Raw genomic sequence first — 70,522 nt, forward strand, 5'->3', positions numbered from 1 at the left:
CTGCTCCGTTCTTATTATTCTCTCTGCTAACATGTCTTATTGTCTCTGAAGTCACACAGAGAGAAGAGAGGAGCAGCCATGAGTCTAACTGCAGCAGTGAGTGGGTTCATCGTCCTGCTCCTCTCTGTGTCAGGTACTTCATATCTACAGTCACATTCATTTCATCAAAAGAGAGATGTAGCATTAGACATCCTTGCAGCAGTCTTGCGTGGTTACAGTCATCAGAGATGGCAAGCTATCACTAGCTTATTTAGTTATGCAAGAAAAACAGCACACCTGCTTCTTTGGTCGGAGCTCTAGACGGAGACCAGTTTTATTGTCACGCATGCGCACAGACTGCAAAACAAATTCAGTGACATCACAGCATGTATATGTAAATGAACGTGGCTTTGCATCTCATTTCAGATATGCTTAACAAGAGAAATGTGATGACTGATTCATGCAGACTGAAGGTCACCTGTGTGAAAAGTGGATCACAGTTCATGAAGACATGAATTAGAGTTCTGTGGTACAAACTCTTTGACAAGCTTCTCATAGCTTTCATGTGACGCCACACGCTTATGGATCCGCCCATCTGGCTGGTGAGAAAGGCTCTGTAGCTGTACGCTTCTGTGAAGTTATCGGTCTCAGAGCTTGTTGTTCTACAGAATGTATTGTTTGAAATAAAACCCAGAGATGCTGTTTGACGCTCAGCTGAAACATGCAGCAGGTTCCTTCTTTTACATCACTGTAGTCACAGTTCAGTATGGAGGCCGAACGTTTCAGTAGTCTGAACCCTCGTGGTCATTCAGTGGTCAGTTTTTGGGTCCGCCTCTGTAGACTGAACATTTCAGGATGGGTGCGAACTTCCTGGTTTTCTGCAGTTTGGTTTGGATGCATCCTTTTTGGAAATGAGTTGTACTTTAACTCCCATGATGCTTTGCATGATCACCTCACATGTGTCTCCAAATCATAAACAAAGGAGGATGGATGCGTCTGGTTCGGGTAACGCACCATTCAAATGTAACATTGTTTATATGTTTTGTAATCTTTACTCAGCCTTCGTGCTCATCGCGCTCGTGGATGATGATTTTATTTCAGATACTTTGATCAGGTTTACTGTAAGCTGACTACATGTTTCATGAATTATTTAACTTTATTCAAGTTGGACAAAATCAAAACTTGTTTCCTGACATTTATTTTATTTTGAAATATGTTGAGGCTGTTTTGTTGTCTGAGTTGAAGTTATGATGTTGATGGTTGTTCCTGATCTGCTTTATGTTACAGTGATTCAGGGTCAGAATGGCTGGGCAGTGACTTACACATCTACTAAAGTTTGTGCCAAAAGAGGATCAACAGTCACACTGAGGTGCACCTACATATATCCATCCACAACATATGCTACAGTCCAGAAGTCCTTCTGGTTTACTAAAGTGCGGTATGAAGAACCTGTAGATCTGCAAACAGACTCCCAGTACACAGGTCGTGTGACGTACAACTGTCAATCTAAGGACTGCACTCTGAACATCACCAATGTGAGACATAGTGACTCAGCTGTTTACAAGTTCAGGTTCACAACAAAACGGCATGATGGAAAGTATATAGGTGAACCTGGAGTCACTTTGTCTGTCACAGGTAATTTGTTGATGATTTTAATGACAATAAAAAAAAACCCAAAACAATTCTTTAGTATGTGTGAATGTAGACAGTGATGACTGAAATCTCCTCCCTGTTCTCTCTACACAGAAGATCCAGAAGATCCAGGTCTTCTTGTGCAGGTGGTCAAATATACATGGTCTTCTTCTTCTCGGACAGATCTGACGTGTGTCAGCAGTTGTCCTCTCCCTCCTCACTCCTCCTACATTTGGTTCAAGAATGGAGAGAAAATTCCAGCACAAACATCCTCGACTTACTCAGATTACTTTGGTTTTGCAGAAAGCTACTCCTGTGCTTTACAGGAACACCAGGACTTCCCCTCTGCTCCAGTCTGTGAGTTTACTTCACAATCTGACTCAAACAAAACAACATCTGGTGGAGGAGACCAGTAACTACTTCTGTTTCCTCCTGTGAATACTCACCTACTGAGATTTAAATCTATGAATCTAAATATTTGTTTTATTTTCCAGGTGTTCATGGAACGTCCTGTTACAGAGTGACGTACGATGTCAGATCCACCTGTGCACCCAAAGGCTCATCAGTCGACATTTATTGTTCTTACAACAGTTACAGGGGTCATTATTCGGTCTCTTCAAAGCTCTGGTTCAGGTCTGAACGTAGTCTCTCTGGGGGTTATTCTACACAACATGAAGACCTCAGTAGAGACTCCCGGTATACAAATCGTGTTCAGGTCTTTAATACAAAAAGTGGACGCTCCCACCTGAGACTCTCTGACCTGAGAGAGAGCGATTCAGCCCAGTATCGTTTCAAATTTACAACAACAAGCAGCTTTGAATGGAGGAGCAGTTTACCTGGAACAAGTCTGACTGTCACAGGTACTCATCAACACAAAGTGATGGAGACACACAAACACAGAACATGAACTGATCACTCTCAGTTTGTACTCACTGTCTCATATGTGCAAACAGGTCGAGCTTGTGTGTTAATAACAGAGAACCACTCAGCCTCTTTGACTTTAGAGCTGTGGTTCTCAACTGGGGGGTCTTGACCACAAAGTGGGTCTCAGAAAAGAGTTTAAAAAGTCTCTGAGAGCTTCTAACATGTTTTATACCATCTGAGGTCCAAACTGAACAACATGTCAATGAAACTGATTGGTTGATAGATATCAGATATTCTGGTTCTCAGTTCCTCTTTAAGGAGTTGGTGGTCGGTCCTGAGCAGAGACCAGTTAAGAACCACTGATTCAGAGCTCTCCAACTTTTAGAAGCTTCTCTGAGTCTTTTCAGTTTCAGGTCTTTGAACTCTTCAGGTAGAAACTTTTGACCTTTTGGTTTCTTTCTTTGGAAACCAATCAATCAATCAATTAATTGACCAATCTTTCTTTAAAATTCTAAACAAATTCATCCTAAGACAAAGTTAAAAATGAAAAGCTTGACTCGGTTTTACACCAAGCTGTAAAGTATGTCAGATAGAAATGATCATAATAGAAAAGACACCTAGTTAGTGTGCACTGACTGAGTCCAACAAAAAAAGACTTTTCAGTCCAAGTTCTCTGTTGGAGCTTTTCTGTCAGAATCAAAGGCTGTGTGGTCACATGATCGTAGTGTTCCTGATTTCACTTCTAGACATTAAAGAAGTTGAAATAATCTGTCTCTGTTTAGAACAATGATAATAGACTTCTTTCTCCGTATTCAGCTTTACAGGTGCAGGTTAAAAGGATACAAGTCAGTCAGAATCTCACAGAGGCAGAGCTGACGTGTCACAGCAGCTGCAGTGGAGCAGCTCGTCTCTCATACGTCTGGTTCAGGAACACACAGATAATAACCACAGCTGTGACGTCTACCTATAAAAGCTGGTTTTCTCTTGGGGATGAAATCTCCTGTGCCTTTAAGGGACATGATGGATTCCCCTCTCCTTCAGTGTGTGAGTAAACTCGACTAAATCAGGAAACACATTTACAGACTGACACCACAGCACACTGCTCTAATCTTTGAGTCATGTGACCTGATGTCTTCCTCAGATGCTCCAAAGCTTCCCTCTGTGTCAGTGAGTCCCTCTGCTGAGATAGTGGAGGGCAGGTCAGTGACTCTGACCTGTAGCTCTGATTATGCAGCTAATTACACCTGGTACAAGAAGAACAGGAACCAAGACTTTAAACCTCTCAGTGAAGGACCAGAGCTCGTCTTCAGCTCCGTCCAGTCGTCTGACTCCGGGGTGTTTTACTGTGCAGCTGAGAACGAGCTGGGGACGAGGACATCTGAACTCTTCAACGTTGATGTGAAATGTGAGTGAAACATTACAAGCAGCTTTTATCTCTTCCATCTCTGTGGGAGAAGGTTGTGCTCAGCTTTCATGTTTGAATGTCATTCACACTAAGCTCCAATCCACTGAGCTAAGGCCCCGTTCACACAGAGACGCTGTGACAGTAAGACGAAACAGTTGAGTAACGGATTGTCCTGTCGTTCACATGGCAACGGCGTTTCACGGGCGTGAATACGCAAGCTTTTGAATTCGACCTCCAGGGTGGAGCGATACTGATTCGGGGGGCGTATCGCAGCCATGTGAATAAAACAGAGCGAACTCTCTGGCTGCGATGACCTCACCACACCTCCCCCCATACATTTTGATTTGCGCAGTTGCCGAGAACAAACATAAACAACAATGGTGGCGTATCCACTTGTGGTATGTGTGCTTCAGCAGCTATTCGCGTTGTATAGTCTCTTAAAACAGAACCTTGATATGATACATTGTGTATGTCACCGCCGAAAGAGAATCGAATACTTACGGCAAATATTCCAACCTTTACCCAAGCGCAGGGCGACCATACGCAGTCTTTGGGTAAGACCTAGGATAACTAGCATCCTAGGAGGATGTTGTGGAGGAAGTGGTTATACTGTTAAGTGTTGCGCGCATAGATATATGGTCGTGCGTGTCGCGTGTTAAAGTTCCACTGCCCACTACTGGCCGGGCGTGAGAACTACATCGTTTTCACTCAGGCAAGACCTGCAGTGTGGACGATCTGTACTTCGAATCCGGAGTGGGGTCGTTTTGCTGCATTTCTGTCACAGCGTCTCCATGTAAACGGGGCCTATAACTGGGGAGTTTTGTCACATGGTCACTTCAGACCAAAAACAGCCAAAATGTTGCTACACAAAGTTATTCACGGTTTATGATTCAACTACTCTGTGCTGTGGTGCTAGCATACCTCAACATAGAATAATCACTGCTGACACATCTTCTCCAGATGCTCCAAAGCTTCCCTCTGTGTCAGTGAGTCCCTCTGCTGAGATAGTGGAGGGCAGGTCAGTGACTCTGACCTGTAGCTCTGATGCTAACCCAGCAGCTAATTACACCTGGTACAAGGAGGATCAACACTCAGCAACAGCTTCAGGACAGAATTTTACCATCAACGACACAAGACTTCAACACAGTGGGAATTATGTTTGTCTCGCTGAGAACACAAGAGGACGTCATAACTCCACCGTACATCTGACTGTTGTGGCAGGTAAGTTTTACCCACACTGCTTCATAGGTCATGACACATCTACTGGGTCTGATAAAACAGTTCTTGTGAGACTCTGATGTTTGTTAAGTTGACGGTTTACTCAGTTGGTTAAAGAGAAGGCCCAGAGTTGTCTCAGAACAAGACTTAAGATTCATTATTGCATGTCTTCATCTTCCATCTTCTTATCATAAACTACAGTTTAAGTTACAGCAAGTTCTTTTCATGGTAAAAATAAATGCATTGTTTGAGGTATTTTTCTTTAATCTAAATTGACCTAAAAGCACTTCCATCAATCTCTAAAGTTTAGAGCCCAACTCTAACCCTCTGATGATTCGGAGATTGTGATACATGAACTAATCATGTCTCGACTCGACAACTTTAATTCTTTGAATGTGTGGTTGAACCGGTCGGCCACAACATGAATCTCAAAATACTTGGTCTTTTTCAATTCTCCCAATTGTTTTAAAATTGCTGGTACAAAATGCAGCTGTTGGCTCCTGGCAGGCGAGAGGAAGAGAGAAATCATAACCCTTGAGTTGCTGACCTTTCACTGGCTTCATGTCTACAACAGGATCAATTTGATGTAGTTATTTATCATTTCAATGATAAATAACTACTTCAATGAATTAGCTAATTAAATAAAGATGATCATTCATTTTAATTTGATAACCAAACTTTACTATGCAAAAACCCAACATTATGGTGCCCCGTGTGAGGCCCTTGATAAAGCAGCAGTGAACTGCTCCGTGTTCATATTACAGCTAGAGCACTTGGATGAACTAACCAGCTGCTCATGGATAAACCACCTGAAGCCACCTCTCTGTCAGTGCTCTGACGGTTGGCACAGGGAGAAAGGCTCTGATTGAACGGGGGACTTTAACGCCCACTGGAGCAGTTATTGACACCCTGGAAAAGGGATGATTGATGTAACGATTTGTCTTATCTGAACCCAAGTGGTTCTTTGTTATCGGACTTCTGTGCTAGTCTTGGATTGGCCATAACAAACACCATGTTCGGGCATAGGAATGTGTACCTGGTATCAGAACACCCTAGGTCCTAAATCAATAAGCAGCTGTATGTCTCACCCACGCCTGGTCCCTTGACACTGAGGAACTTTTTGACGTCTATGGCATCCTCTGCTAAGAGATTCTTTCTTTTCCTGAGCCCTCTTACGGTTTGTCAGAACTTCCCTGCAGCCACACAAAAGTCCTTTTCCATAGCCTGCCTGAAGTCCACCAACATCTAGGTTTTTGCCTTCTCAACTACTGCGTTATTCCACCAAGCCCTCCAGTGGCTTTCAGCTGCTTCCAAAGAGCGCTTGGTTATCCAAGTGCCAAAGGTGTCCTTCTTAGACCAGATGGCTTTCTTCACAGATAGTGTCTCAACGGGGGTTCTTAGGAAGACGCCAAGACTTGCACCAAGGGTCTTCTCCGATCAGACACTTCCACAATGGAGGCTTTGACCAAGGACAACTCAGAATCAATGTCCCCAACCTCCGCAGGCATGCAAGAGACAGTGTTTGGAAGAGGAGACCTAACCAACCACCTCTTCAACCAGACATTCCCAGTTCACCCACACTGCACATTTAGGTTCACCTGGTCTGAGCTGCAGGCTTTCTTGCCATCTGATCCAATTCACCATCAGGTGGAGATCAGTTATAAGTCTGCCTTTCATTCACCCATGTGTAAAAGACATATCACAACAGATATGATGAGAAGACTGAAAACCAAAGATCCATGTACCATAGACACAAGTTGTCAGAATGTGTTCATGACATGTTTTTACTTGAAAGGTTGACTTCCTGTCACACCATTATCATTACAGCTCCTGCAGAAGGATGGAAACTGGCGACTGCTGTGACAGTTTCTGCTATTTTCCTCATTATCATACTCATCTTCATCATATGGATCATGTGAGCAGTTCTGTTTCAGCACATCTTTGTTTAACTTCATGACTGATTCATTGAATCCTTAAGAGCAACAATATGTTTTACTTGTCCATTTAAATACACCTCACTAGAAAGAAGAGGGCCAGCAAGCAACCGTCTGAGCTCGGAGAGAGACCACACAACAGTGAACAGGTGAGGAAGTCTCTGGATTTACAAATCAGTGATTGTTGCACACATTGTGTTTGTTTGCCTACAGCAATGTTTGTTTCCTGTTAGTGCTTAAGCTTTTGCTCTGATGAAACCACCCAAGGTTCATAGATATTCAACAAGGCTCTCAGTGAAACACCAATAACAGGATCTGTTTCTCATTCAAGTCTTCATTGTGCTTTGAGTTAAATGAAAATGTCTGTCTCTGTGAGTAACACAAGCTTTCAAAATGTCTGCCTGTAAATATTTAAACACTCTTGGTTGTCCGGTCTTTACAGATACAACCAGCAGAGGAGCAGAGTGAACTTCAATATGCCACCGTCAACTTTTCCAGGAACCAGGCTGATCCTCTCTACTCCAACATCCAACCAGTTAAACCCCAGAGACTCAAGAAAAAGAAGAAGGAAGAAGAAGGAGGAGGAGAACAAGAGGAGATGGTTGAGTACTCTGCGGTTCACTTTAACAGTCGCAGCACAGCCCAGAGGTAAAACTACCCATCAAATAACACTATCTTTAATCACAAGAGATCTACAACTATTGTTTGAATCATTCTGTTTTGAAATTGACTGTGATCATATTATCTCATTTCTTTCTTCTTCTCAGCACCAGTGGTCAGGAGGCTGCAGATCCAACTGCATTGTACAGTACAGTCAACAAACCCAACCAAAAACATGGACGAAGAAACCTCTAGTTTAGTCTCGTCCAATGAAATCCTTACAGGAAACTACTTTCAAAATGAATCCTCTGGACAGACTCCTTCAAGAACGCAGCTCGACCGGCATTTAATAAATCATTAAAACAGATAATTAATGTCAGTATTAAGCTAGCCTTTAGCTTAGCCGTGCTATCTTACTCGCTCGCCTTGGTTAATTGAGTCCTGTAAAATGTATTAGCCTATGTAGAATTTCTTGCCAGCTTATTTGACATGCACACTTTTTTTGTATTAAAGACTTATAGTTTGCACTATGTGATTTATGTGTATTTGTTTTGGAAGCTAAGGCTCTGTGGCATGGCAGGAAACACTTCCTCACTCCTGCGTCTCTGCGGGAGGCGTTGCTAACAACTGTATCCCTGATGTAGGCCTTGCCCTCTCTTTCTCCCTGTCAGTGGCCTGGCCTATAGCTGCCCATGTTTTTACGTTGATGGCAAGGCAGACATCTCTGAGCCGCCTTTCCAAGTGGCTCTCACCATTTGGTCGATCTCCTGTCCAGCCTCCTGAACTGTTCAAGCTCATCCCATACCGGTTCCTGTTCTCCTTCTGCTCTGCCACATGGCCGCCAACCTGACCTCTCCTGCTCCCTGAACTGTAGCCCTCGGTTCATCTCAGCTGCATAGCATTTAGCATAGCATCCAGGCTCAGGGCCTTGTTGAACTGTACAGGACCATGCAAAGAGAAGTGAGACTGAAAACATTTCAATAATAAAGAAAATAATAAAGAAAACTTCAGCATTTGTCGTTTTTGATCTCATTTTTTAAAAGCTTCTTGAAGTTTTCTTAACACATTAAGTACTTTTGTTTTGTTTTAACTTTCAATTGTAATAAATACTTATATCTAATTCATGTTAGTTGTGCTTAGGACATTAATGCACACTGTCCTACTTACAATAAAATAACATGTACAGCATCTAAACATTGCTAATTCATCTTTTTACACTGAGTGCAAATGGTAAGTACTTGAAATTTTGACTTAACATCCATCACCTTTCTCTGTCAGTAAAGAGTTAAATATTTATGTTTCCATTATCTTCTCTTATAAAGTAGACATAACTGGTAAAATTAGACACGGTATAACTAATGAATATTTATTTGTGTGTGTTTGAGCAGGCTGCTTCAGACAGGGCACGGGTCGGGCCACCCAGTCCAAAAAAGTCCAGACACGCCCCTGCAGCCAAGGGTCTCACATTTTGATGATTTATTTATTTTTTATATTCTTTATTGATCCCTGAGGAGGAAAATGTGGTTCACACTCTCTAGAGACATGCTTCTCATACACACAGGCCTCAATCACATGCATGCACAAGCCGGACCTGAGGACATGCATCAGATGGACGGGTCAGATTGCGGCGGCTCCCACTGGGGGCGCCCCCTGAACTGGTGGGGGTTCGGTGCCTTGCCCAAGGGCACTTTGGCATTGCTCGAGAAGTGGTCTGAAATCTCTCCAGCAGTCTTTGTGGTGTGAGTTCTTCCTGTTTGAACTCATCATGTTTGTAAATCATCTAAAGAGGAAGGAAATGTAGTTGTTAAAAACACCCTGATATCCGTCTTCTGCTCAGTGAGTGCAGAGTCTTCTTTCAGACGTCGTCCTTCTTCACTGTAAGTAAAATAATTTATCAACATGTCTGATACAGTTTGAGTCCTGCTCCGTTCTTATTATTCTCTCTGCTAACATGTCTTATTGTCCCTGAAGTCACACAGAGAGAAGAGAGGAGCAGCCATGAGTCTAACTGCAGCAGTGAGTGGGTTCATCGTCCTGCTCCTCTCTGTGTCAGGTACTTCATATCTACAGTCACATTCATTTCATCTAAAGAGAGAAATGTGAGGAGACGTGGGACTGATTCATGCAGACTGAAGGTCACCTGTGTGAAAAGTGGATCACAGTTTATGAAGACATGAATTAGAGTTCAGTCAGTTTATTTGATGTCTGTTTTAATGTCTAACAGGAAGATCTTTAGTGGATCTCCTCTTTTTCTTAACATTTACCAAAAATCTTCTCCTCACTCTGACATACTGTTAGTTAAATAGTTTTTTTTAATCCATGCATGTTCCCAAACTACGTCCCTGCAGGATTTGTTGTTTGAAGAATCTCTTTTATACAGTTTCTATCTACATATATTTTTAACCTCTTTTTAATTGTTTTTTGGATGGAAACTTGTCCCCCTGTTAGTTCCTTTTTTAAGTGAGATGTTTATATAATGTGCTGATATCTTTTAAGATCGTCTCTTTAAGTATTTGTGTGTGCTCTGTTTCTCACACCTCATAGTTCTGCATCAAACGATTTTCACACTTAGATCAACAACAAACTGACCACAGAGTGAAAAAACTCTTTGACAAGCTTTTCATAGCTTTCATGTGACGCTAATGGATCCGCCCACCTGGCGGGGGAGAAAGGCTCTGTAGCTGTACGCTTCTGAGAAGTTGTCGGTCTAAGTTGACACTTACGTGTCTTCATCAGTTTCAGTTGTTGTTGAATGTGATGCACGAACCAACAAGCTTGATGTTCTACAGAATGTAATGTTTGAAATAAAACCCAGAGATGCTGTTTGACGCTCTGCTGAAACATGCAGCAGGTTCCTTCTTTTACATCACTGTAGTCACAGTTCAGTATGGAGGCCGAACGTTTCAGTAGTCTGAACCCTCGTGGTCATTCAGTGACTGAACATTTCAGGATGGGTGCGAACTTCCTGGTTTTCTGCAGTTTGGTTTGGATGCATCCTTTTAGGAAATGAGTTGTACTTCAACTCCCATGATGCTTTGCATGATCACCTCACATCACCACCAAATCATAAACAAAGGAGGACGGATGCGTCTGGTTTGGGTAACGCACCATTCAAATGTAACATTGTTAATATGTTTTGTAATCTTTACTCAGCCTTCGTGCTCATCGCGCTCGTGGATGATGATTTTATTTCAGATACTTTGATCAGGTTTACTGTAAGCTGACTACATGTTTCATGAATTATTTAACTTTATTCAAGTTGGACAAAATCAAAACTTGTTTCCTGACATTTATTTTATTTTGAAATATGTTGAGGCTGTTTTGTTGTCTCAGTTGAAGTTATGATGTTGATGGTTGTTCCTGATCTGCTTTATGTTACAGTGATTCAGGGTCAGAATGGCTGGGCAGTGACTTACACACCTACTAAAGTCTGTGCCTTAAGAGGATCAACAGTCACACTGAGGTGCAACTACACATACCCATCCACAATAAATGATCTGTCTACTACAGTTCAGAAGTCCTTCTGGTTTACTAAAGTGCAGGATAGAGAACCTGTAGATCTGCAAACAGACTCCCAGTACACAGGTCGTGTGACATACAGCTCTAAATCTAAGGACTGCACTCTGACCATCACAAATGTGAGACATAGTGACTCAGCTGTTTACAAGTTCAGGTTCAGAACAAACCAGCCTGGTGGAATTTATACAGGTGGTCCTGGAGTCACTTTGTCTGTCACAGGTAATTTGTTGATTATTTTAATGACAATAAAAAAAAGAAAATCAGTTCTTTAGTATGTGTGAATGTAGACAGTGATGACTGAAATCTCCTCCCTGTTCTCTCTACACAGAAGATCCAGAAGATCCAGATCTTCATGTGCAGGTGGTCAAATATACATGGTCTTCTTCTTCTCGGGCAGATCTGACGTGTCTCAGCAGTTGTCCTCTCCCTCCTGACTCCTCCTACATTTGGTTCAAGAATGGAGAGAAAATTCCAGTACAAACATCCTCGACTTACTCAGATTACTTTGGTTTTGCAGAAAGCTACTCCTGTGCTTTACAGAAACACCAGGACTTCCCCTCTGCTCCAGTCTGTGAGTTTACTTCACAATCTGACTCAAACAAAACAACATCTGGTGGAGGAGACCAGTAACTACTTCTGTTTCCTCCTGTGAATACTCACCTACTGAGATTTAAATCTATGAAACTAAATATTTGTTTTATTTTCCAGGTGTTCATGGAACGTCCTGTTACAGAGTGACGTACGATGTCAGATCCACCTGTGCACCCAAAGGCTCATCAGTCGACATTTATTGTTCTTATAATGGTTTTTATTGGGTCTCTTCAAAGCTCTGGTTCAGGTCTGAGCGTACTCTCTCTGGGGGTTATGATACACAACATGAAGACCTCAGTAGAGACTCCCGGTATACAAATCGTGTTCAGGTCTTTAATAGAGAAAGTGGACGCTCCCACCTGAGACTCTCTGACCTGAGAGAGAGCGATTCAGCCCAGTATCGTTTCAAATTTACAACAACAAGCAGCTTTGAATGGAGGAGCAGTTTACCTGGAACAAGTCTGACTGTCACAGGTACTCATCAACACAAAGTGATGGAGACACACAAACACAGAACCTGAACTGATCACTCTCAGTTTGTACTCACTGTCTCATATGTGCAAACAGGTCGAGCTTGTGTGTTAATAACAGAGAACCACTCAGCCTCTTTGACTTTAGAGCAGTGGTTCTCAACTGGGGGGTCGGGACCACAAAGTGGGTCTCAGAAAAGAGTTTAAAAAGTCTCTGAGAGCTTCTAACATGTTTTATACCATCTGAGGTCCAAACTGAACAACATGTCAATAAATCTGATTGGTTGATAGATATCAGATATTCTGGCTCTCAGTTCCTCTTTAAGGAGTTGGTGGTCGGTCCTGAGCAGAGACCAGTTAAGAACCACTGATTCAGAGTCCTCCAACTTTTAGAAGCTTCTCTGAGTCTTTTCAGTTTCAGGTCTTTGAACTCTTCAGGTAGAAATTTTTGACCTTTTGGTTTCTTTCTTTGGAAATCAATCAATCAATTAATTGACCAATCTTTCTTTAAAATTCTAAACAAATTCTTCCTAAGACAAAGTTAAAAATGAAAAGCTTGACTCGGTTTTACACCAAGCTGTAAAGTATGTCAGATAGAAATGATCATAATAGAAAAGACACCTAGTTAGTGTGCACTGACTGAGTCCAACAAAAAAAGACTTTTCAGTCCAAGTTCTCTGTCGGAGCTTTTCTGTCAGAATCAAAGGCTGTGTGGTCACAGGATCGTAGTGTTCCTGATTTCACTTCTAGATATTAAAGAAGTTGAAATAATCTGTCTCTGTTTAGAACAATGATAATAGACTTCTTTCTCCGTATTCAGCTTTACAGGTGCAGGTTAAAAGGATACGAGTCAGTCAGAATCTCACTGAGGCAGAGCTGACGTGTCACAGCAGCTGCAGTGGAGCAGCTCGTCTCTCATACGTCTGGTTTAAGAACAGACAGATAATAACCACAGCTGTGACGTCTACCTTTAAAAGCTGGTTTTGTCTTGGGGATGAAATCTCCTGTGCCTTAAAGGGACATGATGGATTCCCCTCTCCTTCAGTGTGTGAGTAAACTCGACTAAATCAGGAAACACATTTACAGACTGACACCACAGCACACTGCTCTAATCTTTGAGTCATGTCACCTGATGTCTTCCTCAGATGCTCCAAAGCTTCCCTCTGTGTCAGTGAGTCCCTCTGCTGAGATAGTGGAGGGCAGGTCAGTGACTCTGACCTGTAGCTCTGATGCTAACCCAGCAGCTAATTACACCTGGTACAAGAAGAATAGGAACCAAGACTTTAAACCTCTCAGTGAAGGACCAGAGCTCGTCTTCAGCTCCGTCCAGTTGTCTGACTCCGGGGTGTTTTACTGTGCAGCTGAGAACGAGCTGGGGACGAGGACATCTGAACTCTTCAACGTTGATGTGAAATGTGAGTGAAACATGACAAACTGTTTTTATCTCTTCCATCTCTGTGGGAGAAGATTGTGCTCAGCTTTCATGTTGCTACAAAAAGTTATTCACGGTTTATGATTGAACTACTCTGTGCTGTGGTGCTAGCATACCTCAACATAGAATAACCACTGCTGACACATCTCCTCCAGATGGCCCAAGGCTTCCCTCTGTGTCAGTGAGTCCCTCTGCTGAGATAGTGGAGGGCAGTTCAGTGACTCTGACCTGTAGCTCTGATGCTAACCCAGCAGCTAATTACACCTGGTTCAAGGAGGATGAACACTCACCAACAGCTTTGGGACAGATCTTCACCATCTCTAACTTCAGTGTTGATCACAGTGGGAATTATTACTGTGAAGCCGAGAACACAAGAGGACGTCATAACTCCACCGTACATCTGACTGTTCTGGCAGGTGAGTTATTTACATTCACCTGCACACACACACACACACACACACACACACACACACAATCTCCATCCTGTCAGAATCTGACAGGATGATGAACAGAGTTTATCACAAAGTAGAAATGACATTTTTCAATCTAATCGTTCAGTAAAGACTCTCACATATCTCTCTTTAATTCTCAGGGAACTCAACACTCATAATGAATATCACCAGGGGGACTCTGCTGCTCTTGATGTTGATTTCTCTGCTTCTCCTGACTCTGTGGGCGAGGTAAAAACCATTAAGATTCATCTGTCATCTCAAAGTCATTCTACTTTTTTAATGACTTGCTTCATGTTCATTCTGGGATTTGTTGTTTTCTGACTTAATCCAGAAAGAAGAAAACTCTGAGCTCGACCACTGAACCAAATGAGCCTGCAGAGACGATCGAGGTGAGAGAGAGAGAGAGAGAGAGAGAGAGAGAGAGAGAGAGAGAGAGAGAGAGAGAGAGAGAGAGAGAGAGAGAGAGAGAGAGAGAGAGAGACCTGATGAAATATATTTGTGATCAAATCTCATCGTCCTCCATCAGTTGGATGTTGTGAATGAGAACGTGTCAGCCGTCACTGCAGCACAGACAGAAGACAGAGAGGAGCAGGAACACATGCCGTGAAGTCCAGTCAGGTTAGAGCCTCCTGCACTGAATCAAACAGGCCCACTTCACAGTCACAGTCACAACTATAACTTTAGTCTGATGTGATTCCAGATGCAGTTGAAGCAGAGGCAGGACTCACAGTGGAGAGAGAGGCTGTGGAGGATGTGGGGGAAGTGGAAACATTGACCTTCAGCAGCAGGGAGTTAACAGCAGCACGGAGCCCAGAGTTTAGGAGATGGTTTTCTTTTATTTTGCAGCTTGAAGGTGTTAAACATTCTTAATTATTAAATCATATGTGACTTACTGATTTATATATCATTGCTTTAATTAAACAAGCTTTTTAATACTTGAGTGTAACTGAGGATGACTGATTATCGCACCCTCAGAGTATTTCTCTGTTTGGTTTTATATTGTACAATTACAAGGAAGGCTTTCTATTTCTTAATGAGCAGCTCAAATGTTATAAACACAATAAACATCATGGAAAAAAAGAGGATTCAAATTATCAGTACAAACTCACCAAAAGAGTAAGACCATTTTTTAACCTGTCTCTGTTTGTGGGAAACCCTGACATAAAATATAAAACTTAAGAATAACTTGATAAATGTGCTGGAAGTGAAAAAAAAAAACAGTTGCTTTCTTGGTCGTATGGATATTCTGTTTGACTGTTTTTCTGTAAACTGATTGGACACAAGTCACAGGACTGTGCAAACTACTCACTAAACCATACCACAATGCTTCTTTTATAAATCAAAGAAACTGCATTTCAGTGTTATTGCATCTGTTTCAATAAATCCACGTATGAATTAAAAAATGTAAATAATGAAATCTGACTAAAATGATCTACTGTAGTGAAAGGAACTGTCTCCCTGAACATCTTATATTTGAACTTCATTAAGAAAGCCACATTTCATAAATCTGAGTAGCCTTTTAATCTCACTCTTACAATATCCACTCATAATTCATTATCCATTCACATTTCTTGACATAATCATGTTGATGTTATTTTTCCTGTATCCATTATTTCATTAATTTTTCATTAAATCATTGTATTTGTAATACATATTCACATTAAGACAATAAAACTGTGACTTCATGAATTGAAGTTAAAACACGAGTCTTTCATTCATGTGTTCTTTTAACTAGTTGAATCTTGTATCACATTGTCAGCTGGTGAAAAAAAGTGAAAGTTCTTCTAAATCCATAACATACATAAATGGTGCCCCGTGTGAGGCTAAATTATAATGTTTCTGCCGTCGACAGATTTATCTCCACAATCCTTGGCTTTAAATTCTTTCTCTTGCTTAAAATATTAATATTGTGGGGATGACCTCCTCGAGTATATCACTGGTTGGAGCAGGAAACTGAAATTATTACAACCAACACAGCCAATAAAAAAACAGGTAAGCCTGTGCCTCAGAGTGTCGTACTTTATCCAAAAGTCACATCAAGAATTCCAAAAAACATAAATGTGTTCATGTTACATCTAACTCTTTGTTTTCCTGATATTTGGTCCTTTTAATTTTTTAGCTGACATCAACAAGTACTGACAGCTTTTTTCACACAGCCAGCGTCGCGTGTCTCCACAGGGGGCGTTGTTCCAGTTGGCCAGTGTGGGGTTTCGATGATACATCTCGACGCAATCCTCTCTGTTGTTGGGACCACCGTGATCCGGCTGACCTGACTGCCAGAATCTAAATGAAGAACAGTGATGGAACACAGTTTAGTGTGAAGAAGCAAAAACTGGACTGACAGCAGTTAGTACAACAAAGCTGATGGTAGAGGCTGCCATGCTTAGTGACCATAAATATTAGCTGATACCATTCATACACATTCATACACCGCCACCAAAGCAGGGGAAGCAATTCAGGATTAAGTGTCTTGCAGTGCACATCGGACATGTGACTGCAGGAGCAGTGGATCGAACCCCCAAGCTTTAGATGGTTAGACAACCAACTCTACCACTGAACCACAGAAACCCCCACCACAATGGGTTAGGGTTAGCCCTATCCCTCACCCTAACCCACCCGAATGGTGTCTCTGACAGTATTTTATGTTGTTTTTATTATTATTATTATTATTATTATTATTATTAATATTGTTATTAGCAAGACAAGTGTTGTAAGAATCACATCATAGCGGTAAATCAATCATTAATTAACATAAATTCAATAAAAACCTGAAGCCTACAAGCATGATGGATCGTCTCGGTTCTAATAAAGGAGCTGACTCAGGACTTTAGTTTAGCTTCAGGGTACATTAGCTAAAACAGTCTCTTATTGGATCTATGAGAGTTAGTCACATCATGAATTGTCTTTTATATATAGAAATTGATTCACATTGACAATAACTGAAATAACAAGATTTCAAATGCTTCGATTGAACCAGATCACTGATTTTAAAGGGGAAATTACTGTTAGAATTATAGTCAGATGTTCTACTTTTGTCCAGAAGAGGGCAGCAGAGAACTGCCTTTAGTTTGGGTGAGAGGATGCAAAAAATGCTTTTACCCTTCTTTTTAATACACTTCAAAGAAAACAGCACCGTGTCTGAGAACTTGCTTTAATTTTGAACCAAATACCTTTAATCATTATTTTTATTCAGTCTGTTTCTGGCATGGAAGCATCTTGGTCTGTCTAAAAACCTTTTTATATAATAGATACCAATGTCTCATCAGAATGGATGTGTGGTGCAGAAACATTCAGGTTTATTGTAAGGCCTCACGGTTTTCTCAGCACAGATCCATCCACCCATCTGAAGGTCCCGGCTGTGTCATACAGACCGATCCAAAACAAGAGATCCACATCCCCATCCAGTTGGTACAAATCTCTCTGTGGCTCAAGATAGTAAAGAAATAAATGAAATTGAGTCCATGAACTGAGACATGTAGCTAAACCCTGACACAGATTGAGTGCATTGTACCTGTTCCTGTTCACTGTTGATCACCACCAGGTCAGCAGCTTTACTCTTACAGTAGTTCCTGCTGTCCTCCCACGTTTTACTCTCCGAGGAGAGGAAGTAACATCTGGAGCGAATCTCCCTCCAGCCTGCAGGACACTGAGAGTAGGACAGACAGCCGCCCATCTCTGGAAGAAACAAACGAACGCCACATCAATGATCAAACTAAATATTCTACTGGGAAATACTCAGACATCACTTCAAAGGAAACATTGATAACTACTCTTTAATGTACAATAAAATTCAACATTTACAGTGTGATGCAATAACATTGAATGTAGAAAATACTTAAGAGCATATATTTAGTGTGCAATAATATTTATCAGTAACGTTTTTAACAGGCAATGTGCAATTTAATCCTTGTGAGAGGTATCACGACCCAAATATCGTCCAACAATGAAGACTGCACTGAATGCCTGGGCTGTGAGATCACAACTGGACTGTAAGATCACAACTGTGTTGTTCTCAGGCCGCAGCCCTGAGATACTCCAAACTGAAAGAGATTGACCCGAGCGACAATTGAGCCGGAGAAACAGGAGTGAAGCTGCTGTCTGCTGGACTGGACGATCCACTCTGGAGACTCTTGAGTCTTACTGAGCTCATTGTTTCTGTCACACAGGTAAGGAGTCTGTGAGGCTATTACCCAGCTGAGGTCAGTACATTCCTACTTTAACACCAACTTTTTAACTTTTATTGAAGGGTGCCTAAAAGGACAGTCAAGGTCACCGTATACACTACCAGCTGTTTCCTATGACAGGTAATGACAGATAGTTCTAGACTGTTTTAGATTTCTTCTATTGACAGAAATAGTTCACCAAGAAACTATGAAGACTATGACGGTCATTAACAGCAGCTCTACATCTGGAAATATTACTGGAGAAAAGAAAAGCAAATGTAAAGAAACTAATTTGGTTGTAAAACGTGTAGTGATAAATAAACAATAAAGGCATTTACTTCAAATTCTAAAAACAATAGTAAAGCAAATAATTTCTAAAAGAATAGTGCAAACTGTTGTTTGTTTTAAAGATGACATGACAATTCTTGTTTGTCTCCCTACTGTGTTATTTAAAGGGACACTTCACCCATTTGCATGAAGCTGTGTAAGCTTGAAAGTTTTCTTCATGTGATTCAAAAAGCGTCATATTGCATCATATGAAGAAAACTTTCAAGCAAAGAAAAACACATTTTTCTCGTCCATTCAACACTACTACCATGTTTCTAATGATACACAGCTTCATGTAAATGGGTGAAGTATCCCTTTAACATTTATTTGGGTAACCTGAGTGAACCAACAAACTGTGACATAACCCCTTGCAGTCCTTTGTTTGTGCTCTGCAGAAGTTTGACAACACATAAATGCTCTGTTTCAAATGTGCTCTCCTTGTGATGTCACATTGGGATTCTGGTTAGGGTTACAAAGTTCATATTTAATGACATATTTAATGCATGTAAAAACAAAGGTTACCAAAAGGGTTTATGTTTTTTAATCTCATCAAATGCTGTAAAATAAGTACTTGGCAGGGAGCGAGAAAAGTCTCATTAACCGAGAGTGAAATGTTGGTGAAACAGCAGAACAAAGACCATGCTGCAAAAAGAAATGATTACTGTTCATGTGTCAGATATCAGGTGAAGAATGGTTTTGATATCAGAGTGTAAGAAGTAAATAAAGATGAAGTTCTGATTGTTTCTCACCCCTCATTTGCATTTTCAGTCTGTCCCGTTCTTCCTGCGTCTCCTTTATCAGGTTGTTCAGTTCATTGTTTCGATTTTCAAGCAGGTTTCTGTCTCTGGTCAGCGCGTTGAATTTTTCCTGTAATCTGTTGAACTGATCGTTCGTCTTTTGCTCACAATCCATCTGAACCTCTTTTGTCTGAGTTGTGCTGTTTGAGTTGACTGATAAAATACAAACAGAAACATTTCATTTAAAACAAACAATACTTTTTTTTCAGGTTGTGTTTGAGGAACATTTTGTGACATGTGAAATGTCTAGGCAGCAATTTCCCAGTAGCTGAGAAACTTCCCTATGGGGGAGACAAATAAAGACTGTTTGTGATGCAATGCTGTGTTGCTGTCTGTGTGCACATCTAAAGTGATGCAAAGAATCCGTCCTCACGTGTGAGACGCAGGGTGATGTTGAGAGAGGCCTGTACCATGCACAGCACAGCAAAACTCAGGAGAAGAAGCCGACAGAGTCTTCTCTCTGCACAGTGAAACACACAAAACAATCAGCATCTGTAAGAACATGTTTGATATATATATGTCACATATTTTCTCACACTTTCACCATGAACGGTGATGTTGATGTTTTCAGAAACAGCTGATGCAGTGTGCAGTTTCTCAAGTCCTTGACGATGATGTGTACATGATGAAGAAATATCCGCTGACACTGACTTGCATGTAATATAAGACTTTATTTACAAAGACAAGAAACAGCATCAGTCCAGGTTAGCCATGTTACCTGGGAGAGTCACCAGCCAATTGTGATCCCCCATGAACAAAGAAAAGACCCTAGTATTTATACAGCGTTGGTCAAAGCATCAGGACATTTACGACTTCATTTAGGCTTTGATCATTCAAGTGTGCCTCTCCTACAGTCCTGCACCCCCTGTGGTTCCTCAGGACATATGACTTCAAAGGTTATACAGGTCACCATGAGGTGACTTCTTATCTCCCCCAATATATCCTAAGGGTCTGTTCTCATTTCAATAATAAATTGTTTATCTTTCACAGTCTTAAGGAATGACCTAAGAGTTGTATTCGTTTTTCGTTCGAGTCAAAGGCCAACGTTTCAGAGATGTTTTTGGTTTAAAAAGATAAACCCCTTCATTGTCTTTGATGTTAACAAATCTCTAACCTTAAGAACACCATTTGTCCCACCAATAGCTCACATGTTTCAGCAGCACATTTACACTTCACACACTTATTCATATTACATTATGTTGCATGTAAAATACACTTCAAGTGACTGCACTGTTCAGCTCTCATCACCTGCAGCTGTCTCTCTTCTATCATCCAAAGTCTGCAGTGGGATCACATGCAACAGCAGCTGCGACAGACTATCACCTGACCAACACGGTTTGCTCCACATGTTGTGATTATTTCACTCTTTGTGGTGTTGGGCGAGTGTTACAGGCTCATTCTACTTTTATCTCATCAGCTAAAAAAAAAACAACCACCAAAAAGAGGATGTGATATAATCCAACATTTATCAGCGATATCTTTATTGATCACTGTAGCAGCTTACTCCTAACTATATATTGTATTTTTATTCCATCAGGAGTCATCTGCTTCATACCTGCTGTATTCTGTCTGACTGGCTTAAAGAAGAAGTGAACGTCCTTCAGCTCTGAACATTAGAGTTACAATAAAGTTCTCACTGTGCACAGTTTCATGTAAAAACAACAAATGCCCTTCATATGTATTTATTCATTAAGGGGTTTTTATTTACCTGTCTGGTTTACATGCTGGCTGCGTTTCTGACGAGCATGTGGCCGCTCATTCATGTAATCTACCTCCATCTGCTGCATCCTCCTGATGTTTGAATGTGTGTGTGTGTGTGAGAGAAGTCCAGGTCAGTGTGTTCACATCACTGAGAATTGTTGTTCCTCTTGTTGCACCTCAGTGAGCTAAGAGACTGATATATACGAAAAAAGAGGAAGAAACAAGTGTGGGAGTGACGGAAAAACTAAACATCTATTTTTAGTGGCGTCTCATTCAGAGTCTTTTAAGCGTCAGACTTTGTAAATCTGTCATTTAAAAAATGTGTTTGTTTCTGACACCTTAAGGGGAATGAAATTCATTCACCTTCCACATGTTAATCAATTAAATCAATCTTTATGCGCGGACAAAAAAGCTTGAGGCGAGTGCTGCACAGGGTCCAAAAAATGTAGAAGAGTCAGGTGAAGAGCAATAATAAAATAATGAAATGACCTGATTACAAAACAAAGAAAGGCTGAAAACTGAAAGTCCAAGGCACTCTGATGCATCATAAAACTCTTTATCCTGCAGGGATGCTAAAAGGTTGCTAAAAGGGATGCTAAAATCCTAACCCTAACCACATGCTGGGTTCATGCTGCTGGGATAAATGTAGGTAAGTCTGACCCAACGTTGGGTGAAAAAAGTTTCCCAGCACAGCGGGTTCCCAGTCAGCGTCATCAAAAATCAGTCCTACCTATTTGGCTTTGATAGAACGTCTTTAAATTATAGTTATCATTACATATTCATCTCTCTGTATGAACCGTCATTTATTTATTTAGCTGTCCAATCTTTATTTGTATTGCACCAAATCCTAAACTTTACTCTGCGTTATTTTAATCATGTTGTTTTTATTATGACCCTCGTGAAAGTGATCTTCATCTCACATGGTTCAAAAAGGTGAAACAAACCAAATGTTAAATCATCATGAGCACTGAGTTAGAGAGGCAACAAAAAGCTTCAGCAAAATCAGACTCATGATGAGCAGCTGTTGGCTGATTGGACCAACCAGCCGGCCGCCCACGCTAACGAGCGCGACGATCCTGAGGGGACTTGTAGAGCTTCAGCAGCTCATAGAATCTTCCCCTTTAAAGCTCTTTATTTATTTCTAAACTTTATTATAAGAAAACACATTTAGAGACTGGGAACGCATTGAATAAGATGACTTCAGCTCGTCCTCTGTGAAGTCTGTGAAAAGGGGAAGTTTCACTGCTTGAGTAATCGCAGTTTTACAGAAGAGGCGGAAACCCCCATGGGGTAAGTTCTTTTTTAAATTCAATGCCAGTTTATGTAAAGGAAGTGATGTCAGCGTGGTTTTCCTGTGGTGTAAAATAGGTAAAAAAGCTGAAGGAGAAGTTCTGACAAAGAGGGTTTGAAAGAGCGCTCACTGAACAGATCAGACTTTTTAATCCAACCGTTCCTGAGACGCTATATCAACGAGGCTGTGTGCAACTTTATCGCATCATTAAATCATGTTTTATCGCCCGTTACTATGACTGATGTTAAAAATGAGACGTTCACTGTCTATCTCTGTTGCCTGTATAACTTTTTATTTTTTGACAAACGCGGGTTAGATTTTCCCCGAAAGCTGCAGGAAGTAGTGTTGTGTGCGCGTTCTCGACGTCCTCCGCACACAGAGAGCAACAGTTTGTGTCTGACTGAATGAAGAAAGAAACTAAGATAGCTCAACACAGACTCCTTCCCAGACCCCACTTAAGCACAAGAAACTGAAAAAAAGGTTTTATCTGTAGAAGCCCGTTGAGCCAGACAGCTTTTCATTCATGGAGGAAGATTTGATGGACCCATTGGAAGGGTAAAATCCTTCCTGTGGACCGTGTGAATTTCAAGGCCGATAGAGGTACTCGCTCGTGTACAGGTACGTACGAGCACGTACACAGATGCAGCTAGCCTAGCAGCTAGCGGTTTCAATAGGAAGGCAGTAATTTAGAAAGTTACATACAGCCCCTTTAAAGGCCTTTTAATCTGCAAAAGGCAGTGTACCAGGCTTTTTTAGTTATGATCTAATGACCACGAGGCAGAACACAAGATAACAGGCAACTTGAGATCATCATTGAACCCTTACAGCTTGGGAGCAGACTTTATTAACAGAGGAAGTTTGACATTTTTATATTTTATTTACTATTGTATCAGACACATTTTTTTGAAACCATGAATTAAAACGTTCCAGGATGAGAGTGCAGTCGGTAGTCTATGTTCATCGTCAAGAAACAAAAGAGAAAGCGAGAGTGTCAACCAGGAAGTAAGATCAATGTGAAAAAAAATCCTCACGCTCAAAATGTACAAAATACATTTCTGGCAAAAAAATTAAGTTGTGACACGAGTATTTCAACAACTTTTTACAGAAGAAAAAAAAGTTGAGCACATAAAAACAGTGGTAGATATAATGAGTGATGTGAAGTAAATGACTTTAACCAGCAGTTTAACACACGTCACCTTGAGCACTGAGCTGGAAATGAAAAAATCTGTAACCAGTCCTGCTGTCTTTGGATTAAGCTTTTTTTTTTTTTTTTTTTTTTACAGCAAATCAATTAACATGAGCTAAAAGCAAAATAAGCAAATAAGCAAATAATGTCTTAATGTTAGGCTCTTTTGCATTATTTAACCATAAATACATCATATTTCCAGTCCAGATCCTGGTCGTGTAACTCCTTCACACTCTGGTCATGCTCCTGGTTTCTTCGTCACTGTGCTGTACAGAGCACATGGATCGTCCACAACCACCGGACGTCTTGACCTGTGAATTAAAAAAAGAAGACTTAATCATCATGTTAATATCAAGTTGAAACCCCACACAAATGTGTTGGGTTGCAAAAACACTCCTTTAAAGGAAGAATGTGCAACATTTTAATCCAGTAGATGTCGCCCTTCAGCACCTCCACCCTGACTGAATCCTACTAAAGACAAACAAAGTGGTCCTCTGCTCGAGCTGCAGTCACCTGTGTGTCCTGCGTTGCTGTGTTAGCATGCTAATGTTAGCGCTCTTTAGTTAGCTGGTAGCTTCAGTCACCTGTGTGTCCTGCGTTGTTGTGTTGGCATGCTAATGTTAGCGCTCTTTAGTTAACAAGTAGTGTCATGTAAACTGACACAGAATGATCTAAAAACTCTTCATCCAAATAATCAATGAGTATGTTCTTCTTCTTGACTAAAACAGCTTTTATACACAAGGGGAGGAGCCAGCCATATACAGTCAGAACTCACACACACATTTACACAGGAATTATGAGATATTTATGAGGACCATGTCCCACACTCTTCCTTTAAATCTTGTGTAGCAAACTTTAAACACAGACTCACTCTGTGGAAGCACTAGCGCTCTTATAATTGACCATTGTGTATTCCACATCCTCATCATCTTCCTCCTCCTCTGATTGTTTTGGTCTTTCTCTTGGTCTCTTTGGCGGGGCTTGCCAAATGTTCGAGTAGAGAGGATCTTCCTCTTTTTTAGAGAAAGTCACGGTGGCATAACAAAGTTCTTCCTGCACCTCGGCTGGTTTTCTTTGTGCTGAAGCCGAAGAGTTTTCACCAACTGAAGCCACGTGAAGCTGAAAAGCAAATATACAGGTAGCATTGTGTAGGTAAAAAGGTTTGCTAGGAAGCACTTGGAGTGACTTAAAAACTTTTTGGGATCATAATAGAGGAAGTATACTTCTATCTTCCTCAAGCAGAGGAAGATAGAAGTATCACATTGTTATCAAAGTCAAAAACCATCGAACAACAAGAGCTGATCTCTTCTTTCTACCTGTCCTCCGTTGTCTTTTCTCTCTGCAGGCTTCTTGGATCTCTTTCTTCTTGAGACACAAAAAGAAAAAAAAGAACAGATTAAGTAGTTAAACGGCTGTATTGAAGCCCTGTTCATGGATGAATCCCAATGCTCACCTTATGAATAGGAAGACGATGATGAAAATGAAAACCAGAAACAGAGCAGTGATTGATCCAGCGGCGACTGATGTCATTGAACCTGAGAAACAGAGAATTCATGTTGTTTGGTTCAGTGACACTGCACCTCTCAGTTCAGGGGACGTATCCCTCCCACTGGAGTCACGTCACCCATTTTATTTCACTCATTAACTATATTTACTATGTCTTAGCCTGTCTGTGATTCTCCATGTGGGGGATTGGTTGGGCGTCCTTTATTGACCGGCGGCACTATAATGAGAATTTATTGACTTTCATTGATTGCTACCTGTAGATGGGTGAACTGATGAAGGGAAAACTTATGAACGCAGTTTCATGATGTGCACCACTTAGAAGCTGAAGTCATGCTTCTAAAGGTTCATTTATTTATGTTCTGTTCAATGCCCTAAAGTCTGTAACTTTTGCAGATCAACTTGTGTGAAATCTGCACACTTTCTACACATGTAAAAGTGTGTATGTGTACTGTCTCTGTGTTTTATTTAGTATATGTGACTCTCAGGTACAAATGAAGTAACATGAACATGATCCAGGTAGTCAAAATGCTCGCTGCATTCGGTGTATGGACGAGCGCTGATCACAACGCTGTACTGCTCCCTTGTGGTGAATTTTCCTGAACTCTGACTTCAGGTGGAAAATGTACTCAAGGGCTGAAGTGAAGTCAGAGTGAATACTTTGGCACATGCAGCTCACCCGAAATTTCTGTAAGTTTACAGAAGTTTGGTGCACGTGTGGACGCTCCATGTGATAGCATCTTGTGAAGTTGAACGTCTGTCTTAGGTCAGAGGTCATGGTACTCTGCTGCAAACGGGTTGGGAGCAACTTGCTGCTCAGTTTGAAGACATTAGCTAGTTTAAAGGTCTTTTTATGAGCACAGCTGTGTGTCCATGAGATAACAGCAACAGTTTTAATACAAAACAAGTTCGCTAACCGTAAAGTCACACTCAATATACAATATATTGATTAGAAAAGAAGTCTATTTTGCAATCCAGTTGTCCCCTATCTTTTAAGATGGACAGATTAAACTTCACAGTAAGAAATTGTGCAGTGACACCAAGCAGGGTTGTACTGATCCTGTGACTGGATGCTGAATGTAATGTGGACGTCAATCAACGTGCATCCAGGTTAAAAGCACGACTTACCTGGAACAACAATCGACTGTAAGGTGGAGTTCTGACGTCCTCTGCTGTTGTGAGCTTGGCAGTAATAGTTCCCACTGTTTTCAGTCTGGATGTCTTTGATGGTGAGGATCCGTCCTGATGTTATCGAGGCAAGTTTACCCTCCTTGTACCAGGTGTAATGAGCTGCTGGGTTAGCATCACTGATGCAGGTCAGATTCACTGAACTGCCCTGTATGATTTCAACAGACGGACTCACTGACACAGAGGGAAGCTTTGGAGCATCTGGAGGGAAACATGCAAAATAATAATACAACAATAAACAAATAGAAAAACGATGTTTCAGTTTTCAGTCTCTGATGGTGAAAAAGCTGTCGTGGATTTGAGTGATTCAGACAGCTGATTGGGCTCAACTCTGGAAGGGAAGTAGATCACATTCATTCGCTCGTTAAGTGTTCTTTCTTTCTGGAAGTATCTCATCCTGACCAGCATGTAGAGGAGGAAGTAATACAGTGACCACTTTGAGCCACTGAAAGCATGAGGTTGTACTATTAAGACAGGATGGAGAATATTTACTGTCTTGTTTAAAGCATTGTTAATGCAGCTGGTAGCGTCTTTTCTACCCTCTTAAATCATCTGTCTCTACTAAAGTACACTCAGTGTTGATGTGATTGTAATTACTTACACTCCACATTGACATGGAATCCTGTGGAGTTCCTCCGGCCATACTTATTCTCAGATGTGCAGATGTAGATCCCGCTGTCATTGGAGCTGATGGAGGTGAAAGAATAGAAGCCATCTTGTCCTTGCAGCAGTGTTTGATCCTTTGTGTACCAGGTGTATTTAGCTACTGGGTTAGCATCAGAGCTACAAGTCAGAGTCACTGACCTGCCCTCCACTATCTCAGCAGAGGGACTCACTGACACAGAGGGAAGCTTTGGAGCATCTGGAGGAGAAAAGAGAACACTTCATGAATCTTTGTAAACCAAATCATTTTAAGGCGCGGGCTGCCATTACTTTGAAGGAATAGTAAAAGTATGAATCATTCTGAACCCCCAAGGTGTAGTTAAGTCATCCTCCTTGAGAAATCTTGCAGAGATTCAAAGGCCATTGCTACATCAATAAAGGTAGCATGTATCATATACTAATCAAATGTACATTTGACTTGGCCACTGATGTCCTCTTCCTTTGTCATGCATTTTGTACCTTTTGGTGAGAACTTCTTAAAGGAGCGAAGCCGAAAGGCGACGCTCTCGATTTACCAGTTGATCTTCGTTCCTACCCTCACCTGTGGTCATGAACTTAGGGTCATGACCGAGAGAACGAGATCCCGGACACAAGCGGCTGAAATGTGCTTCCTCCGGAGGGTGGCTGGAGCTCGGTCACCAGGGAGGAGCTCGGAGTAGAGCTGCTACTCCTCCACATAGAGAGGAGTCAGTTGAGGTGGTTCGGGCATCTGGTCCGGATGCCCCCTGGACGCCTCCCTAGGGAGGTATTCCAGGCACGTCCCTCTGGGAGGATGCCCTGGGTCGACCCAGGACACGCTGGATCGTCTATGTCTCTTGGCTGGCCTAGGAACGCCTCGGGGTCCCACTGAAAGAAGTGTCTGGGGTGAGGGAAGTCTGGACGTCACTGCTTAGACTGTTGCCCCCGCTGCCCCGGAAGTAGTAGAAAGTGGATGGATGGAGTTTTTAGAGAACAGCAGAAGTGGAGGGTTCACCTTTCGGACCACGCTCTCTTGACTGATTTGAGCAGATTCACATTGAACGCAGGTGACGGGCATGAAAGAGTCAGGAGACCTTGTGGTGAATGTAATGCTGCCTGAAGCATCGGCCAGCATTCTTGGTTGGTGAGTGATGGTCAGATATGGTTGAGCCGTATCCTCGGAGGGACGCACAGACCTCCATGAGTTTGGTAAACCCTCACAGTCAACCCTGAGCACTGATGAAATGCTCTGAGTGATTATGAGACCTTGTGCTTGAACAGTTGGTCCTTGGTTCCTCCTGGTGCAGGAAAATACCCGACCTCATTTGGCCAGTGTGTAGGCAGTTCCTGGATGATGAAGGCCTTGATGCCGTTGACTGACGCTCTTGTTCCCCGACCAAAATCCAACTAAGAACCTTTGGGTCATTATGAATCAGGAGCTCACTGATACCCTGATCCAGAACTAGATCTCGGAAGACATCTTCGGAAGACGCCCTCCGCTGACTCATCAGGATCATGTCTGGATGTTGTTGTGAGTGCATACAAGCAGTGGGGCCGTACAAACCACTGAGCCACATTAGGAGCTGCTAGGATCAAAGTCGGATCAGCTTGCAATGTCTTGTTTTTTTACTTTGGTGATTTAGAATCCAGCCCTGAGCACGTTGATGGATTTGTTACTTTATTTTGTTCTCAACAAATTATGAAATGTAAATCAGTAAAGATTGTGATTGATCGAGATCCGCTGTGTGATCTAAGTGTTGTAATTTATCTTTTCTGAGAAGTTTGGCGCACATCACCAAACTCACTAACGCTTTTGTTTGATTTTCCTGGATGGAGCACTGAGCCAAGATTCTCCACACACTACTTTTTTTACGAGATGATGTGTTAAGAGTTTGTGACTTTTGTGCTTACATTGGACATCTACATATAGAGTTGAAGAGTTGATCCTTCCAATGTGATTGTCAGCTGTGCAGTAGAACATCCCTCTGTCCTCAGGGCTGATGGAGGTGAAGCGATAAAGGCCTTGTCGTCCCTGAAGTGCTGCTTGGTTCTTCTTGTTCCAGGTGTAAGTAGAGGCTGGGTTAGCGTCACTGCTACAGCTCAGAGTCACTGAACTGCCCTCCACTATCTCAGCAGAGGGACTCACTGACACAGAGGGAAGCTTTGGAGCATCTGGAGGAGATGTGTCAGCAGTGATTATTCTGTGTTGAGGTATGCTAGCACCACAGCACAGAGTAGTTGAATCATAAACTGTGAATAACTTTGTGTAGCAACATGAAAGCCGAGCACAATCTTCTCCCACAGAGATGGAAGAGATAAAAACAGTTTGTCATGTTTCACTCACATTTCACATCAACGTTGGAGAGTTCAGATGTCCTCGTCCCCAGCTCGTTCTCAGCTGCACAGTAAAACACCCCGGAGTCAGACGACTGGACGGAGCTGAAGACGAGCTCTGGTCCTTCACTGAGAGGTTTAAAGTCTTGGTTCCCGTTCTTCTTGTACCAGGTGTAATTAGCTGCTGGGTTAGCATCAGAGCTACAGTTCAGAGTCACTGACCTGCCCTCCACTATCTCAGCAGAGGGACTCACTGACACAGAGGGAAGCTTTGGAGCATCTGAGGAAGACATCAGGTCACATGACTCAAAGATTAGAGCAGTGTGCTGTGGTGTCAGTCTGTAAATGTGTTTCCTGATTTAGTCGAGTTTACTCACACACTGAAGGAGAGGGGAATCTATCATGTCCCTTTAAGGCACAGGAGATTTCATCCCCAAGACGAAACCAGCTTTTCCAGGTGGACGTCACAGCCCAGGTTATTATCTGTCTGTTATTAAACCAGACGTATGAGAGACGAGCTGCTCCACTGCAGCTGCTGTGACACGTCAGCTCTGCCTCAATGTAACTCTGACTGACTTGTATCCTTTTAACCTGCACCTGTAAAGCTGAATACGGAGAAACAAGTCTATTATCATTGTTCTAAACAGAGACAGATTATTTCAACTTCTTTAATATCTAGAAGTGAAATCAGGAACACTTCGATCCTGTGACCACACAGCCTTTGATTCTGACAGAAAAGCTCCAACAGAGAACTTGGACTGAAAAGTCTTTTTTTGTTGGACTCAGTCAGCGCACACTAACTAGGTGTCTTTTCTTTGATGATCATTTCTACCTGACATACTTTACAGCTTGGTGTAAAACCGAGTCAAGCTTTTCATTTTTAACTTTGTCTTAGGAAGAATTTGTTTAGAATTTTAAAGAAAGATTGGTCAATTAATTGATTGATTGATTGGTTTCCAAAGAAAGAAACCAAAAGGTCAAAAGTTTCTACCTGAAGAGTTCAAAGACCTGAAACTGAAAAGACTAAAAGTTGGAGGACTCTGAATCAGTGGTTCTTAACTGGTCTCTGCTCAGGACCGACCACCAACTCCTTAAAGAGGAACTGAGAGCCAGAATATCTGATATCTGTCAACCAATCAGATTCATTGACATGTTGTTCAGTTTGGACCTCAGACGGTATAAAACATGTTAGAAGCTCTCAGAGACTTTTTAAACTCTTTTCTGAGACCCACTTTGTGGTCCCGACCCCCCAGTTGAGAACCACAGCTCTAAAGTCAAAGAGGCTGAGTGGTTCTCTGTTATTAACACACAAGCTCGACCTGTTTGCACATATGAGACAGTGAGTACAAACTGAGAGTGATCAGTTCATGTTCTGTGATTGTGTGTCTCCATCACTTTGTGTTGATGAGTACCTGTGACAGTCAGACTTGTTCCAGGTAAACTGCTCCTCCATTCAAAGCTGCCTGTTGTTGTTGTAAATTTGAAACGATACTGGGCTGAATCGCTCTCTCTCAGGTCAGAGAGTCTCAGGTGGGAGCGTCCACTTTTTGTATTAAAGACCTGAACACGATTTGTATACCGAGAGTCTCTACTGAGGTCTTCATGTTGTGTAGAATAACCCCCAGAGAGAGTACGTTCAGACCTGAACCAGAGCGTTGAAGAGACCGAAGAATAATCGCTGTAACTGTTATAAGAACAATAAATGTCGACTGATGAGCCTTTGGGTGCACAGGTGGATCTGACATCGTACGTCACTCTGTTACAGGATGTTCCATGAACACCTGGAAAATAAAACAAATATTTAGATTCATAGATTTAAATCTCAGTAGGTGAGTATTCACAGGAGGAAACAGAAGTAGTTACTGGTCTCCTCCACCAGATGTTGTTTTGTTTGAGTCAGATTGTGAAGTAAACTCACAGACTGGAGCAGAGGGGAAGTCCTGGTGTTCCTGTAAAGCACAGGAGCAGCTGTCTGCGTAACCAAAGTAATCTGAGTAAGTCGAGGATGTTTGTGCTGGAATTTTCTCTCCATTCTTGAACCAAATGTAGGAGGAGTCAGGAGGGAGAGGACAACCGCTGACACACGTCAGATCTGCCTGAGAAGAAGGCCATGTATATGTGACCACCTGCACATGAAGACGTAGATCTTCTGGATCTGTGTAGAGAGAACAGGGAGGAGATTTCAGACATCACTGTCTACATTCACACATACTAAAGAACTGATTTTCTTTTTTTTATTGTCATTAAAATAATCAACAAATTACCTGTGACAGACAAAGTGACTCCAGGACCACCTATATACTTTCCATCAGGCTGGTTTGTTGTGAACCTGAACTTATAAACAGCTGAGTCACTATGTCTCACATTTGTGATGGTCAGAGTGCAGTCCTTATATTTAGAGCTGTACGTCACACGACCTGTGTACTGGGAGTCTGTTTGCAGATCTACAGGTTCTCTATACCGCACTTTAGTAAACCAGAAGGACTTCTGGACTGTAGTATACAGATCATTTATTCTGAATGGGTATCTGTAGGTGCACCTCAGTTCGACTGTTGATCCTCTTATGGCACAGACCTCAGTAGGTGTGTAAGTCACTGCCCAGCCATTCTGACCCTGAATCACTGTAACATAAAGCAGATCAGGAACAAAAGTTACAGTAAGAGCAGCATCATGAGTCAAACCTTCATTTATAGTAGATGCTCTTCAACTAGCGCTATTACTGTCACAACAGAGACCTAGACTTCCTTTATTGTCATTGGTTTGGAGTGTTAATTGGACTCTTTTGCACTGACGGAGAAAAAGGAGCACGTGACAACGTGCCGCTCTCCTGACGCACTGTGAGGAGGCGGGTTGAGGACATCGCTGCAAACTTGGAGCTTCAGCTGATGGACTATGACTATAATAATTTTCAGAAGATGCTTGTCCTCTTTGTGCACAAACATTTTCAGTGATGAAGTTCAACAAATCCAAACACAGATCCTCTATCAGTGAAGAGCACCTCTCAGCTGTCATTCACAGAGCCAGATTTAAATGTCCTTGTTGAAGCCCACGATAGAATCAGAATCAGTTTCATTGGCCAGGTATGTTTAACAAAAAGGGAATTTATTTTTGGTAGCCTGTGCTCTCTGTGTACAATTTAACATTAAATAACAATGAACTAAAAATAAACAGGTAATAAATGACTAATGTGTACAAGACTAAAGACTAAGAGACTGGATGAAGATATATTGGATTATTCTCACTGAAGTGAATGAATGAGATGAAAAACAATCAAAGTTATTGTTATTGTTTGTTTATTGTTTGGACTTGTTATACAGTTTTTCTTTGCTTGTGAAGATAACAAAGTTAAAAATAAATGTCATGACATTTCACTTTTTGTTTATTACATCTATAGTAGCTTTTTCTTATTTGACCTGTACACCATAAGTCGATTTCTACAAATATTTACAGACTGTTTTTATTCTTCCGATTGCCAGCACCAGCTATTCAAAATATATCATTTAGTATTTTACATTAAGAGAACGTTGAGCAGAGTTTAAGTTATCGTTGGTACGGCCCTCTGACAAAATTTGAGTTTCTCATGTGGCCCCTTGTAAAAAAACATTGCCCACCCCTGGGCTAAGCTAAGCTAATCCTAATGAAGTAGAAAAGGTCAAGGGTCTTCGTGCAGCAGTTTGCAGTCTCAAAAGCTGAGACTCAAAGTTCAGAGACTTCATCAATGACCAGACTGTTGTCCTGACTTCAGATCACATCCTGACCGCTCTGTTTCTGGTCTTTTCTCTGCACATGGACTGATCGGCTGCTTGGAGCTGAAGGGTGTTTTCACACTTGTAGTTTGATTGCTCTGGTCTGAGTCATGTCAAATGTTTGCATATGATCTTTAAATGAGGGATCCAGGACGTCAACAAAGACTAGTCTAGTCCTTCCTGTCTGCGGCTGCTCTGACGCAACTTTACAGTTTCAAAATAGACAGACAGCTACGCGGTTGACATTGGCTCTGCTCATCCCTTCTTACATTGTTGATATGCAGACATCAGAAACTCCTCCTCCCTGAGTCGTTCACTAAAGAGCGAGCAGATCTCAATGTTCGTGTCTTCTGACCCGGACGCATGCATGTCTGTCCACGATTCTTCATGCTGCAGTGGTGGTCGTGAAAGGTGAACAATATACCCATATTTCACTGAGCTACAGGCTCATGAAGCTGGTTTGATTTAAAAAAAAAAGACTGTTTCCTGTTTCCCTACAGACCTCACAAAAATAAGTGAACCTCCCCCACCCCCCTTTGCATGTGATCCAGATCCGATTGTCTGGTCTGGACCGGGTTTGAGTGACAGCTTGCACACCAGCACAAACTTGGTAACAGATCTGAGACAGCGAGGTGTGAAAACACGTTTCATCAACATCCGTCTTTGGTGATCTGATGACAGTTAGACGGCCTGAATGCGAGGTGTGAACTCACCACAACACCTCCTGAGGGCGGGTCGAGCTCAGACAGCTCGGGTCACACATAGATGTGCTGTGGCATGCATTTGTCTACGTCGGTGTGAAGTTTAAACGCTCATCCTCGAGTGCTGACTTCTTGTTATAAAATCACCCAGGGATGAAGATGCAAGAAAACAATCTGAGACCGATCAAACATCATTGGTCAAGACGGACAGCAGAACACTTCACATAACCCAAATGTTGACGCATGTACACTCTGCATTAATCTGCAGATATATAATGAGTAGAGGTTTCTACAAAAGGGAAAGGACATGCACCTCTAATAAAGGCGTGATAGAGCGGGTGAAGTCAGACGTGTCGAGAACTTTTGTGCTAAAAACTGCTCAGTGTTACCAGGATGTAAAATAAACAACTCTCCGAGGGGTGGAGTACACGAACACTTGTTTCCTGTCTGTGGTGAGGCTGCAGTGTGAATGCAAACTGCTGCCTGATGACTTGAGAGCAGCATGTGGAAACATGGGGCCGAATCATTAATTATTAATAATCATTTTGATTATTCAAAAGGACAAACTGTGTCTCTCTGTGGGTTTATTAGGTTCTGCTGTTTCTCTTTTTTTTTGGATAACTTTCTGTTGTCAAACTTCACCTTCATGACTTTGTGCAAAAACCATTTTTCTGCTGTTTGTGTTGCTGTAAGTGTTGTGATTATAGTTTGTGAAGTCACCGATGGTGTTTGAGCGATCCTGGCCAATCACAGCCCAGTAACATGAGACCAGTGTTGGACATGTTACTGATCAGTCACTAGTGACAGTTTCTAGTTACTGCTATTAAAGTGTAGCTGAGTTACTGACACAGTCAGTACTTTTGATTCCCTGGAAAAGTAACTCGAGCGTTACTTGATTTGCTTCAGTCGTCATCTTAACGTTCACGTTCACATTATTCAGTCTGCTGTGGAAGAATCGTCCTGTGAGCACATTTCAACAACACTGCAGTCATTTTTAATATCTTACTGATTTAGATCTGTGAAGGAGACAGACTAAACAGTTGATATGGACATGGGCGTGTCCAGGGGGGGGTCATGGCCCCCCTTGAAGTCTGTTTGGCCACCCCGACATCCAAATACATAATTACCTTTTTGCCTGATCTGAGGCGGGACTTACTGTTCTGTTTTCAACAGGCTGCTGAACGTTTTCTTTAAACATTCATGAAGTAATTTTTATTTTTTTTAGTACTTTCCCATGTAAAAAAGAAAAACCAACGTTACATGGATATTTAAAAGAGAAAAGTTCAGTTTTGTTTTTGAGGCCATAAAGAATTGGAAAGTGACTCATTCGATAGCAGTTTCTGTAAATAGTTGCAACGTTCCAGTTTAGCATTTCTACTTGAAGTGCCAAAACAACGAGCTGAAAGAGTAAATCGGTGTGGAGAGCTGATCGAAGGGACGCTGATTGTTTTCTACTGCTGGAATATTTTCACATCATCCACTCGTCTTATATCAAACACTGACTTGTGCTGCTTTAATATTTCAAAATCACCTTTAAAATCCTGCTCAGAATCTTTTCTTACAACGAGGGTCGACCTGATATGTATATGTGATAAATGTATGATGCATTTCCTGTCTCAGGGAGAAAACACCCTGTGAACAGACGAGTGCACACAAACGATGCTAACGTGCAGATCAGTGAATTCACAGAAAGAAACCCCATCACAACACGACTCCTGCGGCTCGGTCGGAGCAGGATCCTTAACGTTGATAAAGGAAGGTTGTGAGCGTTCAAACTTCACTTTACAGGAAGAGAGGCACATTTTCTGATTTCGTAACGGTGACTCGTCACAGATGAAGTTTACATTTATAATGACGTCTCCTATGACTTCCTAAAGTCTGCTCTTTGCCTTGAAGTATAAACGTAGAAGTGAATTACCCGGCACGGAGAGAAGGAAGAGGACACATCCCGTCACTGCTGCTGCTGTTAAACCCATCGCTGCTCCTCTCGTCTCCGTGAAATCAACAGGTTCATCACGTTCATGAGAAGAAGTGGTGCTGTGGTCGTCACATTAAACTTTCTGCTTCTCAAAATGAGGATCTGGTCTTTTAAGAAGCCTTTTTTTAGTGTGGTTAGTGAACTTGTGTTCACCAGATAAAGACCCTGGCCGGCTTCCTTCCTCTTTTTGTACTTATTATGCATGAGCAGACAAAATACAGTAAATCCCTCAGATGAAATGAAGAAATGATTCTCACAATGCAAATGATGCAGCCTTTTTAAAAGAAACAGTTTCTTGGAAATGGCAGATGGGAGTCTCTCATGTGGACTTGGTGAAGTCTCTTTCAGGGGGATAAACCGAGAAGTCAGATCCAGTCCAGGTCAACAACTGGGTTATAAATAAAGACCATAATGTGCACTTCCTGTTTAAAGACTCTGGAATTAGTATAACTGCACAGTTAAAGCCCGACTCCACTTCCTCAGGAAGCGGTGGCAGGCTCACCTCTCACAACCCCTCATAATGAACTTTTATCGAGCCACTAACAGAAGCCTCCTGCTGTGCTGCTGCACTGATCATGAGCTGCACAGCAGAGGACGGGCGGGCGGGCGGTGAGCGGGGAGGATAAACTACCAGCACCCTGCACGGCTGAGATGTCACTGTGTTGCTTCTTTATTCACAGAAAACTAGAAGGTATGAAGATGTCAGCATGTCGGACCTCGAGCGGCCCTGTGGACTAAACAGTTTTGAGTTTTGGCTCTTTTTCCTTTTGTGTTTGTAACGTTTTCATTCTGCTGTCTAATACGTCATTCAAAGTGTGAAAGCAAAGTTTCTTCACAGTGCTGTGATCTGAATCAACGGCAGCTCTTCCGGGTCTTGTCAGAGAATTGATTTCCCTGAGGGGCTTAACATTCGAGTGCGCTCTGACTGAAAGCAGGAACTTCTCGTTGACGATTTGTGTCTCAAATCTGAACACTGAGGTCGCTCAGGTCCTTGAACTATTTTAAACGTCTACATTGCTTACGCTGGTTTCTCATTGGTCGATATATTTTGATTTTTTTTTTATTTAACTTAAAAAAAAAAATCTTTCATCATTGTTTTTACATTTCCTTTATCTCTTTTTATTTTTTTTTAGTTAATGTCAATACAAAAATGTGACATTCTTTTTGTTCTAATTCTGTTCTGTTTTCTTTTTGTGAAGCTCTTTGATCTGCATGTTTTATGTTTGATAAGTGCTACATAAATAAAGCTGAGTTCAGTTGAGTTTAGGATATCACGTTGCTCCCTCTACTGACCTGATTGAGAATTGCAATGACCAAGTTCAAGTTCAGTGCAGTGAAATGTGGCTTTTTTTAAATTTTATTTTGATAATAATTTATAATTTCTTTTAGACACAAAAAAACTATATATAAGGGTCTCTCATACACCCAATGAACTTAGTAAAAATTGTATTTCCTGATATGAACTTTTTTTATGGCCCAAATTAATTGTATTAATGGTTTAATATATTATTAATAAATTATTCAACTTAATTAGTAATTATAATAATTATTAATTAATTAATGGGATCATTATGGAATTTTTCAAATATTTGAATCCGTTTTTAACTTTTTGATAACCTTTGTTTTTAGCCTAAGACACAGTTCATGTTTGATCAACCCTTCTCAGTAACAACACAGAAGGCTTTTGCTGTGATGTGGCACAAAGTGATATCTCCTCACGGGCCCAGAGTCGGACTCAGCCTCATGTGATCGAATCTCAGCCAATCCTGTGCGAGCAACAGCACATTCTGCTTTGCATCAAGACTGAATATAGACAGCACCCTGAAAGTAAAGCATACATATTGTCCCTCCTCTCTCCTTTCACTATCCTCCTTACCTTAACCAATGGGAAAACGTGACATTAAGGTAAGATGTTAGGAGAATTCGTAAAGGTCTGAGGGAAAGGCGATGGAATCTGACTGTATTTCCACTCTGTAAAGTAATGATGCGATGACGGCAGAGGTTAGTGACGTGGGTCCGCCATGGTGAAACTACAATGTTCAGAAAATGGAAAATCTTTCCTCTGTGCCTTCTTAGCGGTGAAATAATCCTAAAAACCACGACGTGTGAATGAAAATAAAAGGATCCTTCATGTTTCACAACGTCAGCATCACGTTCAGAGTTAACCTCTGGGTTTAAGATTGTTCAAAGTGGGGCGGCATCATCTCCTCTCCTCTGTTAAAGGATGGTCCAGTGTTTCCTAAAGGAGGTTACAAAGGAAGCATTGACCCACCTTTCCTTAGCTTTTAGAGAATCATGGCCGCCACTTAAATGCTTCCAGGTCAATACACTTAGTAAGGAATGTTTTTGTTGTTGTAAGGTATTAAAGTCTTCCTCCAAGTTGACCTCTTGTTTGAGGAACTTTCCGACAGGAAGAAGTCAGTGTGAGTGGAAACACAGTTTACAGGAAACGCTTACTTACAGATAAGAACTTTAAAATCCGCCCACTCAGCATAAATATATCTGTCACAGGAACTCGCAGGGTTCAAGATGTTTGCTGATAAGCGTGAAGGGTCTTTCTACCTGCTGCTTATAGTTCATAGTAATATAAATAAAGTGGTTTTTGCTAACGATTCATAAATCATACAAATAACTAATTATTATTTACTGAAAGTAGAGACTGTTATGTGTCAGTGTGAGATATTCGAGACTGCTAATTTAAGTAAGTAAAAACCACAGCTACTCAGGCTAACATTATTTAATGTAATGAATATGTCACACTAGTTACAAAAAATGTACAGTATATGTTTAAAATGTAAAAGTAACCTGCAGCCGAGCTGAACACGGCTAAACTTCCTGCTGCTGTGTTACAAAGGTATAATCTTTAAAGGGGACATGTTATCCCCCTTAGCCACCTGTTCAATCAGCTCCCCTGTGCTCTAAATGAAACATCTGTGTGTCTGTGGTCTAAATATAACATGAATCAAGCAGCAGAGGAGGTTTGTGACCCTGTAGAAACCAGCTCTCTCGGAACGCTCCGTTTTGGTGTGTGTGTCTCTTTAAATGTAATAAGCCCCGCCCCCCCTGAGTTTAACCAGTAGACATCACTCCTCTGTAGGGGGAATAAAAATGTCAGACCTGTGCAAAAGTTTTGCTCTAGTCTGGAGGTGGAGTCCATGGGAGGAGATACCAGGAAAGGGGAGGGGCTTATTTTACCAGAATCCAACTTGTGATGTCACAAACTGAGAACATTTAAAACGGAGCATTTTTCTCTGTGTGGTAAGACGTAAGCAGACTACAAAGAAAGGACTGGATGGATTCATTTCACATTGTGTGGGTCAATAGTCACTCAGCTTACCCAGATAAATGTTCACAAACACAGAAGTGGATTTTTATAATATGTCCCCTTTAAGAAGCAGTTTATCAGATATGTGTTGTATAATGAGAAGCGACCTGCATATATTCAAATACATGAAAGCTACAACAGAGTATGAACATGGTGCCTGTTGAGGTCATCAGCTTCTGTTGATGGTGCTGTACAGAGCAGCTGGATCATCTTCAGGTTCTTTACGTCTGGTTCTGAGAGGGGGACAGTTGAGCAACATGATAATGATCGAGTCAAAGAATCGAGTCACCAACTCGTCCATTACAGGATTAAAGTACAAACTCATCTGATGAAGATGAGAATCAAAACAGCTTGGATCCTATCATGAGAATTTCATGTTCCTGTTTTTCTCACCTTGTGGCGTTGCTGTTGCTGGTAAATTTGACGACGGCGTACTCGGTGACTTCCTGCGGCTCCGTGCGTCTGGGGGGCCGAGCTGGTCTGGTGTTGCTGTACAGATGCTCCTGGGTTTGATGGAAGTGTATCCTGGCATACTGAATGTCTTCCTGCTCCTCTGGTTGTCGCTAATGCGGTGATAGGAAAGGCCAAAGCAAACAGCACTCATGGTGATGATGTTTTAAAGATATTGTAACACACTGTAAGGTGGTATAATTTATGTATTTTGATTTAACGAAGGCTCAAGGTTCATAATTAAACATAATTAGGGGCGTGGCTGAGTTGACTCGCAGATGGGTGCGTGCTAGCCGTTTGTCAGGAGGCCTAAGACCAGCCTCAGCTACAGCTTTGTACTCCAGGGTGGACACAAGTTGCCAAATATTAACCAGGAAGCATGTCTTAGTATGTTAGCTTGATGCTAATACATACTGGCTCAGTAAGCTTATTAGCATTAGGATCATTTTTGTCGTAGGACAGGATAAATTGTACTCGTACTTCAATGTTGTTTCCTAAACTCTGCGGAGACAAAATGTTGAAAAAAAATAAAAAAGCTGACTCAGGCTCTGCTGCTCTGATCCAGTGACGCTGCGTGACTCGGTCTTTCAGTCTCAGTTCACTGGACGCGTCCCTCTACTGCCCTCTTTTGGTGGTCATAAGTAATACGCTAATGGCAACATTTTTCCTGCTCTTATTAAGGTTCCTAGCTTAGCTAGCTAAGTAAATATGCTACTTGTAACTATAGTTGATGGAGTCACGACCAAGATCGGAAATAATCACCAATCAGTAAGTTTACACATGTTGGAAGTTTCAAACATTTGTTTTGCCTGTTTAAATTTTGACATGCGAGTATGGCCTTGGCTTAAAACTAATTCTTCTTCAGGGGCTTGATATGACCAGCAGTGGCTTTCCATGATGTCTGGAGGAACCAATGCAACGCTTGCGTACCGGTTGGATGACCAGGACGTTTATTTAGTACTCAGATAACAAACAACTGTTCTTACCTGCTCAGTGCGTTCTTGTCTCTCTTCGGCTTCAGGCGGCTCAGTGGAAGCCCTCTTTTGTCTGGTGAGAAGAATTTAAAAGAATGATTAGTTATGTGAATAAGATATGACTGACTTTTGATGATTCAGTGACACAAAGCTGCTCACCTGATCAACAGGAGGACAGAGAGGAACATTATACCCAGGAGAACAACAGTGATTGTTCCAGCAACGATAGCCGCTAATTCCCCTCCCCCTGACATGTGGTGATCAAAAGAAAGTGTATTAGAGATGTGTATTATCATCGTCCCAAGAGGTAACCACCTGCGTTGAAAAATGAAGGCGATGCTGAAGTGTAAAGTCCTGCAGTTCCTGGAGTGTCCACTAGAGGCTGGCTGCAGCAGCACAGGAAGTCACATACACACCCATTCAAAAAGCCTGTTTTTACAGCAGACATGAACATGTTTACAGCCTGCTTCAAAAAACCAAATAGGTGTGATTAGCTCATGTCTCCATCCACACACACTGTACGGGGGAATGTTTTGATGACTCAGCAGTTTTGATTGGATGAAGGATCAGAGTTATTCCCAACAAGGCGTGTAGCTGAGCTGATTGACAGGTGGGCGCCGTGTAACGGTTTGTCAGGAGGCTTAAAACCCGCCTCAGCTCTCAGCCTGTCGTTAGCTTGACTCAACGTTAGCCTGACTCAGCATTTCCAGCACGGAGACCGCCATCTATGGGACTCCAGCGCCCCCAGCAGGAACTGATTGGTTACAGCTCAAGTGGTAAAACAATTATAAAGTGGGGATGTTGTTAGGTAGATACACTTTTTTACATAATGCGTTTTACTCACATTTCATGTTCATAGAGATGTGTTTGGAGGTCGTTCTCCCCAGCATGTTCTCAGCTTCACAGTAAAACTCCCCGAAGTCAGAGGACTGGATGGAGCTGAAGACAAGCGTTGCTCCTGAAGATGTGTGATGAGGGTTTAGAGGTCCGTCCACCTTGTACCAGGTGTAACGAGCTGCTGGGTTAGCATCACTGCTACAGGTCAGATTGACTGAAGAGCCCTCCTTTATCTCACCGTGGGAACTCAGTGACACAGAGGGAAGCTTTGGAGCATCTGGAGGAGAATCAGAGAGAGCGTTTACACTCACATCAGATGATGGTGGACGTGTTACATTTAAGCTTTTGGTTTTGTAATTGAGGGTCATGACGGCTGAAGAAAGGTTTGTTTTTTTTACAGGGAAACAAATAATCAGCACACTATGAGAAATCCAAATAAACCGTAAACACCAGTGAGGCCTCATTCATTAGTTTAAAGGCTCTGTGTGAATCAATGAAGACTGTAAATAAACTCACACACTGGAGGAGACGGGAACTTCTTGTGTCCTCGTACAGCACAGGAATAACTGTCTGTATGGAGGAGCTGCTCTGGTGGATTATATGATGAAGTGCTATGTTGGAGCTTCTGTCCATTCTTGAACCAGATGAAGGAAGTATCAGCAGGACATCTACTGAGACACTCAAAGAGCAGAGCCTCACCTGGTCTGCTCACCTTCACCTGGAGATCTGAACATGCACATATTAATACATGCGTTTATAATGGATGAGAGACAGTGAGCTCATACTGAGGTGAAAGATTACCTGTGACTGACAGAGTGACCCCAGGTCGACCATAATATCTATCTTTGTCTGTTACTATTCTGAACCTGTACACAGCTGCGTCTGTCTCCGTCAGGTTTGTGATTCTCAGAGTGCATTTGTTCCCATCACAGGTGTTCTTCACACGACCTCGATACTTTGAGACTGTTTCTACATCATTATATTCATCACCATCTTTGCTGAACCAATATATTCTCTTAAGTGTGTTCTCTTCTCCCTTTATGCTTGCTGGGAATGTGTAGGTGCAGCTCATCTCCACAGCTGATCCTTTAGAGGCACACATCTGAACAGGAGAAGTGTAAGTCACATCCCAGCCGTCCTGACCCAGAACCACTGGAACACAGAGCACATCAGGGACAACCATCAACAGCATAACATTGAACGAATGTGAGCGTCATATTTGTTCTAATGATCTGTGCTATAAATGTAATTTGTGTACAATTCCAAAAATTTCATGATCAAAATTGCTGCATTTGCAATATTTTCTAAGTTTGGAGACGAGCTGAGACTTTGCAGGTGAAAACAAAAAAAGACAAAAACAGAACTCACTCAAAAAAATAAATAAAAAAATTCCGAAAAACCACAAGCTGAAAAAACGAGGTAAATCCAAACTACGGACTACAGAGGAAACACACAATGAGCTGACACAGAGGGAAACACTGAGACTAAATAGACACAGGTGAGACTGATTACACAGGGCAGACTGATTACACAAGTGAGGACAATCAGACAGGAGGGAAGCACACAAGGAGCAGAGAACAAGAACAGAAATACGGAGGACAACTACAAAGTAAAACCTGACACTGAAAACACAACCTAAACAAGACATTACAAAATAAAACAGGAAACACTTCAGACTAAAGTAAGAAACACTAAACACCAAACCAGGAACCTTAACACAGAAGTAACACAGGAACCAATATTACAGACAACATAGAACAACACACGGATACAAAGTAACACACAGGGAAACAACTAAAACAAGACAGGAAATCAAAACTACATCATGGCACAACTGAGGAATTGCAATGTCAAAAAATGTGAATCTGACTCTGACAGTCAGACACCAGCCACGACTCTCAGCACGCGTTACAGGAAGCAGCATGACGTCCCTCTCCTACGCAGACTCTGGTTGCAAATATGCAATATATGTAAGAGCCATCGCAGGCATCATTTGGCTTCATTTGTAAACACAGAGAACTCTAAACACACAGGGTCAGCACAAAGAAAGAAAGAAGACGTTCACGTGTGCATGTTGTTGAGGCGACAGCACCTTGACTAAAGGTGGAGAGAACGTTCTGTGTTTTATTTAGACCTGTGGACTTTACATTTGAAAGAAGAGGTCATAACTATTAGAGAAATGTCACCATATTTGGATAGTTCAGTTTGGGTTTTTTAAATGCAGAACTATGAGATGTGAAAAACAGAGCAATAGGCCGTCTATGCGTAATGTCACTTTAAAAAAGTAGTAGCAGGGTTTGGTGCAGATATTTGAAAAAAAGATAAAGACAATACTTTCATGAGAGACACATTCTGTGAAGTACCTGACACAGAGAGGAGCAGGACGATGAACCCACTCACTGCTGCAGTTAGACTCATGGCTGCTCCTCTCTTCTCTCTGTGTGACTTCAGGGACAATAAGACATGTTAGCAGAGAGAATAATAAGAACGGAGCAGGACTCAAACTGTATCAGACATGTTGATAAATTATTTTACTTACAGTGAAGAAGGACGACGTCTGAAAGAAGACTCTCCTCTGCACTCACTGAGCAGAAGACGGATATCAGGGTGTTTTTAGCAACTACATTTCCTTCCTCTTTAGATGATTAACAGATATGATGAGTTAAACACCAGGAAGAACGCACATCACAAATAAATAATGTTGGTACCAAATACGGTTTAGTGAAACAACAAAAAAGACATCGGTACGCAAGGTATTCATTTACAATTTTTATTTCATATTTATTTATTGAAAGCTCAAATAACAGAAGAAAATATCAAATTTATATGTAAAACTCTTTATGTATATTTGAGAAGCCCTACGGGGACAAATAAGGTATTTTTAAATTGAATGAGGAAACTTGTATTAGTATTTAATTATGTTTTCACAGAACAATCAGTGATAACACAAGTCCTGCCGGGGCAACTAGCCAATCAAATTTGGAATATTTTGGCAGGGGGCACGTGGGGTGGCCAATCGGATTAAAGCAGAGCCCACGCCACCCCTCTGGACATGCCAGTGCTTGGGTGGATTTATTATTTGACCCTCCTCATACATGTTATATTTTAAAGGATTCAATCTATTTTACCTTCATGCCAGTATAAATTCCGAGAAATATTCTGCAGCAGGATTAGAATCCAAATATGCACACTGACTACAGAGTTTAAAAATATATTAATAATAATAGAACGATTAAAAAAAAAAAAAATCTCACTCCACAAGTTTTAAATGTGGGCGATTGGATTTGGTTGGGTGGAGGAGTTTAAGTGTCAAGTTTGAGATCCCTGCTACTAAAGTAAGATATACGATAATATACCTTTATTGTCACTGTACAAGTACAACAAAATACCCTGTAGGCTGATTCATTGTTTTTTCCCTGATTCTGCCAACCACAATGGTGTTGTCTGAAAACTCGATGACGGAGGTCGTCTCCAGTGAGGGTTTTTCAGTAATGTGTGTACAGGGAGAACAGTAAGGGGCTCAGCACACAACCCTGTGGTGCACCTGTGTTTACTGTTTTGTTTATTTGTTAGGGACAGTGCATATTAATGAACAGCTGTAACGATTACAGTTGTAAAAGATGCCAGATCATAGCAGAAGTGCTAATTTCCATCTGTTGTCTCTTGGCAGGTAACAGAGAAGAAACATGACAAATGAAATACAAAGGCACAAGTGACACAAGATAATATATGCTGGAGCTGGAGACATGTTTTACCATGCACACAGTATACATTGTTTTATCAGGGAGTAGGAAGTGTTCCTTTCACCTGGTCTTTCACAATCTTGAAAATACTCAGGTCTCATGCTGTTGGGAACTTACTTGTTGGTAAAGTTGAGGTGTGTTAGTTAATAAGCTATAACTAGAAATCTCGTAGAATGTTGAATTAACTGTAAAACTGACCAATAGATTCAGAAACTCACAAAGCTGAAGGTTCTGTTACAGATTCAAACTCAGCTGAATCACCAACAAATACAAAACATTGCCTGGATGACTTCAAAGCACAATGCTGTATTGAAAGCAAAAAATGTGTAATGGACACCAAACAGATAGTTAAAACAGCCTGAGTGACATAATGTTGGTAGAGTCATTATCTTGTGTCTGGGAATGTGTTTTAAGCAAGAGAAAGAATTTAAAGCCAAGGATTGTGGAGATAAATCTGTTGACGGCTGAAACATTATAATTGAGCCTCACACGGGGCACCATTCATGTTTGTTATGGATTTAGAAGAACTTTCACTTTTTTTCACCAGCTGACAATGTGATACAAGATTCAACTAGTTAAAAGAACACATCAATGAAAGACTCGTGTTTCAACTTCAATTCATGAAGTCACACAGTTTTATTGTCTTAATGTGAATATATATTACAAATACAATGATTTAATGAAAAATTTATGAAATAATGGATACAGGAAAAATAACATCAACATGATTATGTGAAGAAATGTGAATGGATAATGCATTATGACTGGATATTGTAAGAGTGAGATTAAAAGGCTACTCAGATTTATGAAATGTGGCTTAATGAAGTTCAAATATCAGATGTTCAGGGAGACAGTTCCTTTCAATACAGTAGTTCATTTTAGTCAGATTTCATTATTTACATTTTTGACATCATATGTGGATTTATTGAAACAGATGCAATAACACTGAAATGCATACAACCAAGAAAGCGGCTGGGTTTTTTTTTCCACTTCCAGCACAGTTATCAAGTTATTCTTAAGTTTTATATTTTATGTCAGGGTCTCCCACAAAACAGAGACAGGTTAAACAACGGTCTTACTTGTTTGTTGACTTTGTACTGATATTTTGAATTTTTTTCCATGATGTTTATTGTGTTTATATCATTTGAGCTGCTCAATAAGAAATAGAAAGCCTTCATTGTATTTGTACAATATAAAACCAAACAGAGAAATACTCTGAGGGTGCGATATTCAGTCATCCCCAGTTACACTCAAGTATTAGGAGGAGTAAATAAGAATGTTTAACACCTTCAAGCTGCAAAATAAAAGAAAACCATCTCTTAAACTCTCTGCTCCGTGCTGCTGTTAACTCCCTGCTGCTGAAGGTCAATGTTTCCACTTCCCCCACATCCTCCACAGCCTCTCTCTCCACTGTGAGTCCTGCCTCTGCTTCAACTGCATCTGGAATCACATCAGACTAAAGTTATAGTTGTGACTGTGACTGTGAAGTGGGCCTGTTTGATTCAGTGCAGGAGGCTCTAACCTGACTGGACTTCACGGCATGTGTTCCTGCTCCTCTCTGTCTTCTGTCTGTGCTGCAGTGACGGCTGACACGTTCTCATACACAACATCCAACTGATGGAGGACGATGAGATTTGATCACAAATATATTTCATCAGGTCTCTCTCTCTCTCTCTCTCTCTCTCTCTCTCTCTCTCTCTCTCTCTCTCTCACCTCGATCGTCTCTGCAGGCTCATTTGGTTCAGTGGTCGAGCTCAGAGTTTTCTTCTTTCTGGATTAAGTCAGAAAACAACAAATCCCAGAATGAACATGAAGCAAGTCATTAAAAAAGTAGAATGACTTTGAGATGACAGATGAATCTTTATGGTTTTTACCTCGCCCACAGAGTCAGGAGAAGCAGAGAAATCAACACCAAGAGCAGCAGAGTCCACCTGGTGATATTCATTATGAGTGTTGAGTTCCCTGAGAATTAAAGAGAGATATGTGAGTCTTTACTGAACGATTAGAATTTTAAGTTTCTACTTATTAAAATGTGAATGTGTGTGTGTGTGTGTGTGTGTGTGTGTGCAGATGAATGTAAATAACTTACCTGCCACAACAGTCAGATGTACGGTGGAGTTATGACGTCCTCTTGTGTTCTCAGCGATACAAACATAATTCCCACTGTGTTGAAGTCTTGTGTCGCTGATGGTAAAATTCTGTCCCAAAGCTGTTGGTGAGTGTTCATCCTCCTTGAACCAGGTGTAATTAGCTGCTGGGTTAGCATCAGAGCTACAGGTCAGAGTCACTGAACTGCCCTCCACTATCTCAGCAGAGGGACTCACTGACACAGAGGGAAGCTTTGGAGCATCTGGAGGAGAAAAATTACAGATTAAACTCCCTTAGTATTCAAATTCATGATTAGGAAGAATTTTTATATGATGATCAGTAAAAAAAGTGTGACTTACACAGGACATCTATAAATTGTTGCACAGATCTGATCTGTCCATGTTCATTCTCAGCCTGGCAGAAGTAAATCCCTCTGTCTTCAGGTCTGATGGATGGGAAATTATAGCTTTTCCCTCCTTGTAACTTCTGTCCTTCAGGCAGTTTGTGGTTCTCCTTGTACCAGGTGTAATTAGCTGCTGGGTTAGCATCAGAGCTACAGGTCAGAGTCACTGAACTGCCCTCCACTATCTCAGCAGAGGGACTCACTGACACATTATCTGGAGAAGGATAAAAGTGTCATTAAAACACAATATGAACACTTCAACCTGTCAGATTTTAATTCAGTGGTCTAAACTCAAAACACTAGACATACAGCCTTTACAAATGTAATATAACAGCTGTTAAACATTAGACCTCATGTCCTTTTTGAATCAGTATTTCAGATTTATAACTCCCAGTCTAAAGCAGTAGAGATGTGAACGTCTCTATCAGTTAAAATCCTTTTGAAACAACATATCTGTGAAAGTGAGAAATACTTGAGATCCTCCTGCTACAGTCCTGATCTTTAACCATCCACGGTTTCAGCAGAGAGATTCACTGACACAGAGGGAAGCTTTCATGCTTCAAAAACACACATAGTTTAATAACTGACATTCACATGAAAACAGTATTCAGTGAAAAGGTTTGTGAGGATTTGAAAGTCATTAACAGACCGAATAATCAAGCTGTGAGAAATCAGGTCAATGAAGAAAGTCTCTGAATGTTGAATGATTATTTTAAAGTGTTTCACTCACATTTCACATCAATAGAGATCCATGTCGAGGTCTTCTCTCCCAGCTTGTTCTCAGCTTTACAGGAAAACTCTCCAGAGTCAGAGGACTTGATGGAGCTGAAGACGAGCTGAGCTCTTCTACTGAGAGGTTGATTGTTGTTCTTCTTGAACCAGGTGTATTTAGCTGCTGGGTTAGCATCAGAGCTACAGGTCAGAGTCACTGACCTGCCCTCCACTATCTCAGCAGAGGGACTCACTGACACAGAGGGAAGCTTTGGAGCATCTGGAGGAGAAAACATCTGTTTTAAATCCTCATCAACATTCACATGTTTGAACTGTCAAGATGAAACAACTGAAATAAAATTAGAGACACATCAGATGAACAGAAAAGAGGATAAGAAGGAGCCAGCTTGAATATATAGAAACTGAATGAGTCCTTTAAGTGACTCTGTTCCAGCAGCTACAGTCACAGTCTCCCTCTGCTGCCCCCTTGTGGCCCCTCTATAGACCAGCTGCCTCTGGTTGTTAGTTCAGCATGGATAAATGTGTCTCTGGCTGCTGTCCGTGGTGCTGATCACAGGCTGCTTTGAATGGCATGACATGGGGTTTTTCTGCATGGTGACATAAATCATCTGTATTGGTTGTGTGTGCGTGTGCGTGTGTGTGTGTGTGTGTGTGTGTGTGTGTGTGCAGGTTGGTGCAAACGAGCGTGCTCCTCCGTTTGGTTTTAAAGGAAGACCCCCAAAAAATATATTTTTACCGGTCCCCAGAACAAGTATGTTACACTGCTTTATTCTCCTCTCTTCCCTTTAGGAGGTTTTGGTGAATGAGGTCGTATGGAATCAGGCTGATTTAGTCTCTGACGCTCACTCACATCACGTGCTGTGGGGACATGTTGGTACAGATTATCTCACACTGCTAACCTCTATAATGTTCTAATCTAATGCTCTGCTCCAGCTATATTCAACATTTAAATGAATACACATCATTGAATATGTGCAAACAGTGACTAGATGTCTCTGCTAATCATCAGTTGTAGGAGCTCAGTGAGCTTTAGCTGCAGACTGAGAGTGTGGAGTAGACAGAGCTCGAGGAAGCAGATATGATCAGCACATTAAACCTACACATGAGAAATAAGATCAATGTTTGCTTTTCAAATCAAATGTTTTTCACTCACATTTCACTGAAACATCGGCCAATCCAGACGTTCTCCACGCCAGATCATTCTTAGCTCTACAGTAATACTTTCCAGAGTCAGAGGACTGAACTGAACTGAAGACCAGCTCTGATGCTTTACGGAGATGTTTAACACTGTACTGCTTGAACCAGTTGTATTCATGTGGTGGTGGGAAACCATCACAGCTACAGGTCACAGTCACTCTACTGTTCTCTGTGATTTCAGCAGCAGGACTCACAGTCACTGAACAAACTGTTGGAGCATCTGGAGGAGAGAAGAATACAAATATAACTGAAATGACCAATGTGGAGAATTAAGAGACATAAAGAGCTGACGAGCAGATTAGCATTAAGTGTCAAAGACAATAGAGTGAAACTTGACCTAGTTAGGGTGATCATGTCAACCCTTACAGATGTAGTGTAACACAACAGTAGGATGAAACAAGACATGATTAGGGTGATTATCGTTAAAGTGACCAGTGCTCAGTAAGGTGACTATCAATGTGCATTAAAGCAGGGTTTCTTAACCTTTTTGACCTTGGGGCCCAACATTTTCAGGGTAAGGTAGTCTGGGGCCCAATCGAGTGAATGGTTCTGATTTAACTTTTGCGGTCATTTTTATTTAATAGCTATTTGTGTCACTATGTTGTAATAATGAATCCTGTTCTTCATTTGTATGTTTTTTAATCAATATATAACCTATACATGGGCTAATTATGCATAAAACCTTGCACAAGTTAAGGTCATTTAATTAATTTTGCTCATATAAAACCATGTTTTAGTGCATGTTTGTCAAATAAGTAACACAACATAAACTTAGCAACAAAAGCAATAAAATTAGGTGCTCAATGAAGTTAGGTAGATTTGATGAAATTAAAATGAGCATTCTGTTTTGTGTAGCGCTGCCCCCCCGTTGCTGTCATTATTTTTTCGTTTTAAGAACCTCTCCATGACGTTTCCATTCAGATTCAGGCCCCGTTTACACGGAGACGCTGTGACAGTAAGACGAAACATTTGGACATGCGCAGTAGTCGACAACAAACAACAATGGCGGCGGCTATGTGCAGCAGCTATTGGCGTTGTATCGTCTTTTAAAACAGAACCTTGATATGATACATCGTGTGTGTCGCCGCCAAAAGAGCAACGAATACTTGCGGCAAATAGTTCAACCTTTACCCAAGCACAGGGCGACCATATGCAGCATTTAGATAAGACCTGGGAGAACTAGCCGCTAAACAGGATGTTGTGGAGGAAGTGGTTATACTGCTGAGTGTCGCGTTGTAAAGTTCCACTACTTCTAACTGATGATACTGCCTCTGGTGGTCGGAGAGTATACTGCAGGCCAACGATCACGGCCCTTACGGCCCACAGATGCAAACATATTATCCCCTTGCGGCCCTGCAGGTGGCGCTCGCGGCCCTTCGAAGGGCCGCGGCCCTATGGTTGAGAAACCCTGCATTAAAGTGTCCAACTGGAGGCTGACTCTGAGGTCAGCAGTGCAGATGAGGAGTGAGAAAAAAATGAAAAATGAGTCCAGGGTTCACTGTGTGCTTCTTCCCTGCCGTGACAGTGAAGTGTTGTACAGTCTTATGGCCTATAGGGGGACAAAAGAGTTCTTGAGTCTGTCCGTGGAGCACGACTGTGACAGCAGTCTGTCACTGAACATGCTCCTCTGCCCGGTGAAGGTGCTGTGCAGAGGGTGGTGTGTGTTGTCCATGATGGAGAGCATTTTGTCCAGACTCCTCCTCTCTGCCACTGTCACCAGTGGGTCCAGCTCTGTACCCACCACAGAGCCGGCCCTCCTCACCAGTCAGTCCAGGCGTGCTGCGTCCCTCTTCTTGCAGCTTCCTCCCCAGCACACCACGGCGTAGAAGAGGACGCTGGACACCACCAGACTGGTAGAACATCTGCAGCAGCTTTTTGCAGATGTTGAAGGACCCCAGCCTTCTCAGGAAGTACAGACGACTCTGTCCCTTCCTGCAGGTAGTGTCCATGTTAGGCGACCAGTCCAGCTTGTCATCCAGCTGCAGCCCCAGGTACCCGTAGGTCCTGACCACCTCCACGTCGACCCCCCCGATGGAAACAGGTTCTAGATGTGGTTTGTTCCTTCGGAAGTCCACCACCATCTCCTTGGTCTTGGAGGTGTTTAGCTGCAGATGGTTGGCACTGCACCACGTCACAAAGTCCTCGATCAGGCTCCTGTACTCCTCCTGTCCATCCCTGACACAAGCAACTATCGCAGTGTCGTCCGAGTATTTCTGCATGTGGCAGAGCTCAGAGTTATACTGGAGGTCAGAGGTGTACAGGGTGAACAGGACAGAGGAGAGCACAGTCCCCTGTGGTGCTCCGGTGCTGCTGACCGGGGTGAGGCACGAGGTCTTCCAGAGCACAGGAACCTTCCCAAGCCACAGGCTCATGTTGAAGATGTGCTGAAGTGGCTCCCCCAGCTCAGCAGAGCAGGCCTTTAGAACCTGGGACACACCTTGTCTTGGCCTGCTGCCTTCCTAGGACGGAGTCTCTTCAGCTCCTTGCTCACCTGGTCTCTGGTGATGGTGGGGGGGGAGGGGGGATGGATTGTCTCTGGAGATTGTGTTTGTCCTGGTGGAAGTGTTGGGGGGAGTGAGAGGGAGGGAGGGGGTGTGTAGAGGGATGCTGGGGGGACAGGCACTGGCTGCAGCGACGGGGCTGTCAAACCTGTTAAAAAACAAGTTGAGCTGGTTTGCTCTCTCAGGGTCCCCGTTTTCTGCGTTGTTGTTTTTCTTCTTGCAGCCTGTGATGGTTTTCATGCCCTCCCAGACTGTGACGGAGCGGCTCCATCACTGAGTGCAGGCGCACACACCAACACACACGCTAACACGTACACTGACACACACACGCGCACCAAACTTTCCCCTCTGCCAATGCTCCTTATCATGCAATTAAACATATCATCTTCCTCCTTTCCCTTCCCGTTCCATAGCGCGACCTGGGGTGTCATACATTTATATCAACTTTCAGCGCACTCACCATTCAGGGCGTTGGATGCACGCTCCATGGCGTCCCGTTCTGATGCAAACAGAGGCGGTACATTTCCGCCAGGTAAATAGGCGGACGTGGCGCCGAATCACAATCACGTGATATTATTGATTGCTTAAATGTTTGTTTTAAATATATTGACAGAAATGTGGCTGTCTGGTGATTAAAAGGTTCAGGTAAAAAAGGGTAAGTTAGTGGTGAGGCATCCACAGGGAGTTACATGTGGAAACTCCATTCATTTATAAGAAAATGTAACAGTTTAAAAATATTATGCAAATCATAATGCCCGGTGGGAGGGGCTTTTTCTTTAAAAGGAAGGCTGTTTGAGACCTTCGGGAGTGGGAAGTCAAGTTACAGAGGAGGTAACATCTTGAGGAAGAAAAGTTTTTTGCTAACTACTCATGTTGGAGTTTTGTTCTGTAAATATTTTTGTAAATATTTTTTTCCTATTTTTTTGTTTTGGATTTTTCACATTTTTGTAAATATTGTGCACTTGTGGAGGCCGGCGAAAAATAAATCCACCAATCACAGTCTTCGACTACGCCTGTGTGTTTTTCAAACTTTTTTTGGGGGTGTTTAATAAGAGAACCCCGCCACACAGACCTCCCTCATGTTGTTCTGTTGCAGCTTCTGCTCTACCTTCCTTCTGTACTCCTCCTTTGCCTCTCGGAGTCTGACCTTGAGTTCCCCCTGCACACGCTTCAGCTCTGCCTGGTATCCCTCCTTGAATGCCCTTTTCTTCCTGTTGAGGATCTCCTTGACATCGCTGGTGATCCAGGGCTTGTTGTTCGGGAAGCAGCGCACAGTTTTAGTGGGAACCACAGCGTCCATACAGAAGTTCATGTAGTTAGTTGTGCAGTGTGTGACCCCCTCAATGTCATCACCAGGAGTCTCTTGCAGGGCACTCCAGTCGGTGGTCTCTGAGAGCCTCCTCTGCCTCAGGAGACCACTTTCTGAAGGTGCGTGCTGTTACCGGTTGTCTCTGGATCTTAGTCTTGTACTGTGGCTTGAGTAGGACCAGGTTGTGATCGGACTTCCCCAGAGGTGGTAAGGGGGGTGGCAGTGTAGGCGTCCTTCAAGTTTGCATACAAGAGGCCTATTGTCCTGTTCTTCCTGGTGGGACAGCTTACAAACTGGTGAAAGTCCGGTAGTGTAGAGTTCAATGTAACATGGTTAAAGTCCCCTGAGATGGCAATGAAAGCATCAGGGTGCAGCGTTTGTAATCTCGAGATGTTAGAGTGGATGCGCTCGCGGGGGGACGTAAACAACAACAACAATGGCGTGGGAGAACTCCCTGGGCATGTAGTAAGGACGGAGACCTACCGCCAGCAGCTCGATGTCTTTGCTGCACGTTGCCTCCTTCACAGTAACATGTCCATGGTGGCACCATCTGGTGTTAATAAACAGCGCGAGTCCTCCTCCTTTCCGTTTGCCGCTACGTTTCGTGTCTCTGTCTGCTCTCACTGTAGTGAAGCCCGGTAGATCCATGTTAGCGTCCGGGGTGTTTTGAGTCAGCCAGGTTTCTGTGAGGCACATTAAACTGCACTCTCTAAATGTCTGGTTGTTCCTCACGAGAGCAGCCAGCTCGTCTGTCTTGTTGGTTAGGCAGTTTACGTTCCCCATAACTATCACCGGAACCGAGGGCTTGTACCTCCATCGCTTAGCCGCTAGCCTAGCCTTTAGCTTAGCGCCGGCTCTACAGCCTCTGTACCGCCGCCTCAGCTCCTCAGGTATCGGGTGAACGATGCCGGCTTGTCCCGCTGTCCGGAGTGAGAGCAGCTTCTCCCTTGAATAAGAAAGTTTTCCGCTGCTATTTCCACGAAAACACTAAAAAGTATCCATAGGATACATGAAGTTATACACTGAAAGTGTACTATAAAAACTATAAAAGTAGAAGTTGGCACAGAGCCAAAACAAACGAATAACATATCAAGATGAGTACGACAGGGACGGAGCTACTGAATGTGCGGCCACAGGTGAGAAGACCTGAGTGTGACCTAAAGTGATGAAACCAAAGTAAAAAAGTCCTGATTAAATCTCCCACACTGGTCCTTTAACTTGAATCTGTCAAAGAGTCTGTCGTAGTGTGTATATTTGTAGGTGAGAGTTTTAAAATGTCAAAATGAGGAAGAGTTAACAAGTTACTAAAAAGTCAAACACTGTGGAGTAAACTTACACACTTCAGGAGAGCGGTAATCCTCTCGTCCTTTAACAGAGCAGGAATACTTGTTATTATTATTAGAAACATCGACTCTAATAGAGGACGCCTCTTGAGTCATTGTTTGTCCGTTTCTGTACCAGACATATGAAGGATTATCAGCCTCTTTACAGCTGCTGTAACACTTCAGCTCTGTCTCTGTTGAGATTCTCTTCATTTGAACCTGAAGGTCTGAACATGTGAAGAAAGTTAGAGCATTAAAATACATAAAAAGACTCACAGTAGTTTGAACTCTGATAATGTGAGGACAATACTTGAAATGAGAATGTTACCTGTGACGGACAAAGTGACTCCTTCACCAGTAAAACGTCCTCCTGGTTGGTTTGTTGTGAACATGAACTTGTAAACAGTCGAGTCGCTCTCTCTCAGGTCTGTGATTCTCAGAGTGCAGACACTATCATTAAAAAGATACTGAACACGACCTGAGTAGTCTGGGTCTGAGCTCATATCTTCAGGTCCATCATCGCTCTCTTTAGTGAACCAGAATCTTCTTTGAACTACAGTAGTTTGTCGTCTTATTGTTGATGGGTATGTGTAGGTGCAGGGTATCTCCACTGTTGATCCTTTGACGGCACAGATCTGAGCAGAAGAGTGAGTCACTCCCCAGGTCTCCTCTCCCCTCACCACTGAAACACAGATCAGGAAACACAATCAGGTCAAACATGGACCACAGAACAGGTGGTTTAAAACACACAACAGCGACTCTTCCTGCTGAGTGAATTCAGAAACTTTGAAGTCAGCCAGTGCACCTCAAACAGCGTTTAGCAAGAAGTGTTAGAAAAGGAATTCATGTGTACTTTGTCCTCTCCACTGTCACTTTGATAAATGTTGCTTCGTGCTCATACTGGATTGATGTTGGGTCTCTGTAGATAATGAGTGAGGTCTTTTACCTGCTTTTTGTAAAGTGTCCTGAACACTTGTCTTTAACACTGTTCGAGCAGAACTATTGGCTGTGACGCTGAGCATTATGGGAGTTAAGCACACCGTCGTTAGGTGGCCACATCACTTCCTTTCTGAAAGGAAACAACTTGTTACCATCCTCTAAGGTACCACAAGGATGCATCCTCTCCCCTCTGATGTTCACTTTGTCTATGTGACAGTACAAGTCATCAGGATAACTGTGAATAAATTAAACCTGCAGATGATGCAGAGCTGAGGTGGATCACATTTAGGACTGGTGCTCTGATAACTCACTGATTTAAATACACAAAGAACATAATTACTGATTTTAGAAGGAATGTATCTCTCCTGTAAAGATGAACAACACTAAGACATTTGTTGTTTTAAAATGTTTCTTTGTAAAGACAAAGTGTTTGCATACAGACGAGGAACTGATTGTAGGTAAGTGAATGTAAATGCAGTGTTGTGGGCATATCTGAAGTGTTCTTGTCTTTGTTTCCTGTCTGTTCAACATGTGGTCAGGTTAGTGGTGAGAGTGAAAAGAAGAGAACTGAAGATCTCGTGTGAGCCTGAATTCAGAGGACTGTTAACTGTTCACCATAAATAGAACAGAAACATCATACATACATGATGTTACTACGAAGTTGATGCGTTTAAAAAATCTGCTTCCTTTTTTCTGAAGGTGTTATTTTGTTCTCTCATAAAGACTCTGAGAGCTGAAAGTTACTGAATGCTGCAGCTCTAATCTCTCAGAACTTTTCTTACTGTGAAATATTCCAAACATCTTCACTGTTTGTGAAAAATGATAAAATGATGCGGACAGATGCTGAATGTGTGAAAACATTAAAAACACATCCTGAGAGTTAGAAAGGTGGAGAGACAAAACAATCTAATCATGGAAAGAGACAGAAGCAAACTTTAACAGTTTGCATCATATCAAACACTCACTCTAAAAACATGAACATTAAAGTTATCTTTTCTTTTTTAATCATTTTGAAAACTATTGAAGCCTTTTAAGAAAAATGTTCAGTGATGAAAGTTTGAATGAGGATACACAGTACCTGACACAGAGAGAAGGAAGACAACCAATCCACTCACTGCTGCTTTTAAACTCATAGCTGCTCCTCTCATCCCTGTGTGACTTCAGAGAAAATTAAACACATCAACACAAGGTCTGTACATGTTTCAATAAATATCAGTCATATCACTGAATACTTACAACAGGGAGGAGATGTCGTCTCTACAGCAAATGTTCCTCTGTGGTCATCAGGCAGCACGGGTCGAGCTGTTAAAGTTTGTCTTCCTTCCTCTTCACATCATTGATATGCAGGAAGTCACAGACTGACATCCTGTACTGACGAGGTTGGCCTACTAAGGATACATGAAGAAAGTTTAATATAACGCCATGTCAGGACAGGATCAGATCATAAAGTAAACAGATGAATGTTGAATGTGCACTGGCAGAATGTCAGAATAAGACAGTGGTGAAGTTTAATGTAGTGAGGGATGTATTTTAAACTAGGAAAATAATTTAAAGCCAAGGTTTGTGGAGATAAATCTGTCAACGGATGAAACGTTGTAATTGTGCCTCACACGGGGCACCATTTATGAATGAATATTTATGGAGTTAACATAACTTTTACTTTTCGGCACCAGCCGACAATGCGATACAAGATTGAACTAAGTACACATAAATTAAAGAATTGTCTATCAATCTCAATTTGTGAAGTCACAGAGTTTTCTATTCAGAGAAAATACAATGCATGTATGGAAATACAACAAATTAGTAATTGTCTTAATGTGAATGTGATATCATTGTATATGCATTACATATACAATGATTTTATGACCAATTAATAAAATTATGGATACAAGAAAACTATGTTTAAAATTATTATGAATGGAGAAATTGGAAGAGTGAGATTAAAAGCTACTCAGATTTGTGAAATGTGGCTTTTTTAATGAAGTTCAAATATGTTCAGGGAGACAGTCCCTTTCACTACAGTAGTTCATTTTAGTCAGATTTCACTATTTACTTTTTTAGCTCATGTTTGGATTTATTGAAACAGACGCAAAAAAATTAATGCAACCCCTATAATTTGTGAAAAAGCATTGTGGTATGGTTTCGTGAGTAGTTTTTACAGTCCTGTCCAGAGAAATAGTCACACAGAATGTCCATACGCAGCTGTCCAAGAAAGCAGCTGGTTTTTTTCTGACTTCTACCACATTTATCAAGTTAATCTGGAATCTGTTGAGTTTGTACTGATGATTTTAATCCTCCTTTTTCATGATGTTTACGTCATGGTGGAGTTGACAGTGCCATGGGAGGAGGGCTGTGAGGAAGCTGCAGAGAGGAAAAAAGCCAAATACCAGCAACTTGCCCAAGACTGCCGGGATAAGATGGCGGCGCGGGTGCACGCAGCGGCTCCTCTCTCTCCCGGCAAACCTGCGTTTTTATGTTTTTTAGGCTGTTTATCTGTGTGTAATTGTCTGTCTTCGTCGCGTCCACTAACCCCACTAACCCCAAGGCGCACATTCACCCGTGAGGTTCTGCTTGACATCGGTAAAACCACAAATACGGAGGTTAATGCAGTGCTAGCGGAAGAGCTACGGGACTGCGGTCTGCTCCGGAGGCCTGCTCGATCACCGACCCCCACTCCTGCAACCAGCCCACAGTGGAAGCGCCACTGTCGGAATACAAGGAAGCAGAAGAGGGGGAAGCGTGGAGGTATCCGGGCTAGGCTAGAGGCTAGCCCTCACCGGCCGGCTATCCCGACCATCACTCTGGCCAACGTACGCTCGCTGGACAATAAACTAGATTATATTCGCTTGCTCCGGACAACTTCCAGGACTGTGAGTGAGTCTTGTGTTTTTGTTTTTGTGGAAACATGGCTTCATGACAGTGTTCCGGACCATGCTATTCAGCTAGCCGGGCTAACATGCTACCGGGCAGACAGAGTGCTCGTCGAGGGTGGTAAAACTCGCGGCGGGGGTCTGTGTGTTTACATCAGTGATGCCTGGTGCCGTGACGCGGTGGTAGTATGTAAGCACTGCTCACCAGTCGTGGAGTTTATGGTTATTAAATGCCGGCCATTCTACCTGCCGAGGGAATTTAGTGCCATATTGCTGGTAGCAATTTACATCCCTCCTGGCTCCACCAACAACAGGAGTGAGGCTCTGAATTATCTCCACAAACACATCAGTGAGCAGCAGACAGCACACCCTGATGCTTTTCTCATCCTGGCTGGGGATTTCAACCACGCAAACCCCAAGAGTGTGCTTCCACAACTTCATGGTCACATCAAGTTTCCCACTAGAGGTAACAATATTCTGGACAATGTTTACACTGTAAACAAAGGGGCCTACAAAGCCCTCCCCCTCCCCCACCTCGGAGCCTCAGACCACACCACTGTTATGCTAATGCCAGCATACAGGCCACTGGTTAAAGTCACCAAACCAGTTAGGAAGCGGGTACGGGTGTGGCCTGAGGGGTCCACAGAAGCACTCCAGGACTGCTTCTCCACCACTGACTGGAACATGTTTAAACAAGCAGCCACCAACAACAACATCACCGACCTCCAGGAGTACACAGAGACCGTCACGTCCTACATGGAAAAGTGCATGGACGATGTCACGGTAACCAAGACCTTCACCATTCGGGCCAATCAGAAGCCATGGCTGACAGGTGAAGTCCACAGGCTCCTGAAGGCCAGGAACACTGCCTTCAGAGCTGGGGACGCGGTGGGCCTAAGGACTGCCAGGGCCAACCTGTCACGAGGCATCAGATTGGCCAGGAGGCAATACTCCAGGAGGATCGCAGACCGGTTCACCGACAGCAGAGACACCAGGAACCTGTGGCGGGGGGTCCAGACCATCACGGACTACAAGCCCCCTCCGCAGACCTGTGACAGCTCCACCTCTCTGCTAAACAACCTCAACAACTTCTTTGCTCGTTTTGAGGCAGACAACAGCACCCCAGCACAGAAGACGCCACCTTCTCCTGGCGACCAGGTACTGACGCTTTCCCGGGATAGCGTGAAGCGATCCCTCAAGAGAACAAATGCACGGAAAGCGCCAGGTCCTGACAACATCCCAGGTCGTGTCCTGAGAGACTGTGCTGAGGAGCTCACAGATGTCCTCACCGACATCTTCAACACGTCACTGAGCCAAGCTGTTGTCCCCACATGCTTCAAAGCCACCACCATCATCCCGGTCCCCAAGAAGTCGTCTCCATCCTGCTACAATGACTACCGCCCGGTCGCACTAACCCCCATCCTCATGAAGTGCTTCGAGCGGCTGGTCATGCAGCACATCAAGTCTGCCCTCCCCTCCACCCTGGACCCCTACCAGTTTGCATATCGGCCTAACCGATCGACTGACGACGCCATCTCCACTGCCCTCCACTCAGCCCTCACCCACCTGGAGACCAAGGACGCCCACGTCAGAATGCTGTTCATCGACTTCAGCTCAGCATTCAACACTATCATCCCGCAGCAGCTCATCCACAAACTGGACAACCTGGGCCTAAGCACCTCCATGTGCAACTGGCTGCTGGACTTCCTGACAGGGAGACCACAGGCAGTCCGGGTCGGCAGCAACACCTCCAGCACCATCATGATGAACACGGGGGCCCCCCAAGGATGTGTGCTGAGCCCCCTCCTCTTCACTCTGCTGACCCATGACTGCGCCCCATCTTCCAGCTCCAACCTCTTTGTTAAGTTTGCGGACGACACGACTGTGGTGGGTCTCATCAACAACAACGATGAGTCAATCTACAGGAGTGAGGTGAGCAGACTGGCCTCGTGGTGCAAGGACAATAATCTCCATCTGAACGTGGAGAAGACGAAGGAGATTGTTGTGGACTTCAGGAGAACGCACACCCAGCATGCTCCTCTGACCATCGACGGTGCTGCAGTGGAGAGGGTGAGCAGCACCAAGTTCCTGGGTGTGCACATCTCCGAAGACCTGTCCTGGAGCCTCAACTCTGCATCACTGGCCAAAAAAGCTAATCAGCGCCTTTACTTCCTCCGCAAACTGAGGAGAGCAAGAGCCCCATCCTCCATCCTGCACACGTTCTACAGAGGCACCATTGAGAGCATCCTGTCCAGCTGCATCACCGTGTGGTACGGCGCCTGCACCGTGTCCTGCCGTAAGACTCTGCAGCGCATCGTGAGAGTAGCTGAGAAGATCATTGGTGTCTCTCTTCCCCCCCTTCTGGACATTTACAACACACGTCTCACCCGCAAAGCCACCAGGATTGCAGGTGACCCCACCCACCCGTCCTACAGCCTCTTCAGCCTGCTGCCATCTGGGAAGAGACTGCGGAGTCTCCGTGCTCGAACCAGCAGGCTCAAGAACAGTCTATTCCACCAGGCTGTCAGGAGTCTCAACTCCCTCCCTGCCCTCCCCCCCTTTCGTCCACTCATCCCCTTTCCTGCCCCTGCCCCCATCCCCCCTCCGCCTCCTCCACCCTCTGCCCTCAGTTCTCTACCCTCCTTCATCCCTCTGCCCCCTCTGCCCTCCATCCCCATCACTACCCTCCCTCACCCCTCTGCCCCCTCTGCCCCCCCCCCCTTCATCCTGCCACAGTCTGCCCCTACAGGACCTGGCATCACCCCCCTCCTCCACCCCCCGCATGCTCCAATAATTCACGCACCCTAAAAACTCTGCACAGCCGTTATTGAACTGTATTGACTATGCTATTGCACTATTGCACACTACCTCACTTTAACGTTGTATTTTTAATCTGCACTCTGTTTATATTGTTAATACTGAAATCTATCTACCTCATAGTAATTTTGCTACTTGCACTACTTGCACTATTGCACACTACCTAACTTTAACCTCGTATTTTAATCTGCACTCTGTCTATATTGTTAATACTGTAATTTATCTACCTCATAGTAATTTGCTATTTGCACTACTGCACACTACCTCACTTTAACTTCGTATTTTAATCTGCACTCTGTTTATATTGTTAATACTGTAATTTATCTACCTCATAGTAATTTATCCACATTCTACCTCAAAGCGTAACACTCACAAGTGCCCTTGTCTGTCTATTGTCTGTTGTTCGTTATTTGTTGTCCAAATGTCTTTAGTTAAGTTATTTGTTGTCTGTTGTTCGTTATTTGTTGTCCAAATGTCTTTAGTTAAGTTATTTGTTGTACAGTATTGCTAGTTTTTCTTTAGTGCTCTTTTATGCACTGCAGGTTTGCACTGGGGGGGGGGGAATGCAATTTCATCTGTGCTGTATGTTTAACATGTGGCATATTTGACAAATAAAGAACCTTGAACCTTGAACCTTGAACCTTGAACCTTGGACAACATGGCTGTTGACGGTGGAAATTGGATGTCGAGGATTCCCAGCTCAATCTGCGTGGGATCTAATGACAAAGATTGGGCTGAGAGGCCACTTGAGGAAAGCAGCTGTTCGTAGACTGGGGGAAGCAGCAGAGAGAGCCTCCTGTTGGCTCTGGCACAAAACAGAGGACACAAGCTGGAAGCCTGGAGGAGAGGGGCAGTGACCTGGCCAGTCACTGCTGACCCGCCAACTGGAGGGTGTTGTGGATAAGGTTCGAAACACCCAGTGAAGGTTGGGGAACACCTGAAGACCTCTCTCCTCAGCCAAGGCTTCACCCATTAGGAATGGGTGTATGTTTGAATACTAGATGTGTTATACAAATGAACTCCCTAGACAACCAGTGACTTCCAGGAAAGTCTGGATGGCAACCGAGGAAGGTCGGTGACGCTGGAGAGACAGCTGACCTCCAGGAAAGACTGGCGGGGTAACAGGGGCCAGAAACCCCTGTTGCAGCACTCGCAAGAGGGCACCAAGAAAGCTACAGAATCAACAAAAGAGCAATACCCACAGAGTCTCCCGAGAGGGGGGGAGGAAGAGAGACTCACCAGGATAGAATCAACGGCAACAAATTGGATGGTGACAGACACAGAGAAGGCTCAGGCAAACCACCTTGACTGGGGAGGCGGCAGAAGTGAAATGCAGGTGTTGAAGGATCTGCACAGGCATAAGAGGGCTCGAAATACATCAGAGCAAGTCAGTGTGTGGACAAGGACGGAGGCAGGCACATCGCTCAGGTGAACCGTCTGGTGAGACGCAGGAGAACCCTAGGCAGGAAGCACACCATGGTCCTAGTGATCTCTCAGTGCCGGCAATACCCCAAGACCACACAAGGACATCCTCGAAGGTCATTCCAGATAGCTCACCGAAGCCGATGAGGGAAAGAATCAAGTGGCCCAAGATGAGTGATGGAAAGGAGGGGTCCATGTGAGATGAGGACTGAGACAAGGTGCTAGGAGCAGTCCAAGCAGGATCAGTAGAAAGGAAGGTGGATTCTTTGTCAGCCATCACTTATAATGTGGCAAAAGAGCGGTTTGGAACAATGCCAAGGAAAGAGAACAGAGACAGAGCAGAAAAGCAGGACAACAGAAGAGAAAGAAAGATCAAACAATTTAGGAAGGAAATCAAGACCCTGAGGAAGCAGTTCAAACTGGCAAGTGTAGGAGAAAAGGAAGGAATAAAAGAGCTGACAGCCAGCCTCCGCGAGCAGCTCATCCGAATAAGAAGAGCTGAGAGGTTCAGGCAGAGGCGGAAAAAGCAGGAAGCGGCACGAGCTCAGTTCATAAAGGACCCCTACCGCTTCACCAAATTACATCTTGGGGAGGCAAGGTCGGGAACTCGAATGAGTTCCAAAGAGGAAGTGGAGCAGTCTGTTGAGGAAACATTTGGAGACCAGTCAAGAGACGATGCCCTAGGAGGAAATCACGGGCTTGCTAACATCGACTCACCTACTACATCCCTCAGCACAGCGTGTCCATCATGGGGAGAGGTTCAACAGGTAGTAAGGCATGCAAGATCATCTTCTGCTCCAGGTCCTAGCAGTATACCATACAAAGTATACATGAAATGCCCTAAGCTCCTCCGAAGGCTGTGGAAGCTTATGCGGGTAATTTGGTCTAAGGGATCCATTCCAACAAGCTGGAGAAGGGCAGAAGGGTGCTTTCTGCCCAAAGAACGGGGATCCACACAGATCAGCCAGTTCCGAACTATCTCCCTACTTAGTGTGGAAGGGAAGATGTTCTTTTCAGTGCTGGCCAGGAGAATGAGCGCTTACGTGACCCAGAATGGATATGGTAATACCTCTATCCAGAAGGGTGGTGTCGAAGGGTTCTCAGGGTGCTTGGAGCATACAGGGGTCCTCAGCCAACTTATCCAAGAAGCAAAGGGGAAGAAAGGCAGCCTAACAGTTGTCTGGCTTGACTTTGCAAATGCATATGGATCTATTCCACATAACTGGATCCAAGCTGCTTTGGACTACTACCACATCCCACCTAACATCCAGGGCATGATCACCAGTTACCTGAGTGACATCAAGCTGCGATTCCAGTCCGCAAAGTTCACAACAAAGTGGCAGTCAGTGGAGAAGGGGATTGTGACAGGGTGCACAATCTCTCCCATTTTGTTCATCATGGGGATGAACCTGATCATATCCGCAGCGAGTACAAGATCAAGAGGGGTGAAGATTGCTGCAGGATGTCAACAGCCAGCAATCAGGACATTCATGGATGACCTCACTGTGATAACACCAACTCACATGCAGGCAAGATGGGTCTTGGAAGAATTGTATCGCATGGCCACCTGGGCAAAAATGGCTTTCAAGCCCATGAAAACAAGGAGCATGGTGATCCAAAAGGGCAAAGTAACTGGAAGGTGTGAGCTACGAGTTGGGGAAGTGATCCCAAACATCCAGAACCCAATTAAATGCCTTGGGCAGTGGTATGATGACTCCCTGTCAGACAAAAACAGCATCTCCAACACAGGGAAACTTGTCGAAGAATGGCTGACGAAGATTGACAAGTCTGGCCTGCCTGGGAAACACAAGTGCTAGATTTACCAACATGGCCTGCTCCCAAGACTCATGTGGCATCTCACCATATATGAGGTACGCCTATCAACTGTTGAAGAAATGGAGAGGAAGCTCAACAAGCACATTCGAAGATGGTTGGGAGTACCCCCAAGTTATACATCCTTGGAGCTCTACGTACGATCAGGCCAGCTCCAGCTTCCAATGTCATCAGTGGTTGAGGAGTTCAAAGTCGCCAAGTGCAGACTGTCATTGACATATAGAGACTCTCAGGATCAACTCACCAGGGAAGCAGGAGTCAGGACAAGATCTGGCCGTAAGTGGGCCGCCAGCACGGCGATCAACCAGGCAGAAAGTTTGCTCAGGACCAAAGACATCATCGGTAACCCTTGCACTGGAAGACAAGGTCTAGGAACCACACACTTCCAGCAGTGGTCAAAGTCAACCCCTAGGGAAAGGAGATCCTTGATCCAGGATGAAGTCCGAAACCTTGAAGAAGAAGGGAGAAGAGCAAAATCCATCGAACTCGCAACTCAGGGTGCCTGGACAAGGTGGAACCTCCCCAAGAGAACCATCACATGGAGTGACATGTGGCGGCTGGAGCCCTTCCGGATATCCTTTCTACTCCGAGCAGTGTACGATACCTTTCCGACCCCAGTCAATTTGCACAGGTGGGGGATGAGGGAGGACCAGTTGTGCAGGATGTGTGGTGGAAAAAGAACAATGGCACACATCCTGTCAGGGTGCAAGACAGCACTGACACAGGGGAGATACAGGTGGCGTCACAATAGGGTGCTATCAGTGCTCGCAGACATCCTGGAGCAAGAGAGGAGGAAGAAGCAACCAGCCAAAGCAAGACCGCTCTTCAGCACCATCGCTTTTGTGAAAGAGGGCCATAGAACGGCTTCCCACAACCAAGCCAGGCAGAATCTCCTGCAGTCAGCCCAGAGATGGGAAATGGTGGTTGACCTAGGGAGGAAACTCCACTTCCCAGAAGCAGTCCTGTCCACCACCCAAAGACCTGACACCATCATTTGGTCTCCAGAGGGGAAGAAGATCATCATGGTGGAGTTGACAGTGCCGTGGGAGGAGGGCTGTGAGGAAGCTGCAGAGAGGAAAAAAGCCAAATACCAGCAACTTGCCCAAGACTGCCGGGATAAGGGGTGGACAACATGGCTGTTGACGGTGGAAATTGGATGTCGAGGATTCCCAGCTCAATCTGCGCTGAGAGGCCACTTGAGGAAAGCAGCTGTTCGTAGACTGGGGGAAGCAGCAGAGAGAGCCTCGTGTTGGCTCTGGCACAAAACAGAGGACACAAGCTGGAAGCCTGGAGGAGAGGGGCAGTGACCTGGCCAGTCACTGCTGACCCGCCAACTGGAGGGTGTTGTGGAAAAGGGTCGAAACACCCAGTGAAGGTTGGGGACCACCTGAAGACCTCTCTTCAAGGCCAAGGCTTCACCCATAAGGAATGGGTGCATGTTTGCATAATAGATGTGTTATACAAATGAACAGTGATTATAACATTTGAAAAATAGGTCAATAACAGAGTCAGAAGGACACGTTTTGAAAGCTTTTATTGTAATTGTATAATATAAAACCAAACTACTCTGAGGGTGCCATATTCAGTCACCCCCAGTTATACTCCAGTATTAAAAAAGCTTGTGTAATTAAAGCAATGATATATAAATCAGTAAGTCACATATGATTTAATAATTAAGAATGTTTAACACCTTCAAGTTGCAAAATAAAAGAAAACCATCTCTTAAACTCTCTGCTCCGTGCTGCTGTTAACTCCCTGCTGCTGAAGGTCAATGTTTCCACTTCCCCCACATCCTCCACAGCCTCTCTCTCCACTGTGAGTCCTGCCTCTGCTTCAACTGCATCTGGAATCACATCAGACTAAAGTTATAGTTGTGACTGTGACTGTGAAGTGGGCCTGTTTGATTCAGTGCAGGAGGCGCTAACCTGACTGGACTTCACGGCATGTGTTCCTGCTCCTCTCTGTCTTCTGTCTGTGCTGCAAGGATGGCTGACACGTTCTCATACACAACATCCAACTGATGGAGGACGATGAGATTTGATCACAAACATATTTCATCAGGTCTCACTCTCTCTCTCTCTCTCTCTCTCTCTCTCTCTCTCTCTCTCTCTCTCTCTCTCTCTCTCTCTCTCTGTCTCTCTCACCTCGATCGTCTCTGCAGGCTCATTTGGTTCAGTGGTCGAGCTCAGAGTTTTCTTCTTTCTGGATTAAGTCAGAAAACAACAAATCCCAGAATGAACATGAAGCAAGTCATTAAGAAAGTAGAATGACTTTGAGATGACAGATGAATCTTTATGGTTTTTACCTCGTCCACAGAGTCAGGAGAAGCAGAGAAATCAACATCAAGAGCAGCAGAGTCCACCTGGTGATATTCATTATGAGTGTCGAGTTCCCTGAGAATTAAAGAGAGATATGTGAGAGTCTTTACTTAACGACTAGATTTTTATGTTTCTACTGAATAAAATGTGTGTGTGTGTGTGTGTGTGTGTGTGTGTGTGTGTGTGTGTGTGTGTGTGTGTGTGTGTGTGTGCAGATGAATGTAAATAACTCACCTGCCAAAACAAGCAGATGTACGGTGGAGTTATGACGTCCTATTGTGTTCTCGGCGATACAAACATAATTCCCACTGTGTTGAAGTCTTGTTTCATTGATGGTAAAATTCTGTCCCAAAGCTGTTGGTGAGTGTTCATCCTCCTTGTACCAGGTGTAATTAGCTGCTGGGTTAGCATCAGAGCTACAGGTCAGAGTCACTGACCTGCCCTCCACTATCTCAGCAGAGGGACTCACTGACACAGAGGGAAGCTTTGGAGAATCTGATGATTCATAAAAATAAGCAAAAAGAAAGATTAACAAAATCAATAATGATAAGAAATATCAGAGAAATATTTACACTTGTAGTTTAATGATTAACTTATTTTAAGTCTATTTGAGGAACATGAGAGGTGAAATACTCTGTCATGGAAATCATCTTTATGTTGCTTTTAAAAGTTGTTGTTTCACTCACATTTCACATCAATAGAGATCCATGTCGAGGTCTTCTCTCCCAGCTTGTTCTTCGCTTTACAGGAAAACTCTAAAGAGTCAGAGGACTGGATGGAGCTGAAGACGAGCTGAGCTCTTCTACTGAGAGGTCCATTGTAGTTCTTCTTGTACCAGGTGTATTTAGCTGCTGGGTTAGCATCAGAGCTACAGGTCAGAGTCACTGACCTGCCCTCCACTATCTCAGCAGAGGGACTCACTGACACAGAGGGAAGCTTTGGAGCATCTGATGATTCATAAAAATAAGCAAAAAGAAAGATTAACAAAATCAATAATGATAAGAAATATCAGAGAAATATTTACACTTGTAGATTAATGATTAACTTATTTTAAGTCTTCTATTTGAGGAACATGAGAGGTGAAATACTCTGTCATAGAAATCATCTTTATGTTGCTTTTAAAAGTTGTTGTTTCACTCACATTTCACATCAATAGAGATCCATGTCGAGGTCTTCTCTCCCAGCTTGTTCTCAGCTTTACAGGAAAACTCTCCAGAGTCAGAGGACTTGATGGAGCTGAAGACGAGCTGAGCTCCTCTACTGAGAGGATGATTGTTGTTCTTCTTGAACCAGGTGTATTTAGCTGCTGGGTTAGCATCAGAGCTACAGGTCAGAGTCACTGACCTGCCCTCCACTATCTCAGCAGAGGGACTCACTGACACAGAGGGACGCTTTGGAGCATCTGGAGGAGAAATTTACAAACTTTTCATTTCATTGGAAATCAATGTATGGTCAAACTTTAAAATGTCAAAATGAGGAAGAGTCAACAGGTTGTAAAAAAATAAAGTCAAACACTGTGGAGTAAACTTACACACTTCAGGAGAGCGGTAATCATCTCGTCCTTTAACAGAGCACGAATACTTGTTATTATTATTATAAACAGAGACTCTAATAGAGGACGCCTCTTGAGTCATTGTTTGTCCGTTTCTGTACCAGACATATGAAGGATTATCAGCCTCTTTACAGATGCTGTAACACTTCAGCTCTGCCTGGTTCCCGACTCTCTTCATTTGAACCTGAAGGTCTGAACATGTGAAGAAAGTTAGAGCATTAAAATACACAAAAAGACTCACAGTAGTTTGAACTCTGATGATGTGAGGACAATACTTGAAATGAGAATGTTACCTGTGACGGACAAAGTGACTCCTTCACCAGTAAAACTTCCTCCTGGTTGGTTTGTTGTGAACATGAACTTGTAAACAGTCGAGTCGCTCTCTCTCAGGTCTGTGATTCTCAGAGTGCAGACGCCCTCATTAAAAAGATACTGAACACGACCTGAGTAGTCTGGGTCTGAGCTCATATCTTCAGGTCCATCATTGCTCTCTATAGCGAACCAGAATCTTCTTTGAACTACAGTAGTTTGTTGTCTTATTGTGGATGGGTATGTGTAGGTGCAGGGTATCTCCACTGTTGATCCTTTGACAGCACAGATCTGAGCAGAAGAGTGAGTCACTCTCCAGCCCCGAATCACTGCAACACACAGAAATCAGGAAGTGGGTAAAGAAGATTCCATAACCTGCTGTGCAGCTCTCTGTTAGTTACACTTATTTAGTTCTTTATCATTGGACAGTGAGGATTGTGTGTCCATCTAGTGTGAAGTCCAAATAACGATCACAACTCTATCTCACAAGAATTTTTACCGATGCTCCACGGTGACTACACTAACTGACCAGCAAGCTGTTAGTGGTCGTTGAAGGTAAATCAAAATGTCTGATTTAACAGGGGAATCAGATTCAGAAGAGACAGAATGGGATGCCGGTGGCCTAGCGGTTAGAGCATATAAGCACCATACACAAAGGCTCAAGTCCTTGAGGACGGACAGCCAAGCTTCAAGTCCAAGCTGTGGCTCCTTTTCTACATGTCATTACCCACTCACTCTCAGGTTTCTGACTCTATAAACAATCTTGTCTTATCTCAGCACTAAACATTTAATATAAACCGGTGAAGTAAATGTTTAATATTTGAAAGAATGACAAACTTACAGACTTCAGGAGAGCGGTAACCTTCAAATCCCGGAAGAGAGCAGGAATACTTATGATCAAAAACAGAAACGTGAAGAGAAGACGTCTCTTCAGTCAGTTTGTGTTCGTTTCTGTACCAGACATATGAAGGATTATCAGCCTCTTTACAGCTGCTGTAACACTTCAGCTCTGCCTCTGTTGAGACTCTCTCCACCTGAACCTGAAGGTCTGAACAGGTGAAGAACCAGGACAATATTTCAAACTTTACTACTAAATAACTCATATACAGGCATAAACAGTATGTATTATATAAATATTTAGAACAAATCACAGATACTCTAATACAGTTACCTGTGACGGACAAAGTGACTCCTTCACCAGTAAAACTTCCTCCTGGTTGGTTTGTTGTGAACCTGAACTTGTAAACAGTCGAGTCGCTCTCTCTCAGGTCTGTGATTCTCAGAGTGCAGACGCCCTCATTAAAAAGATACTGAACACGACCTGAGTAGTCTGGGTCTGAGCTCATATCTTCAGGTCCATCATTGCTCTCTTTAGTGAACCAGAATCTTCTTTGAACTACAGTAGTTTGTTGTCTTATTGTTGATGGGTATGTGTAGGTGCAGGGTATCTCCACTGTTGACCCTTTGACGGCACAGATCTGAGCAGAAGAGTGAGTCACTCCCCAGGTCTCCTCTCCCCTCACCACTGAAACACAGATCAGGAAACACAATCCGGTCAAACATGAACCACAGAACAGGCGGTTTAAAAAACACACAACAGAGACTCTTCCTGCTGTGTGAACTCAGGAACTTTGAAGTCAGCCAGTGCACCTCAAACAGCGTTTAGCAAGAAGTGTTAGAAAGGGAATTCATGTGTACTTTGTCCTCTCCACTGTCACTTTGATAAATGTTGCTTCGTGCTCATGCTGGATTGATGTTGGGTCTCTGTAGATAATGAGTGAGGTCTTTTACCTGCTTTTTGTAAAGTGTCCTGAACACTTGTCTTTAACACTGTTCGAGCAGAACTATTGGCTGTGACACTGAGCATTATGGGAGTTAAGCACACCGTCGTTAGGTGGACACATCACTTCCTTTCTGAAAGGAAACAACTTGTTACCATCCTCTAAGGT

The 70,522-nt window shown here is 43.0% G+C and overlaps 5 protein-coding genes and 3 long non-coding RNA genes across 8 annotated transcripts in view; 1 reads left to right on the forward strand and 7 right to left on the reverse strand.

Moving 5' to 3' along the window:
• Positions 1-6,550: 6,550 nt before the first annotated feature.
• Positions 6,551-15,239, forward strand: LOC306819969 (uncharacterized protein; the record flags this gene model as incomplete). The annotated part of the gene is made up of 10 exons (XM_079337596.1): positions 6,551-6,667; positions 7,475-7,680; positions 7,800-7,807; positions 11,860-12,216; positions 13,033-13,260; positions 13,358-13,627; positions 14,237-14,324; positions 14,428-14,485; positions 14,623-14,714; positions 14,797-15,239. 9 exons carry the CDS (start codon positions 6,551-6,553, stop codon positions 14,701-14,703), a joined length of 1,413 nt encoding a protein of 470 aa, XP_079193722.1. The 3' UTR covers positions 14,704-14,714; positions 14,797-15,239.
• Positions 15,240-16,171: 932 nt separating this feature from the next.
• LOC306819970 (uncharacterized protein) lies at positions 16,172-21,170 on the reverse strand (the record flags this gene model as incomplete). The annotated part of the gene is made up of 6 exons (XM_079337597.1): positions 16,172-16,379; positions 17,410-17,516; positions 17,608-17,771; positions 19,336-19,536; positions 19,757-19,843; positions 21,092-21,170. The coding sequence occupies 6 exons, from the start codon at positions 21,168-21,170 to the stop codon at positions 16,172-16,174; spliced, it is 846 nt and encodes a 281-aa protein (XP_079193723.1).
• Positions 21,171-23,216: 2,046 nt separating this feature from the next.
• Positions 23,217-28,863, reverse strand: LOC306818464 (B-cell receptor CD22-like). The gene is made up of 7 exons (XM_079336062.1): positions 28,785-28,863; positions 26,854-27,114; positions 26,193-26,453; positions 25,015-25,096; positions 24,878-24,926; positions 24,433-24,680; positions 23,217-23,872 (listed from the first exon to the last, which is right to left on the reverse strand). The coding sequence occupies exons 1-7, from the start codon at positions 28,852-28,854 to the stop codon at positions 23,800-23,802; spliced, it is 1,044 nt and encodes a 347-aa protein (XP_079192188.1). The 5' UTR covers positions 28,855-28,863; the 3' UTR covers positions 23,217-23,799.
• A 369-nt stretch (positions 28,864-29,232) lies between these two features.
• Positions 29,233-30,727, reverse strand: LOC306818658. Its single transcript, XR_013778337.1, has 3 exons — positions 30,620-30,727; positions 29,585-29,812; positions 29,233-29,487 (listed from the first exon to the last, which is right to left on the reverse strand). It is a non-coding gene; the product is annotated as an uncharacterized lncRNA (long non-coding RNA).
• Positions 30,728-31,302: 575 nt separating this feature from the next.
• On the reverse strand, positions 31,303-35,737 carry LOC306818666. The gene is made up of 3 exons (XR_013778341.1): positions 35,573-35,737; positions 31,472-31,828; positions 31,303-31,362 (listed from the first exon to the last, which is right to left on the reverse strand). It is a non-coding gene; the product is annotated as an uncharacterized lncRNA (long non-coding RNA).
• Positions 35,738-38,584: 2,847 nt separating this feature from the next.
• On the reverse strand, positions 38,585-41,586 carry LOC306819971 (uncharacterized protein; the record flags this gene model as incomplete). Its single annotated transcript, XM_079337598.1, has 5 exons — positions 38,585-39,190; positions 39,351-39,520; positions 40,394-40,454; positions 40,541-40,628; positions 41,226-41,586. 5 exons carry the CDS (start codon positions 41,584-41,586, stop codon positions 39,127-39,129), a joined length of 744 nt encoding a protein of 247 aa, XP_079193724.1. The 3' UTR covers positions 38,585-39,126.
• A 4,675-nt stretch (positions 41,587-46,261) lies between these two features.
• LOC306819972 (B-cell receptor CD22-like) lies at positions 46,262-56,775 on the reverse strand. Its single transcript, XM_079337599.1, has 11 exons — positions 56,689-56,775; positions 56,531-56,610; positions 54,992-55,195; positions 49,338-49,601; positions 48,183-48,443; positions 47,409-47,666; positions 47,051-47,311; positions 46,836-46,923; positions 46,675-46,732; positions 46,484-46,575; positions 46,262-46,401 (listed from the first exon to the last, which is right to left on the reverse strand). Exons 2-10 carry the CDS (start codon positions 56,598-56,600, stop codon positions 46,495-46,497), a joined length of 1,545 nt encoding a protein of 514 aa, XP_079193725.1. The 5' UTR covers positions 56,601-56,610; positions 56,689-56,775; the 3' UTR covers positions 46,262-46,401; positions 46,484-46,494.
• A 12,777-nt stretch (positions 56,776-69,552) lies between these two features.
• Positions 69,553-70,522, reverse strand: part of LOC306818647 — a 1,949-nt gene continuing 979 nt past the window's right edge. The window contains exons 2-3 of the long non-coding RNA XR_013778332.1: positions 69,745-70,098; positions 69,553-69,621 (exon numbers count right to left, since the gene is read on the reverse strand). This is a non-coding gene — a long non-coding RNA (uncharacterized lncRNA). The remainder of the gene's footprint in view (positions 69,622-69,744; positions 70,099-70,522) is intronic.

Source organism: Symphodus melops, assembly GCF_947650265.1.
Source record: "Symphodus melops genome assembly, chromosome: 2".
Lineage (NCBI taxonomy): Eukaryota > Metazoa > Chordata > Actinopteri > Labriformes > Labridae > Symphodus > Symphodus melops.

What these genes read in the sequence shown, in the direction of transcription:
- LOC306818464 (XM_079336062.1), bottom strand. Translation starts at nt 28,854, where the DNA reads ATGTTCTACTGCACAGCTGACAATCACATTGGAAGGATCAACTCTTCA. An exon ending in ATCGTCTTCCTATTCATAAG is followed by an intron (nt 24,927 to 25,014) that starts GTGAGCATTGGG and finishes TTGTGTCTCAAG; the next exon opens with AAGAAAGAGATCCAAGAAGC. An exon ending in GAAAAGACAACGGAGGACAG is followed by an intron (nt 24,681 to 24,877) that starts GTAGAAAGAAGA and finishes TTTGCTTTTCAG; the next exon opens with CTTCACGTGGCTTCAGTTGG.
- LOC306819972 (XM_079337599.1), bottom strand. Translation starts at nt 56,600, where the DNA reads ATGAGAGGAGCAGCTATGAGTTTAAAAGCAGCAGTGAGTGGATTGGTT. An exon ending in GGCCGATGTTTCAGTGAAAT is followed by an intron (nt 48,444 to 49,337) that starts GTGAGTGAAAAA and finishes TTTCTCCTCCAG; the next exon opens with ATGCTCCAAAGCTTCCCTCT. An exon ending in CTCCTGACTCTGTGGGCGAG is followed by an intron (nt 46,733 to 46,835) that starts GTAAAAACCATA and finishes GACTTAATCCAG; the next exon opens with AAAGAAGAAAACTCTGAGCT.